The sequence below is a fragment of the Epinephelus lanceolatus genome, chromosome 22 (genome assembly GCF_041903045.1).
Source record: "Epinephelus lanceolatus isolate andai-2023 chromosome 22, ASM4190304v1, whole genome shotgun sequence".
Classification (NCBI taxonomy): Eukaryota; Metazoa; Chordata; class Actinopteri; order Perciformes; family Serranidae; genus Epinephelus; species Epinephelus lanceolatus.
The window spans coordinates 10,315,442-10,376,389 of NC_135755.1; the positions used below are offsets into that span (position 1 = coordinate 10,315,442).

Here is a 60,948-nt window from a genome sequence, read left to right on the forward strand (position 1 = left end):
ATGTCATAACAAAGTGCGCCCTGGGCAAACGCCCATTCGGCCCATATCATTCTGCTTACCTGTCCGGCAGTGGCTACTCTGTTCTCCTCAATCTGTCCCTGGGCCATATCTTTCTGTTCTTCCTCCATTAGTGTACGTTGGTAGGATATGCTCTCCACCACTATGCACAAGGCCAACAGCCAGCTGCTCGAACTCAGGTGAACTCAGAAAATGAGTGGGGAGGGGGCGGGCCAAGGAGGAAGGGCTGAGAGATTTCACTGGGCCAGCCCAATGTCAGTGTAGAAAAATGCTGCTTTAAAGGTCGGCGCGACTGTTAAAAAAAATATCTACATAATTACATTAGGTAAATTACAATTGTGCTAGCCCAAAATATGCCAACAGCCCATCGGCATTGCCCGGTATGCCCTATAGCCAATCCAGCCCTGTGTCTTGTATTTGGTCACACCTGATGCCCACTCTCACTTCCGTTTGAATAAGGATGTTCGAACCTTCGACTTCTGCATCGTGAGTTTGTTTGAGCGGACAAGTATCAAGAGACCATACAACTATGGAGGCAACTTGACTTACTTTGACTTAAACCCTTTTGCTCTCTGGGGAGCATAGGTCATTCATGAACTTCCTCAAGCTAGTTCGATGTTGGGTGATCTTCTCTGCTTCCTTCCAGGGTGTTCTTGTTTCCTTGAGGTCCACCTCGACAGACTTTTTCCAGTTGTTTCATGGTCTTCCTGGCTTTCTTTTCCCTTGTGGGTTCCAGGTTAAGGCCTGTCTGGTTGTGTTGGAGGATGGTTTTCTCAAGGTGTGTCCGATCCAGCCCCATTTCCTGCATCTGACTTGGGTTTCAATTTGTTCTTGTTGTGTGGTCTGCCAGAGCTCTTCGTTTGCAATGGTGTTAGGCTAGTAAATTCCCAGGATGTGTCGTAAGCATCTGTTAATGAATGTTTGGAGCTTGTTTGATGATGCTTTTGTAGTTCTCCATGTTTCTGCCCCATATAGTAAGACTGTTTTAACGTTGGAGTTGAAGATGCGGAGTTCAGTTTTTGTGGAGATGTGGTTTGTGTTCCATACTGGCTTCAGTATTAAAAAGGCTGTTCTTGCCTTCCCTATTCTTGCTTTTATGTCTTTGTCACTGCCTTCATCCTTCCCGACAAAGCTTCCCAGGTATGTATATGTGTCCACCTCTTTTAGTGTCTCTCCATCCAGTTTTATGGCATCATCTATTTTGTGGTTTATGGTCATCACCTTGGTTTTTGTTTTGTTAATGTGTAGTCCTTTGGTGGCTGCAATTGTGGCAAGTTTTGTGATTTTGGTCTGCATGTGTGTTTCTGTGTGTGACAGGAGGACTATGTCGTCAGCAAAGTCCAGATCTTCTAATTGGGACCACATTGTCCACTGAATGCCCAGGTTTTGTTCGGCTGTGGTTGCCTTCATAATCTAGTCGACTGCCAAAAGGAAGAGAAAAGGGGACAGTGGGCAGCCCTGTGGGACTCCTGTCTCTACTGTAAAGCTGTCTGTGAGGTTTCCGTTGTGTATTACTCTACAGGATGATTGTAGATACAGCTGCTGGGTGATGGTTATGAACTTCTTCGGGATGCCATAATGTGCCATGAGTCTCCATAAAGTCTCTCTGTCTAGACTGTCAAATGCTTTATGGAAGTCGATGAATGTGAGGTTGAGAAATGTGTTCTATTCCAGGGTCTGTTCTATGATGATGCGGAGGGTGGCAATGTGGTCGGTGCACGATCTGTCTTGACGGAAACCTGCTTGTTGCTCTCTGAATTCCTTATCCAGTTCCTTCGAGAGTCTTTCCACAACGATCCTGCTTAATATCTTCCCTGGCACAGATGTAAGCATGAAGCCCCTGTAGTTGTTACAATCTTTCAGGTTTCCTTTTTTGGGGAGTTTCACCAGATATCCCTCTGTCCCATCCATTGGCATCCTTTCTTCCTCCCAGATGTGTCCAAAAAGTTGGTGGAGTAGTGTTGTTGCCGTTTCTGGCTCTGCTTTGATGGCTTCTGGGGGTATTCCATTGGGCCCTGGTGCTTTATTGTTTTTCAGTTTTTGAATGGCCTTTTTTATTTCTTGTTTGGCGGGCTTGTTGGTATTGACCTATAGGGGGTGTACAGCTGGAGGGATGTTGGCCAGTTCAGTTTGTATGGGTCTGTTCAGTATGTCTCTGAAGTGTTCGGCCCACCTTTTCAGCTGGTCTTCTTGCTTTGTGAGAGTTTTTCTGTCTCTGTCTAGTATTGGCCTGTCCGGGCTTTTGCATTTGCCAGCCAGTTTCCGTGTGGTGTCGTAAAGCTTCTTCATGCTGTGCTGAGCTGCTGCTTCTTCTGCCTGGGTTGCTAGGTTGTTAATGAAATGCTTTTTATCTTTCTTGATTTTATTTTTAACCAGTTTGTCTGCCATTGTGTAATCTTGCTGTGCTTTTGCTTTTGCAGTTCTTGTGTGGCTATTGTTGAGAGTGTCTTTGGCCTGTTTGCGCATTTGTATTTTCTGTAGAGTTTCTCCTGTGATCCACTCCTTGTGTTGCCTTGTCCTTCTCCCGCATGTGTCCTCGCATGCCTCTATGCAAGCCCTCTTCATGTTCTGCCATCGTTGGTCCACAGTTTGGTATTCCTCTTCCAGTTGGCTCAGGGGTTGGAACGGGTTTGAGAGGGTGATTTGGAATTTCTCTCTGATGTTCTGATCCTGGAGAAGGCTGACATTGTATCTGGCGCTGACTTTTCTTGCCGAGTTTGTGATGGCTGCATCAGCTCCTCTTTTCACCCTGACATCTTGGAGGGATCTCCTGAACTTCTTACTGATGCATATATGATCAATCTGGTTTTCAGTTTTGTGGTCTGGGGAAACCCAAGTGGCTTTGTGCACTCTTGTGTGGGAATACACTACCTCCTATGACTAGATTATGGAATGCGCAGAAATCTGTGAATTGTTCTCCATTATTGTTCATTTCCCCTAGATCATGTTTGCCCATTATTTGTTCTTTGCCGGTGTTGTCTTGGCCTATCTTGGCATTAAAGTAGAAGTTATCTTTTGACTGCTGTTCTGCCTTGTTTGTAGGTGCATCGTACTGGATGATGGTGAGTTTCTTGGTTTTAGTGTAGAACTTTGCTGTGATGATGCGTGTATTTACTGCCTCCCACTCCATCAGTCACTTGGCTGCTTCTCTTGAGAGCATAATTCCCACTCCCTCTGTATGTGGGGCATTATCCTTGTTGTGACCTGAGTATATTATTGTTTCTCCACTAGAAAGTTGGGTTTTTCCTGATTGAGTCCACCTAGTTTCACTGAGCCCTATTAGGGAAAGGTTGTACTGATTCTTTTCAGCTGCTATCTGGGATGCTTTACCGGCTTGGTACATTGTTCTAATGTTCCAGGAGCCAATCTTTGTGTTGTGTTTGGTTGTAATAAGGGGGATCAGCTGAACAACGTCCTTCCGGCTTGAGTTGTCCGGCGTCATTTTTGTCTGGGGGGAGACACCTTCCACTTCCAAACCTTGCTGAATGTTTTCCATGAATGTTTCTGTAATCATGTTTATCCACTAAGCGGATGATTGGCCCACTTAGCTTCACCAGTGCCCCGTTGTTTCCAGCATGTTTCCAGGTGGGTCCAGGCAGGCCTTCATGGCTACCATAGTGGCCCGGGTGGCCTCAGTGGCCACCCTCCATACTCCATACATCTTCTGATCATCATGTGACAGAAAGGTGAAGAAGCACGTGAGGATATTAATTAAATCCACCTTTTGATTTGGATCATTTAATAAAAAATGAATTTAATTTTTGACTCTTAAAATTACCAAGTAAATAATAAAGAAAAAAATACACAAATATTAAACAATTAAATATCGAATTAAAAGGTTAATACTGTGCCCTTCAGACACCCCCCCCCCCCCCCCCCCCCCCCCCCCCCTCTCCTTTTGTCAGCTTAATTTGTAAACCATTAACCATTGAAAAAGGAAGCGATTCTGCAGCCCTCATGGAACATAACCGGGACCACACTGTGTTTTTAACTTAAACCTTCTCTTGTACAAAGTGCACCTCTCATCCTGACTCAAGATCACATCCCCAAACTGTGCCGATCATGGACTGAATAACTTCCAGTAGCTCGCACCGTCCTCAGGTGAGTTTGTTTGCTGCACCACACACAACTTATTGAAGAAAAAACAGTTTATGCTCAAATATAATTATTATTACCATTGTTTATAATTTAATTTTCGCTGCTTCATCCCTAATGTCTCTGGTGTAAAATATAGAGGTAACAGTGCTGGGCAAGTAATGCGTTACTTTACAGTATTACTCTCTGTGCAGAGTAATAAGTTACTTATTGCACTAACTGTGCATTACTTTGATAAAAATGACCTCAAAAGAAATAACAGGCATTTTAAATGGATGAGGGTGGTGCTGTTTGACGGCAGGTAATCAAAGCACAGAAGCTCCAGTTTATTACAGTTCATTTCCAACAGTGCTGCAGGTCTGACCCATTCATGCATTCACATGCAGTTGATATGAAAATCCCCTACTTATATAAATAATAGCATGATGATATAGAACAATTAAATAGCTTAGACTGTTTAATTAATGAATAGTCTTGGACACAGGGAGGGTCAGGCAGAGGATCGAACTCTGGGGTCATATTCACAAACATTCTGAGAACACTCTCAGAGCTCCTGACTTAGCCTAAAAACCTGTAGTGAGGAGTCCTAGCTTAGGAGTGATTTAGGAAAGTACTCTTAGAAAGGAAGGGACCGAAACTTTTGTCTTAGTGAGGAAGTGTGGTTGATCACATTGCTAGGTATGATACATTCTTTTAACAAGTGTGATTGGTTGTCACAGAACCTTCTGTGAGCCTGTAAGGTGAGGACACCCAGTGGACATGAAATGAACTGCAGACTGTGAAAGTGTCATTGTTAGTGTGATATGCTCAGTTTGTATCAGTCATTTATTCATTTGAGCGTTGTTGTATTGCCAGCCTTTAGTACCATCATTCATTAATTTTACTACTTAGGTTAGCAAACTCAGTGCCCTCTTTTAAATCAGCCCTTCATCAATTCTACCATTTATTTTCATACAAGTGGGATTCAGATGGGTGAGTGTGAGCAAGCATTCTCAATGTGACCATTTAGTTTCAGTTTGTGGCTGGTAGCCTATATTCCTTTTTTAATTCAATTCCGACCTTAGTAATTAAACTATATCTTTCACCGTGTTGTCCACGTTTATATATCCTGCATGAAACAACAGATGAGAACGTGTGGGCGCATTATCTAAGATGCGCTTTTTGTAGTCCATCTTCAGAACATTGTAGTTTCACCACAGCAGACCCACGTCAATGACATCCGCATTCGCATCATAGCCCAGTGTAAGTGCAGTCGGATTCTCTCAGCACCGCAGTTGTCCTTTCCTAAGTCCTTATGAATTCTCCTTCACATCTTCCCTTGACCTCGTGACGTTTTCCATCGAGGTCAAGGAAAAGTGGTTAGGAAAGACGATAGGAGGGACTTTTCGACCGCAAAAAAACAAAAAATAAAAAAAAAAACATGTTCTTCCTGGTGCATCACCGGACACCAAGCCCTGAATGGCTAATCGGGAGGACCGGGACAATTCCCGGTGGGCCGGTCTGACGTTTTGGCCGCCAGGGCCGGTGGTCAGTCATGGCACTGGGTATCACGTATGCTGCTACCGCTGTCCCTGGGCCGCTAGCAGACGTACCCTGACGTGTGTGTGCATGGGGGGGGGGGGGGGGGGGGGGGGGGGGGGCGTTCAGATATGCGCGCACAAACCTATTAGTTTCAATGTAGATGTGCGTCATACGCGCTCACGACCCAAAGCGAAACCGTATGTGGCGCGCATTCGATGCGATGCGCTTATTTTTTCGTCCGGCGCACAGCTCCACGGACCTGCTTCTCCCTCCGGTGTTGTGTCAGATCCCGGTTCCCCCTCGATCTGTCTCTCCTACTGTTTCCCACGGAGCTCTGCCCCGTTTGAAAGGCGAAGGAAGCCTCTATGCGGAAAGACGTCGCCTCCGAGATGTGTATTATAGAAGAGAAACACACATTTCAGGATCGCTGACTTGTATCGTCAGAACAGACAAGTCCTGTTATTTTCAGCCTGCTTTCATATTTAATAGAGGGGGGATGCCCCCCGCCACAGGCCTCTGCCACCTTGGTCTCGAAAAAAACCCCAGGAAAAACCCTGAGAAACATTGTTATTAGAGAGTGCAACACTTTTTATTTTATTTATTTATTTAATATTTAATATTTAATATTTGTATTTATTCTTTTATTTCATTTTTAAGGTTTGGATATCTGTGAACACTTATTTGAACAGAATATAGATTCTGATATTGTTGTAAAGGATGTGTTGTAAAGAATAATGTTGGAGATGTGCACTCATGTTGAAATAAATCTACATTGTGAAGCAACCCTTGCTTGCACTGAATTGGAAATATTTTAGAAAAATACACTGAATTACGAGGCTTTAGAGAACAGTGCGCTATTGTAGACTTTACATGTAAGGTTATAATTGGTGTTTATCTAAAGTGGGCCGGTCTGAGGCGTGAAACTCCAGGGCTGAAAATGACTCCGGCCCTGCCTGACACTGACACACCTGCTCCCTATCCGTTATGTATGTGACTCAATGCTGCCACCTTGTGACCAAAGTCTGCAACAGCAAGTGCACCTGTGAGGGCCCTTCTCCAACGTGCTGCACATTTTCCTGAGACTCTAGTTACACTGTAGAGAAACTAAGAAGGTGTGCATTTAAGGAATGCCCCCCTAAATCAGCATTTGAATATCCATTACGCATCCTGTATTATGTTGATTAGGTGAAGAGAATTTTTTTATTAACTGAAATCAAGAGCGACAGCATTTAAAGAAGTCTGTAAAAACATAACTAGCTGCTAAAACTGTCAAGGAAATGGAACCAGTCCCAATAAAAAGTACAATACTTGTCTCTGAGATGTGCTGGAGGCGATGTATAAAGTGGCGTAAAATGGAAAAACACAAGTAGCCTACAAACATGGTTCTTTTCTTCAAGGCTTAAATGCAAATATTTTCAGTTGTTATTACTCATCAGAACTCTTACATTCTTTATTTCCTGTTGGTTCAAAATAAAATTAAATGCACTTATTTTAACATTCAATCCACCGTCTAAGAATTGTAAATAATAATGTTTGTGTATACGAGGAAACCGCTGTGATGTCATTGAATAGTCTCGAACTGACACTTGAAATTATCCTGTAAATAAGCTGTGAATATTCATAGAGGATCCCAGAGAGCAGAGCCTGCAGCACAAGGCGTGTGAGCAGCACCAAACCGCATGTCAGATTTATTTAAATGAATCATCAGAGCTGCAGCGTGGGAGAGCTGAGTTTTGGTTTTCATAGACAGGTGGAAGTGGGAAAGCAGATCTGCGTCTATAGAGTCCGGTTTTGGAAAGGCGATGGGACAGAATACAAGAAAAGAAAAGACCTCCTCTACAAGATATGCAATGTACAAGAGACTAGAATAACAACAGTGAGCTCAAAATATAAAAGCTAGAAAGCATGGTGTTAATGCGGTGCGATCCAACACAGTATGCTACATTATGCCAAAAACAGGTTACCTGTATGGATGGTAGGGGTGCTCATAAATATGGTTGTACGCAGGGGCATAAATAAAGAGCGCTGCGCTGGGGCCCGTGGGGTGGAGGGGCCCGATTGCCACCTGGAAATTCACTATGTTGAAAGAACTACTGCTACTGCCGCTGGGGAGTGATGTTGCCATGAGGGGGTTTGCTTGGTCCGCAGTGATGTTTGGAAAAGTGAAAAGTTTCACGTTATAAGGTAATACTGACCTGACTGAATGAGACTCATGCCCTCTGTCAAATTTAAAACTTATGTTTCTTCACGCTGGACAACTGTGAAACTGTGAAAACCAGATGTCGTCCCTGATCTTGGTCGACCACCCTTAAAAATGTCTCTCACCTTAGAGAGGCGCAAAAATAAGAAAACACTGGTGCATCCCAAAATTAATGGCTACGAACAAAATAAGAATAAATCATGGACGTGAACAAAAAGAATAGAAAACGTTTTCCTGCATGAGGCCCAATGTGCATTCCCAGCATTCCCCTCTTAGAAACAGTAGATGGCAGCATTTGACCAATAATACACTGGGAGCCAACACAAGGGTTTCTCCTTACAGCCTTGTAACTAGAGTTCAACTAAGGACATCCAGTGTCATCCACACACTCCTAACTGTAATTACATTTTAGATAAACATTTCTCTCCAGTCAGAATGGTTATTCAACATGGCCACCAAAACGTTTATCTGTATAGGGACAAGTACACTGATCAGCCAAAACATTAACTGACAGGTGAAGTGAATAACTTTGATTATTTTGTTCCAATGCATTGTTCTGCTGAGAATCCTTTGGTTCTGGCATTCATGTGGATACCACCCGACATGTTCCACCCACTCAAACACCGTTACAGACCAAGTACTGTGGTCTGACATTTGACACCAGAGTGGAAACTGTAACTTCCTGTAAACCTTCTCCTGTATTTTTTTTGGAGAGACAGCGAGATCTTCCCAGTGGCATGTTTTTTTGCATACAGAATCTCATCAGCCAGAATAGCTACATCGGCAGGACGAGCGTTTCTGCTGGTTCTCCGTGCACAGCAAAAGAATGATGCAACAGTCAGCAACGTTTAGACAACACATGCCGTGCAACAAGACGAATGAGGTGCACCTTTTTACCCCTCTGCTCAGGCCGAGGGGAGGGGTCAGATGTGGCCTGATGTGATGAATCGGAGCAATATTGTGGTTTTGGCTTCCGTGTGGCTCTTCCGGTTTTCATGTTGCACACCATAAGAGACGACAGGAAACCGACTCCACACTGTGGCCCTTTGCTGCATGTCACTCCCTCTCTCTCTCTCTCTCCCCCTTCACGCTTGTCTGTCCTGTCAAATAAACGCTAGAAATGCCCAAAAAATATCTTTAAAAGAACAACATTATTTAAACATACAGCAGATCTATAATACACACACAGACAGACTTGCACAGACACAGACTTGCACACAAACACACACACAAACACTTGTTTATAGTAAACTATATGAGACATGAGGTAAAAGCTGGAACTGAATAAGCTTTTGGAGAAACACAACCGGTGATCAGAATAAAAAATGCCCATATGTATTACCAGCTCGTGTGTACTAACCCTCAGAGGAGAACACTGGCTTTGTTCATGTGAGTGTGTCTCTTGTGGCAGTAAACACACCACAGTAATGATAATCAAAGGGAATTTAACAAGTATTTTAAGCCAACATGCCAGCCATGGCAGGGCCCATAAAGCCCATTGGGTAATCCAGCCATGGTGTGTGTGGCCTGCTGTGTTTTGTTTATATTTGTAACTCATAGCAGACAGGAACAGGAGCGGGAGAGCACTGAAACACGCTCCTGCAGTCCTCTATGCAACACTTGAAGGGGTTTTTATTTATAGATTATTATGCAGTGGTTTCAGTGGTTCAGAGACCACAGCAAACCCACACGCGTAGAACTGAGATCCACAAATGTTTTCGATTCACAAATAAAAACTGAGTTCACAAATGCCTGTTTGAAAGTTGTAACTGTTAAGAAGATATTCACAAATGCTTTTCATTTATTTGCAAAGTAGTTTAATGTATTCACAGATATTGTTTTTTTTATTTGTGGAATGTTTTTGTGTATTTGCAGATCCATTTTGCAAAATATTTTTGTGAGTTTACAAATCTTTTTTGTATTTGTGGAAGATGTTTCATATTTGGGTCAGTGACAAATGAGGGTTGGCAAGATGAGCAATTCAGAAATATCTTCAAAAATAGTTTTCAAAGCATGCATCAGATTTGTTAAAATGCACATTCTGTATTTTTGTTGGTTTTATGTCATTTGAAATGTCATTTGCACCATTTTTTATGGAAAGTAAGACTGAATGCTCCTGAAAATGTCAAATGGTGTAACCACGAATGAATAATAAATATTAAATATTTTATCCACCTACAGTAGATTTAAGTGTACTTATAAAAGAAATCTTTATTTCAAAAGCATTAAATTGAAATAAGATATTTTTGGAGTATTTCTATATTTAAATTTTAATGCATTTTGGCAATACTGAGCAGGACATTTCCTAAAAACACCCCCTTTTTTTAAAAAAAATAAAGCGTGACAAATTATGTAAAATTTGTTAAAAAACAGTGTTGCACTGCAAAAGTGGATTACATTTATTCCACATTTTACTCCACATTTATTTTCCTGTATATAATCATATTTTTATGAAAAAATACCAGTTACACCAAATGACACTGTGTCAATTGGTGTAACTGGTATTTTTCATAAAAATATGACACACTGCCTGACCATGTTCCTTCTACAGTCAGACACCACTGTTTGGTGAAGGAACTGACACTGAAAATCAAATATGACAGTCAACAAGGTTAAGTGAACTGGTTTTTTCATGTTATTTCAGTTCAGAAAAACAGTGAGCTAATTTCTTCTACTGTAAATTCTTTGCTGGAAAAAAAAAACATTTTACAATCATGTTTCATTTTAAAATTTAACTCGTGTTTTGTATCTTAAGTTCTGATAAGAAAACAGTCACCTGACAACAACTCATAAGGGTGAACTGGTCTACTATTGTGAATACGGTTGATAAAAATTTAATGTGAGAGGAAGTTCAGAAAAAGGAACAGCTGACAACAATTAACTAATTTCTTCTACTGTAAAAATCTTTGCTAACAACAATCACTTAATTTTTAAATTTAACTCATGTTTCATGTTTTGTGGTTAAAATTCTGATAAGGGAAAAAGTCACCCGACAACAACAACTCGTAAGGACGGAATTGGCCCTTGCTGCAGCATTAGCATTCATTAGCACGCATTTGCATTAGCACTCTATGATGAGCCACTTTTTCCTTGTTTTTTTTGTTGTTGTTTTTATTTGCACACAAGAAAAAGAGTATAGGATGTCAATAAGAAGAAACAGAATACATACAGTATTGACACATATAAAAAACGATGACTTAAAAGAGAAAAAAAAAAGTGTGCGAGATGAGCTAAAAGAAAAGCCTTAGGGTTTGTCAGGTGGCCCTCCTAGAAACTGGCATCTAATGGGGAAAACTGATTTTATTTATTTAGTTTGATTACTTTAGTTTTCTATAAATGTATCATACGTTATGAAATAGCAGAAATGTAAATAATTGTATTTTACAGACAGAAATGTTAATGTTTGAGTAACATTTCTACTTTAAATGAATTATTGGATTTTTAGGTATTTTAAAGCTACTGTACAAGATCAAAAGGAGTTTTTTTTATAATACATCTTTAATTAGCATCATAAACTACTGATATTTGACATAACTGCCTATAACAGAAAGGCTTTTAATAGGAGTCAAATGGTGTAACCAGTTACACCATTTGACATTTCATTTTAAAATCAAATTTGACAGGCATTACCATGGACACCTGTGTAAGCACATGGCCTTGGTCTCAAGATTTCAAACATAATTTGTAAAGTAAATATTCATTTTAATGATTTTTATGAATTATTAATGTTTTTCTAGGGTCATACCATTTGACATGTAAAGTTACCAAACCTGACCAGAGTCTAAAAACGTCAATTTATTAGTAATTTTAAGAGATTCTAACCTTGTCATGCAGCAGCTGTGATCATCAGAGGTCCTTCTCTGTAACACCATTTGGTGCAAGTTTTTATGGTTACACCACTTCGGCATTTTTGCCATTATCCTCTAATATATTCTCTCAAAATGGATTAAAAGCAGAAATTTTATACTGGATCCAAACAAAATTAAAGTCTGTAAGTTAATCATACATTTATTTTCAAATTTTAACCCTTTTAAATTTGACTAAACCACATGAACACAAAGAAGTAGCGTCACGTCACTGACCCATTTACAGATTACACATTTACGCACAGATTGTCGATCTGTTCACGCACATAATTATGAAACAAATCTATCTCCATAATAAGCAGGTGAACAGGTGTGCCTAATAAAGTGGCTGGTGAATGTACATCACCTAATCCAAAAGGTATACAGCACACTGGGCACTGGTTTATTTTTCAGGCCAGCAAACACGTCCGAAACACATTCACCTCTTCCGAACAGAAGAGGATGCTCGGTGGTTATTTAACACAAACCCGATCATAAACAGGTTATTGGTGTCAACATACTCAGTATAAAAGAAGTATAAACAAAGAAAGCAGCCATAGCTGTTGGTGCTGTTAAGCTGTGATCACTTTTAAAGTATTGAAAACTTTAAATTGTCTTGCTTTGAGCTTGGAACATGACACAGTCTTCCACTTTACTCATTACAAGGCTTTGTGGCAGTGCTTAGGTTACAAACAGGAGCGGATTCATGGAAACATGCTCCATAGTTCTTCTTCCTCCTTCTCTGTGTGATTTCTCTGAGCAAACGGTAACATTCCCACAGCAACTTTAATGATAATCTCACTGACACAGACACGCAGGCCGAGCTGTATTCAACAGGAATATGAACAAGGAAAGCAGCCAGGGTATTCATAGCTTCCACTTCCTTTTTGCAGCCAAACATGACTCATAATGAAAGTCGGCCTACAGCCGCCCGATGTGTTTTATTGCTCTACTCGTTGCGAAAATTCACAATATGTCAAACTTAAATGACACATTTCCTCATCTCTGCTCTCTGAGTTATTTATCTGTCTATCATCACTCCTTGTGTCTTGCATTTGGCACTGCGCCTGACCAAAACCTGTCTTTCGCTTTGTCTGTGAGCACAAGCTCTGCTCCTCGCAATCACCCAAATATTGCCTTTTACACCTCACACTTTGTGTGTGTGTGCAGTTATTTTGCCTGATTCACCAAGACTTTCAAACTCTTATTTAAGAACTGGCTCAGCTTGTTTATAAATCACGTTTTACAATTTTAATTTTAATGTTTTACACATTTAATTGTTTTGCCTCATTGTGTATTATACACTTGACTTTTTTTCCTGATAGCAGCATTTAGTTCACATGAAGTTCAGTAATACTGCACAGATTCCACTGAGGATGGCCCACAGAATTATTTTTCTATTTGTTACAAGAGGTGAGACATGTCCTCTCTCCTTCCCTCAGAAACACAAACACACTCAGACACAAGTGAAAAGAGGAACCGGCTATTTATTGATGATTATGACACTTAAATTCATACAGATAAATGAGATTTGGTCCAAGTGTGGGCCCTTCATCATGTCAGAGAGCAGGAGTCAGCAGGCTGATGTCCACATCTGGCGGAGGTCTTTAACGGAGCCACCAACGGAGGGACAGCATCACAATCCACACAGCAGCTGCCACACCAGCACTGGTACAGGACCCCTCCTCAGGATATGTCCTCTCCTCAGGGTCTGTCCTCTCCTCAGGGTCTGTCCTGTCCTCCTGTGGGGACAAGACAGGACCTTAGCTACAGTCCGACTCCTGAACTTTTACATGATCACAGATAGAGGCCTATAATGAGCTTTTTAAGACAGGAGACATGATGTACTTACAGACACTGGTCGAGGTGCTGGAGAGCTCTCAGTGGTGTCGCTGATCCACTCAGCGCAGGGAGTCTTCCTCCCACCTTCATCATGGACTTGACCCCGTTGCTCCCCCGTCTCAGTCAAACAGTCAGAGGGTAGTTGAGTGGAGCCTTCCAGCTTTGCTGATTGATCCAAAACGCTGCTGACTTGTATCAGCAGTATGAGGAGAAGGAATGTCACCGCTCTTCTTGCCATTGTCGGTTTGATCTTCGCAAAAATGTTAAATGTATCGGAGCAGTTTCTCCTCCGTGGTGTGCAGGGAAACAGAGACGGTGGAGATGGACTCTATATATGCAGAGCAGGGTGAGGCGCTCCTGCCCCGCCCCTGAGAGAAACGTCACAAGCCACCCCTGGCTGCAATGCCTCAACCACCAACGGAAGTTGGCCTGTTCTTGACTCTGACATGGTTCACAGATGAGCTCTAAAATACACATATCATGTCTTTTGTAAGGATCCTCATGCTGCTGCATTACTTCCCCTGCTCTGTGCTCTGATGAGAACCAATCCAGTCCCTTTAACCACAGAGGAGATCCAATACAAAGCACAGAGAGCAGTTTGACACTGTCCACAAAGTGATTGCTGCTCAAACCTCTGAAGGCTATTTATGCTATAAAATGACACACACACTGGCTCCGATCATTTGTGTGGGGGTCAGGATGGTGACACTCACTAGGCAGCTGCTTCATGACCACTAAAACACTGTTGTTAAATTCAACAGGAGTCACTTGCAACCATTACTACTGCACGAGTATTGCGCCAACATTTTTCTGTCTGTTTCAGATGGTGGTACCACAGGAGCTGCGCCTGTGGCGTTATGTATTCAGGATGGGCCCCCTCTGATTTTACGAATCAGTTCTGTTGTATGTTCATTCTGTTTTCATGTAGTGTTTATAATGCCCTTATTGTATGAAAGGTGACATATACATAAAGTTTATTATTTTTATTTATTGTAGCCTATATGACAAAATACAATAGAAAATAAGAACGTATTCATTTAATTAAACATGACGCAGTCATATTTCCAAGTTGGCAGTCACTAATAAGGGCCAACACATTGTTGGAGGGGCCCGCTCTCTACTGTGCGCCACACAAAACACAAGTGCTTTAAGTAATAAGTTAATAAGAAGCGGAAAACTGTGAAGTAGCCCACGTCGGACACTGGTCCGTAGTTACAGCCCAGTCCCTGATGGTGTTCGCCTGTAAACGCTGGATTAACTGGAGGCAGTGAACGCGGAGCGGAGCGCTGAGACGAGCTCCCCGCACATCAGGGCTGGTAGCCGGTGTAAGGCAAACAGCCCGAGCGGCGGAGGAGACTCACTAAATATCGGAGGACTTTAACGTCCAGAGGATTAAACCCACACAAGGACTTCAAGAAACTTTAGTGGACAAGCCAGGAGAAAGCGAGGCAAGTCGACGAGTGTCTTTCACTGTATAAACATGAACTGACAGTTGTTCATTATGTATAATAGCCTACTCGCTTTTCTCCGCGCTCCCTCGCGACAGGCTGCAACACAATACTCCAACATATAAATTCACATGATATATTGTACAACCATCCATATGCTTACTTTATTCTAATAATAATAATAATAATAATAATAATTCCTGTATTATTATTATTATTATTATTTAAATAAAATAGTAATTATTTTTTTTAATAATGATTGTTATTATCATTATTATTGTACACAGTCTTCTACATGTCAGTGTCACGGTGTGTCCAGTGTTCTTATTTAGTGTTTTATATTACTTGTTTTCGAGCTTTACATTTTTTATTCTGTGTTTTTGTTCTATAGCCTACTGTTTGTAACTCATGTTGAACAAGAGACTTTTAATCTCGAGGTTTTTAAAGGTTAAAAATAAATAGCTACATAAAAATAATTAACTTTATTTTTATTATAGCCTATATTAAGATTTGATCACTGGTGTCTCAACCCAGATGGCCGCACGCATGTTTCCACGCTTGTTCATTTGTCTTGTCTTGTAGGTTTTACGCGTTTTATAACTGGCTCTAAGTTGTTTGAGCTCAGGAACTCCATAAACAAGGTTGCAATGTAGGTGGTCTTCTTTTTAAGTTGGTTTACTTATTGCTGAATAGAATATAACCTATAGGCTACTCCCTGCCTGCTTCCTGCTCAGGTCAGACCGTCTCTCTGCTCTGCTCTGCTCTGCTCTGCCTCCCCCCGCTTGATGCTCGCCTCACTCTGGGCTCCTCTCCCTTCTTTCCCCGCTCTCCATAAGCCTTCATAGGCTACACTCACTCACTGACTGCTCACATACTGATCGCCCTTCCCCTCCGCGCTAGCCCGGGCTGTGTAGACCTGTGGAAACAACAGGGGAACTGTCACAGCGGTGACTCATGAGATGGACGGGTTCCCCTTAGCCAATCACATCACTCCACAGATAGGCCTTTTTCATAGGCAGGAAAGAGACGGAAACGGCCTGCAGATGAAATGTTATAAACGCTTCTCCCTCTTTGCCTTTGGTTTGTCTTTCTGTTACACACTTATCGGGAGTGGTTTGAATTAGACCTCCTCCTCCTGTTGCAACGCATGGGAACTGGACCACACATCCTCAGACCTGAAGAGAGGCAGCAGGCATTTTCTAACCGCTTACCAAGAGTGAGGGAGTGTGATACAGGGAAGTGAAGCTGTTGAAGAAGCAGGTGAAGTCATCCCCTGCCTTACAAACCATCTGGAGTCGCCTCACAGCCCTCTCAGCAGCGGTGGCTAAGCTTAGGGATACAGCTGCATATTGCTGGAGGATGTGCAGAGAACCCTGTTACTCATAACAGAGCATTTTCACAGAGTGGTAGCCTATTGGTACTTTCACTTCAGTAAATGAGCTAAAACCTCCTCCCATCACTGAGGATGACACACAGAGAGAGAGAGAGAGAGAGAGAGAGAAGTCAAACCCCTCTGGCAAAACGGTTCTGATATTCTTGGAGATGTATTTTCACATTTGCAAAATGTCAGATGTCCATGACTGGCATTCTTGTTTCCTGTGTGCATGTTTGTTTGCCTCTTGCATTGCATGGTGATTCCGCTTCCTGAGCCTAACCGCACCTTTCCAAGGTCAAATACACAGTCGATTAACGGACACATTCTGTCCTCTGCAGGCGTGTCTGGTGCCTCTTTCACAGGCCCTTCATCTTGTCTGTGACTTTACTTGTTTGCAAAATAAGGAAAGCAAACCAAAGAGTGTGCATGATGATGGTGAGAAAGATATAATGAGATGACGGCCATAATGACTCATGTATGTCAAAGCGCCAGACATCAGCCCCTGCCTAACCTGCAGGCAGTCTGCAGAGGCCAGAACCGGGCCACTGAAGGGTCCAATCCGACCCACTAGACTAGACTAAGAGGTTCAGGCTGCAGGGCTGCAAGGCCAGGTGACAGGCACTACTCACTTCTGCCTCTCCAGCAGTGGGGGAGAGATCTAGTCTAAGTGCTGCATGCTGCCAGCCATGCTGGACTGACACCAAATGAGTCTCAATGAGACTCAAGGCGGCCAGATCAACATTGGTAGTTCACATTCCAATCCACACAGAGGTATCCTGAGTTCAGTGTCTGAATATTGCTTACTTTGTGAAAACAAACAGTCAACAAAACCTGAGAGACAAGGGCTTCCTAAGAGGAGCAAAGAGGGATCCATGAAAGGGAGGTGTTTTGTGAGTCCCACCATCAGTGTTATGTAATTTTGAATACTGCATTTCACTGAATAATAGAACTGGTGTTAATATTAAAAACACCCTCTCACCTTAGTAGGAGCTTCTGAAGGAGTTCACTTTTCTCTGCAACTCTGTCAATGACAGTGTCTGTGTCCAGGCCCATGAGGATGTCCTTTTCTGTGGCCATCAACATGAAAGCCTCTAACTTGCTTGCAGATAAGCTGCTCCTCAGCCTGCTTTTAATGAATTTAAGGGTCGAAAATGACGGCTCACAGGCTACCTGAGAGGGTCAGTAAATACTTGTATGCAAGACCAAGATGACATGCAACTGTGAGCGAGTTGAATCTGAGGAGAATTTGGTAGCAACACAGGGGGCAGTTTTTGCAAGAGGGACAGCCTTTGTTGATAATTTTCATCTCCTCCTTGTTTCCATGTGTCACATTCTGCCTTGTCCTCCTGGTTTCTGTCTGCCCGGCTGGTGGATGTCCGCAGCAGACCGATCTCTGGTCTGCAGTGAGTTCTCTGCTCTCTCTAGTCAGACTACTCTCTGCTGTCTGCCCTGAACCTGACCGTGTGCTGAAAATAAAAGAAGCTGTGATTGAACTGATTCTGTGGTCCTACGTACGGCTTTTGGGTTCACACCACCCCGCTAACACCGTCAGGTCCTTCCTCCACAGTCCTGGATGCATATTCTTCCACTTGCCAAGCTTTTCAGTTCTGACTGCAGGTTGTCAACTGTTGCTGAACTGTCAAATTTAATCAGGCACCTGCCGAGATCTTGGAGTGCAGAACCAGGAAGAGCACTGGTTTTGATTTGTGGAAAGATTTTGGGGTCCACAAATGATAAGTGTGCATATAGACTGCCATGTGCCAGGAATCTTCTCTGAATGGCCTCAATAACTGTGTCCATTATTGGGTTGTGGACCTTTACCTCATAGGTTTCCAGTGCATCACTGGATGTCTCATCCTGGGACATCTCTCCTGGCATGGATTTTTTCTTTCGGTCTCCTCTGAGGTAGTGAAGCCTCCACTTCCATGTCCATCTCCTCATCCTGCTCCTCCAGCTTTTCATTTGCCCACTTGACAAAATTGTCTGCTGCATCCTTGACTGCCTTGAAATCCCTTTCCATCTGTTTTAGGGCCTCATGTGTAGAGATCACCATCCTGTGGGCAGAGGGGATGTCCATCCCTCCTGTTTGCAGGTACTTTGACAATGGTGTCTGCTCAAATATTCTCATGAATAATTGAGCTGTAAGGATCGTCTCATGTCTGAGAAGGCCATCTTTGTATCCCCTTGCTTTGGTCCAAACATTGCCTTTTACTGTCTTCTGCTCTTGAATGGCTGACAGTGTACACAAAACATCAATGTAGAGACAGTCCTGGGGTTTTCTGAATGAGCCAAACATCTTCTTTAAAGCGTCATGCTTTGCCCACCAGCGTGTCTCTCCAATGGGTGTCTGTTGCTGTGGCTTTCTTTCTCCCATATGTTCATCCTCTGATGAGATTCCCTGATGAACACTGCTGTTTCACTAAGAAGATGAAAAAGTGATCCACTCTCAATCACAGTTTCAGTGCTATCAGAGAGAACCACATTCAGGACATGTGCATAGCACCACACATGAACATGGTGAGGGGACTGTGATGCTAACAGTGAGGAGAAGCCTTGGTACCTTCCTTGCATGTTGGATTTTTTTGATTCACCTGTTAAGCCTCAACTCATGCACGCGCCCAGGGAAAATAAAAAGCCCACACTGGTCGAGTGCTAAAAATGTTGCAAAATGTCAAAAAGCAAAGGAAAGGAGTGAGCGGAGGCTTTTTCTACGGCGGAGCAAAGCTCCTTATGGAAGTGTATGAGGACTATAAGGACATAATTAAGAAAAAGGCAATACTGCAGTGGTCAATAAAGCGAGGCAGGTGGCGTGGCAGAATATTACCGACAGGCTAAATGCGCAAGTGACAAAGAAAATTCAGCATTTCAGCATAATATCATGTTCTATAAATCCTGCATCAAAGGGACAAAATATATGTCGATAAGAACACCTATTAAATCTAACAGTTCAAGTCTGCCTGATGAAATTCACCACATGTGTAAATTAATATTAGTGATAGACTATTTATCACATTTATCTGATTCCTGTGTACAGATGTTCAGATGAGGCATTTAATCAAACTATTTTATGTCAATCATCACATTTATCACATGATTGATTGTAGATTATGACATTTCCGAAATGATCAGTTTATAGGAAATAATCACATTACATTTATCTATTGATTGTAGAAAATGACATTTAGCAAATCCATCAGTTCAGTGGAGATGAGGAAAACTATTAAGTGAATGCAGGTGATAGTGAATCAATTATCTATTCCTCATCATTTGGGAGTCAGTTGTAAGCTCTATCCTTTATTATATCAAAATAAGGAAAATCCCCTTAAATTAATGGAGTGTGCTATAGGATGAGGAACAGACAGACCACAGTGGTGTGTTTCCTATTTTCATCCCTCACTGTTTTTACCTCTCTGCAAACAGTTGCCTTACTTAGCCTCTCAGCATCACCAACACTATACAGGAATGTACCGCTAGCAAAGAACCTCAGTGCAACACAGACTGACTGCACAGTGTTCAGAGACTGGCTGCAGCCTGTGACCTTTATAATGTGTGGTTCCAGCAAACTGCATAGATACACTATGCTCTGCCTGCTGAACCGGTACCTCTCCCACAGATAGGAGCCTGTCTGTATTAGTGGGTTGATGGGTTGCTCTCTCTTGCTCTGTCTCTGTGTCTCTCCAAGTGGGTCCGTCTCCTTCTCTGGCCGTTGTCAGCTGACCTTAACCGGCTGTGAATTTGCTAGCCAATTGGAAACAGAGTGGGGTGGGGATGGGAGGGCAGTCACATATTCATGTACAATCTTTTTTTAATGCCTGACTTTCATTTTACTATAGTTATGATTTATTAGTTTGATTTTGACTTTATTGTTCTGTTTTTTTAATTATCTTATTTTTATTAAATTTTAATTTGTGTTTTGATAGTTAATGTTTTTAGATTAATGATGTTATATATTTTATGATCTACATATTATTTTATCATTACATGACAGTCGTGAGTGTGTAAAAGCACTGGCAGAACTGTCTTTCAGGTGTCTGTTCTTGTCTATTGAACCTTTTTTGATCATAGATGGAGCTAATCCTCACCTTACGGACCTTACAACCTGCGGTCTCTGTGTGGGGCTCCCCGGACAGCTAACGCCGTGGACCCGCCGGCTCCTGCCAGAATTGGGCTGGTAAATGCTAGCTCGCTAGCGAACAAAACGTTTATCCTGAAGGATGTCCTGACTTCCCGAGGATTGGATTTTCTCTGTGTGTAAGCAGCTAGGTAAGATGACGTGTGACGTCCGAGTGCTGTAAATTGTTTTGTCCTGGAAGCGACCTGGGGCAGACCCGGAGACAGTTTCCTAAAGGTATGGATATACACTAGGCCTATATAGAAATAGCTTATCTTCACACCGATGGTCTCATTTGCTGTTGTGGGTCACGCACAGACATCAGCAGAAACGAGAGACTTTTGCATATCCAGTTACAAGTTCCTTGTAGCGGCTTTAAGTAAAAGTAAAATTACAGATTTCAAAAACTCTCGTTACTTTCCACCCCTTTACATAGCCTACCAAACACATGGAAACATCACAAACAGTAGCATTGTGGGTAATCAAATATCTTTGGTCATCATGGTTTGGATTCACAGAGACATAAGTTTGCTGTAACCTCAGACATAAAGCTCCTGTATGGTATGTGTGGTTCAGATGGACATCATGACACTGTGTGTGTTATCGCAAACGATCAGGGCTTGAGAGAGCAGAGCAAACTCTCTCGTATCCCTCCGTTGGTCCCTCTCAAGGAGAATATGCTCTCCCTCTCAGGGAGAGGGAGGGGGAGGGAGAGGGAGAGCATATTCTCCCCCGAATGTCTCCGTTGGTGTCTGAGAGGGAAAGCATATTCTCTCATATCCCTCCGTTGGTGTCTGAGATATGCGAAATAGAGCACAGACCGCCCCCGCATCCGTCCCCCCGTTCCCCGTTTCTCGTTTTCCCCCCAATCCCCCCCCCCCCCCCCCCCCCCGCTCTGCCCTGCATATATAGAGTCCAAGACATCTGCACCGTCTCTGTTTCCCTGCACACCACGGGCGAGAAAAGAGTCCGATACATTTAACGTTTTTGCGAAGATCAAACCGACAATGGCAAGAAGAGCGGTGACATTCCTTCTCCTCATACTGCTGATACAAGTCAGCAGCGTTTTGGATCAATCAGCAAAGCTGGAAGGCTCCACTCAACTACCTTCTGACTGTTTGACTGAGACGGGGGAGCAACGGGGTCAAGTCCATGATGAAGGTGGGAGGAAGACTCCCTGCGCTGAGTGGATCAGCGACACCACTGAGAGCTCTCTAGCACCTCGACCAGTGTCTGTAAGTACATCATGTCTCCTGTCTTAAAAAGCTCATTATAGGCCTCTATCTGTGATCATGTAAAAGTTCAGGAGTCGGACTGTAGCTAAGGTCCTGTCTTGTCCGCACAGGAGGATAGGACAGACACTGAGGAGAGGACAGACCCCGAAGAGAGGACAGACCCTGAGGAGAGGACAGACCCTGAGGAGAGGACAGACACTGAGGAGGGGTCCTGTACCAGTGCTGGTGTGGCAGCTGCTGTGTGGATTGTGATGCTGTCCCTCCGTTGGTGGCTCCGTTAAAGACCTCCGCCAGATGTGGACATCAGCCTGCTGACTCCTGCTCTCTGACATGATGAAGGGCCCACACTTGGACCAAATCTCATTTATCTGTATGAATTTAAGTGTCATAATCATCAATAAATAGCTAGTTCCTCTTTTCCATAAGGAGAGAGGACATGTCTCACCTCTTCTTCTGCTTATCGGCTGAATTATTCTCTTCAAATATGAATTAATAATGGAGCCTAATTGTAACTGAAAGTAAAAATACAATGTTTGAGATGTTGTTAAACTCATTTTTGGTTCTAAATCAAACACAAAAACAGCTGTGTGTGACATCTGTAGTGGAATCTGTGCATTATCACTGATTATTCTCTTTATTTATTCCACTTGTTGCTTTTACACTGATTGATTGGTGGCATGTGTCAAACACTGTATCGTTTCTATGTGGAGCACTACAATGACAATTAAAGAAGCCTGAACCTGAATGTTAGTCCGTGCCTCTGATAATGGTGGTTTCATACACCAGTGCGAACCTGTGCATCCAGTTCGCTTTAAAATAACACTCATGTCAAATGTGTGTGAATGAAGTGTTCGCATCAATCCTGTCTCACATGCAGACTTTAGAATTTGCCTTCAGTTTAGCAAATGCAGATTTATCTTGAAACAAATATTTGATTTAAAGTTAACTTTTCTACAATGTCTCTGCGGAGCTCTGGTACCTGTTGCACTGTCCGTGTCTGTAACGACTAATAACCAGTCCAAGCTACATTTTTGTCTTCAGCCACAAAACCACAAGAGTTTCACAAGAAATAGCCTATAATAAAAAAAAAAAGAGAATGACGTCTCACTTCATTGTCAAATAACATGTAAGGGATAATGTACAGTGAGCCGGTGACTGTTGAAAAGTAACTCCTGACAGGGGAATGGAAGCCCGACGCGCAGCAGGATTATCACGGAAAATCTAGGCTTGATACCCAAAAGGCCTGTCATGTTTTTCACAGGCCCACCCAGTTTATTCCCGGTGTACAGGTGTGTGTGTGTATCATCAAACCTTTTGGTCATATTTCATAATATGACTAATACTTTGTGTGTGCCTGAGAGAGTTGAAGAACTTAAACAATCCCATCATAAATTAAAGAGTAAATACGGGTGTCTGCTATAGGCTACAATATAGAGTACATGTGTGTCTAAATGTACACAGTAGTAGTGGGGTGGCAGAGATTTCACTGGCAGGCTTACTTGCACATAAGATGCTTCTGCTTGTGCGGGGCCTCCAGGCGCAGCTCCTGTGGTACCACCATCTGAAACAGACAGAAAAATGTTGGTGCAATACTCGTGCAGTAGTCACGGTTGCAAGTGACTCCTGTTGAATTTAACAACAGTGTTTTATGGATGGCCCGGTAGCTTTCGCACCGGGCCATCCATTTTTTTAATTAACACTTAATGAGTAGTAGTTTGTACACTGATATATTACAACAGGACACTAAATAGACTCTAAAACTCAGATTTACAGATGAACAAACTCATTTCTCATTTAGAGCTTTCAATGAATGGCCATATATTCCTTAAAACAATCACACCAGCATCATCCAAACAAACAGAACACACCTAAAACAAGTTTATAGCCATGATACGGTTGAATGTAGTGATAAAAAGTGAGTGTGTGAGTTATTAAAGTAGATCTATTTATAGTGGCTTGAAGATGAAATGTAGATTATGTCCCGTAATACACTATTGACAGCTTGCAGTGTTGTGAGCAGTTGTCTTTAACGGAGCCACCGACCCTATGGATTCGCACCGGGCTGTCCATAGGGCCCGGGCCATCTAGCACGGGTAGTCGCCTTGGCAGGAGGGGCGGGGCAGGAGCGCCTCACCCTGCTCTGCATATATAGAGTCCATCTCCACCGTCTCTGTTTCCCTGCACACCACGGGGGAGAAACGGCTCCGGTAAATTTAACATTTTTGCGAAGATCAAACCAACAATGGCAAGAAGAGCGGTGACATTCCTTCTCCTCATACTGCTGATACAAGTCAGCAGCGTTTTGGATCAATCAGCAAAGCTGGAAGGCTCCACTCAACTACCCTCTGACTGTTTGACTGAGACGGGGGAGCAACGGGGTCAAGTCCATGATGAAGGTGGGAGGAAGACTCCCTGCGCTGAGTGGATCAGCGACACCACTGAGAGCTCTCCAGCACCTCGACCAGTGTCTGTAAGTACATCATGTCTCCTGTCTTAAAAAGCTCATTATAGGCCTCTGTCTGTGATCATGTAAAAGTTCAGGAGTCGGACTGTAGCTAAGGTCCTGTCTTGTCCCCACAGGAGGACAGGACAGACCCTGAGGAGAGGACATATCCTGAGGAGGGGTCCTGTACCAGTGCTGGTGTGGCAGCTGCTGTGTGGATTGTGATGCTGTCCCTCCGTTGGTGGCTCCGTTAAAGACCTCCGCCAGATGTGGACATCAGCCTGCTGACTCCTGCTCTCTGACATGATGAAGGGCCCACACTTGGACCAAATCTCATTTATCTCTATGAATTTAAGTGTCATAATCATCAATAAATAGCCGGTTCCTCTTTTCACTTGTGTCTGTGTGTGTTTGTGTTTCTGAGGGAAGGAGAGAGGACATGTCTCACCTCTTGTAACAAATAGAAAAATAATTCTGTGGGCCATCCTCAGTGGAATCTGTGCAGTATTACTGAACTTCATGTGAACTAAATGCTGCTATCAGGAAAAATAGTCAAGTGTATACTACACAATGAGCCAAAACAAAATTAAAAAATAAGAACGTATTCATTTAATTCACAAATTTTATATTATATATTTTAATAGATGATCCTGGCTTTTTTTTTTTCAAAGACAAAACAAACAAAAAATAACAAATAAACATGACGCAGTCATATTTCCAAGTTGGCAGTCACTAATAAGGGCCAACACATTGTTGGAGGGGCCCGCTCTCTACTGTGCGCCACACAAAACACAAGTGCTTTAAGTAATAAGTTAATAAGAAGCGGAAAACTGTGAAGTAGCCCACGTCGGACACTGGTCCGTAGTTACAGCCCAGTCCCTGATGGTGTTCGCCTGTAAACGCTGGATTAACTGGAGGCAGTGAACGCGGAGCGGAGCGCTGAGACGAGCTCCCCGCACATCAGGGCTGGTAGCCGGTGTAAGGCAAACAGCCCGAGCGGCGGAGGAGACTCACTAAATATCGGAGGACTTTAACGTCCAGAGGATTAAACCCACACAAGGACTTCAAGAAACTTTAGTGGACAAGCCAGGAGAAAGCGAGGCAAGTCGACGAGTGTCTTTCACTGTATAAACATGAACTGACAGTTGTTCATTATGTATAATAGCCTACTCGCTTTTCTCCGCGCTCCCTCGCGACAGGCTGCAACACAATACTCCAACATATAAATTCACATGATATATTGTACAACCATCCATATGCTTACTTTATTCTAATAATAATAATAATAATTCCTGTATTATTATTATTATTATTATTTAAATAAAATAGTAATTATTTTTTTTTAATAATGATTGTTATTATCATTATTATTGTACACAGTCTTCTACATGTCAGTGTCACGGTGTGTCCAGTGTTCTTATTTAGTGTTTTATATTACTTGTTTTCGAGCTTTACATTTTTTATTCTGTGTTTTTGTTCTATAGCCTACTGTTTGTAACTCATGTTGAACAAGAGACTTTTAATCTCGAGGTTTTTAAAGGTTAAAAATAAATAGCTACATAAAAATAATTAACTTTATTTTTATTATAGCCTATATTAAGATTTGATCACTGGTGTCTCAACCCAGATGGCCGCACGCATGTTTCCACGCTTGTTCATTTGTCTTGTCTTGTAGGTTTTACGCGTTTTATAACTGGCTCTAAGTTGTTTGAGCTCAGGAACTCCATAAACAAGGTTGCAATGTAGGTGGTCTTCTTTTTAAGTTGGTTTACTTATTGCTGAATAGAATATAACCTATAGGCTACTCCCTGCCTGCTTCCTGCTCAGGTCAGACCGTCTCTCTGCTCTGCTCTGCTCTGCTCTGCCTCCCCCCGCTTGCTGCTCGCCTCACTCTGGGCTCCTCTCCCTTCTTTCCCCGCTCTCCATAAGCCTTCATAGGCTACACTCACTCACTGACTGCTCACATACTGATCGCCCTTCCCCTCCGCGCTAGCCCGGGCTGTGTAGACCTGTGGAAACAACAGGGGAACTGTCACAGCGGTGACTCATGAGATGGACGGGTTCCCCTTAGCCAATCACATCACTCCACAGATAGGCCTTTTTCATAGGCAGGAAAGAGACGGAAACGGCCTGCAGATGAAATGTTATAAACGCTTCTCCCTCTTTGCCTTTGGTTTGTCTTTCTGTTACACACTTATCGGGAGTGGTTTGAATTAGACCTCCTCCTCCTGTTGCAACGCATGGGAACTGGACCACACATCCTCAGACCTGAAGAGAGGCAGCAGGCATTTTCTAACCGCTTACCAAGAGTGAGGGAGTGTGATACAGGGAAGTGAAGCTGTTGAAGAAGCAGGTGAAGTCATCCCCTGCCTTACAAACCATCTGGAGTCGCCTCACAGCCCTCTCAGCAGCGGTGGCTAAGCTTAGGGATACAGCTGCATATTGCTGGAGGATGTGCAGAGAACCCTGTTACTCATAACAGAGCATTTTCACAGAGTGGTAGCCTATTGGTACTTTCACTTCAGTAAATGAGCTAAAACCTCCTCCCATCACTGAGGATGACACACACAGAGAGAGAGAGAGAGAGAGAGAGAGAGAGAAGTCAAACCCCTCTGGCAAAACGGTTCTGATATTCTTGGAGATGTATTTTCACATTTGCAAAATGTCAGATGTCCATGACTGGCATTCTTGTTTCCTGTGTGCATGTTTGTTTGCCTCTTGCATTGCACGGTGATTCCGCTTCCTGAGCCTAACCGCACCTTTCCAAGGTCAAATACACAGTCGATTAACGGACACATTCTGTCCTCTGCAGGCGTGTCTGGTGCCTCTTTCACAGGCCCTTCATCTTGTCTGTGACTTTACTTGTTTGCAAAATAAGGAAAGCAAACCAAAGAGTGTGCATGATGATGGTGAGAAAGATATAATGAGATGACGGCCATAATGACTCATGTATGTCAAAGCGCCAGACATCAGCCCCTGCCTAACCTGCAGGCAGTCTGCAGAGGCCAGAACCGGGCCACTGAAGGGTCCAATCCGACCCACTAGACTAGACTAAGAGGTTCAGGCTGCAGGGCTGCAAGGCCAGGTGACAGGCACTACTCACTTCTGCCTCTCCAGCAGTGGGGGAGAGATCTAGTCTAAGTGCTGCATGCTGCCAGCCATGCTGGACTGACACCAAATGAGTCTCAATGAGACTCAAGGCGGCCAGATCAACATTGGTAGTTCACATTCCAATCCACACAGAGGTATCCTGAGTTCAGTGTCTGAATATTGCTTACTTTGTGAAAACAAACAGTCAACAAAACCTGAGAGACAAGGGCTTCCTAAGAGGAGCAAAGAGGGATCCATGAAAGGGAGGTGTTTTGTGAGTCCCACCATCAGTGTTATGTAATTTTGAATACTGCATTTCACTGAATAATAGAACTGGTGTTAATATTAAAAACACCCTCTCACCTTAGTAGGAGCTTCTGAAGGAGTTCACTTTTCTCTGCAACTCTGTCAATGACAGTGTCTGTGTCCAGGCCCATGAGGATGTCCTTTTCTGTGGCCATCAACATGAAAGCCTCTAACTTGCTTGCAGATAAGCTGCTCCTCAGCCTGCTTTTAATGAATTTAAGGGTCGAAAATGACGGCTCACAGGCTACCTGAGAGGGTCAGTAAATACTTGTATGCAAGACCAAGATGACATGCAACTGTGAGCGAGTTGAATCTGAGGAGAATTTGGTAGCAACACAGGGGGCAGTTTTTGCAAGAGGCACAGCCTTTGTTGATAATTTTCATCTCCTCCTTGTTTCCATGTGTCACATTCTGCCTTGTCCTCCTGGTTTCTGTCTGCCCGGCTGGTGGATGTCCGCAGCAGACCGATCTCTGGTCTGCAGTGAGTTCTCTGCTCTCTCTAGTCAGACTACTCTCTGCTGTCTGCCCTGAACCTGACCGTGTGCTGAAAATAAAAGAAGCTGTGATTGAACTGATTCTGTGGTCCTACGTACGGCTTTTGGGTTCACACCACCCCGCTAACACCGTCAGGTCCTTCCTCCACAGTCCTGGATGCATATTCTTCCACTTGCCAAGCTTTTCAGTTCTGACTGCAGGTTGTCAACTGTTGCTGAACTGTCAAATTTAATCAGGCACCTGCCGAGATCTTGGAGTGCAGAACCAGGAAGAGCACTGGTTTTGATTTGTGGAAAGATTTTGGGGTCCACAAATGATAAGTGTGCATATAGACTGCCATGTGCCAGGAATCTTCTCTGAATGGCCTCAATAACTGTGTCCATTATTGGGTTGTGGACCTTTACCTCATAGGTTTCCAGTGCATCACTGGATGTCTCATCCTGGGACATCTCTCCTGGCATGGATTTTTTCTTTCGGTCTCCTCTGAGGTAGTGAAGCCTCCACTTCCATGTCCATCTCCTCATCCTGCTCCTCCAGCTTTTCATTTGCCCACTTGACAAAATTGTCTGCTGCATCCTTGACTGCCTTGAAATCCCTTTCCATCTGTTTTAGGGCCTCATGTGTAGAGATCACCATCCTGTGGGCAGAGGGGATGTCCATCCCTCCTGTTTGCAGGTACTTTGACAATGGTGTCTGCTCAAATATTCTCATGAATAATTGAGCTGTAAGGATCGTCTCATGTCTGAGAAGGCCATCTTTGTATCCCCTTGCTTTGGTCCAAACATTGCCTTTTACTGTCTTCTGCTCTTGAATGGCTGACAGTGTACACAAAACATCAATGTAGAGACAGTCCTGGGGTTTTCTGAATGAGCCAAACATCTTCTTTAAAGCGTCATGCTTTGCCCACCAGCGTGTCTCTCCAATGGGTGTCTGTTGCTGTGGCTTTCTTTCTCCCATATGTTCATCCTCTGATGAGATTCCCTGATGAACACTGCTGTTTCACTAAGAAGATGAAAAAGTGATCCACTCTCAATCACAGTTTCAGTGCTATCAGAGAGAACCACATTCAGGACATGTGCATAGCACCACACATGAACATGGTGAGGGGACTGTGATGCTAACAGTGAGGAGAAGCCTCGGTACCTTCCTTGCATGTTGGATTTTTTTGATTCACCTGTTAAGCCTCAACTCATGCACGCGCCCAGGGAAAATAAAAAGCCCACACTGGTCGAGTGCTAAAAATGTTGCAAAATGTCAAAAAGCAAAGGAAAGGAGTGAGCGGAGGCTTTTTCTACGGCGGAGCAAAGCTCCTTATGGAAGTGTATGAGGACTATAAGGACATAATTAAGAAAAAGGCAATACTGCAGTGGTCAATAAAGCGAGGCAGGTGGCGTGGCAGAATATTACCGACAGGCTAAATGCGCAAGTGACAAAGAAAATTCAGCATTTCAGCATAATATCATGTTCTATAAATCCTGCATCAAAGGGACAAAATATATGTCGATAAGAACACCTATTAAATCTAACAGTTCAAGTCTGCCTGATGAAATTCACCACATGTGTAAATTAATATTAGTGATAGACTATTTATCACATTTATCTGATTCCTGTGTACAGATGTTCAGATGAGGCATTTAATCAAACTATTTTATGTCAATCATCACATTTATCACATGATTGATTGTAGATTATGACATTTCCGAAATGATCAGTTTATAGGAAATAATCACATTACATTTATCTATTGATTGTAGAAAATGACATTTAGCAAATCCATCAGTTCAGTGGAGATGAGGAAAACTATTAAGTGAATGCAGGTGATAGTGAATCAATTATCTATTCCTCATCATTTGGGAGTCAGTTGTAAGCTCTATCCTTTATTATATCAAAATAAGGAAAATCCCCTTAAATTAATGGAGTGTGCTATAGGATGAGGAACAGACAGACCACAGTGGTGTGTTTCCTATTTTCATCCCTCACTGTTTTTACCTCTCTGCAAACAGTTGCCTTACTTAGCCTCTCAGCATCACCAACACTATACAGGAATGTACCGCTAGCAAAGAACCTCAGTGCAACACAGACTGACTGCACAGTGTTCAGAGACTGGCTGCAGCCTGTGACCTTTATAATGTGTGGTTCCAGCAAACTGCATAGATACACTATGCTCTGCCTGCTGAACCGGTACCTCTCCCACAGATAGGAGCCTGTCTGTATTAGTGGGTTGATACAGAGGGTTGCTCTCTCTTGCTCTGTCTCTGTGTCTCTCCAAGTGGGTCCGTCTCCTTCTCTGGCCGTTGTCAGCTGACCTTAACCGGCTGTGAATTTGCTAGCCAATTGGAAACAGAGTGGGGTGGGGATGGGAGGGCAGTCACATATTCATGTACAATCTTTTTTTAATGCCTGACTTTCATTTTACTATAGTTATGATTTATTAGTTTGATTTTGACTTTATTGTTCTGTTTTTTTAATTATCTTATTTTTATTAAATTTTAATTTGTGTTTTGATAGTTAATGTTTTTAGATTAATGATGTTATATATTTTATGATCTACATATTTTATCATTACATGACAGTCGTGAGTGTGTAAAAGCACTGGCAGAACTGTCTTTTAGGTGTCTGTTCTTGTCTATTGAACTTTTTTTGATCATAGATGGAGCTAATCCTCACCTTACCGACCTTACAACCTGCGGTCTCTGTGTGGGGCTCCCCGGACAGCTAACGCCGTGGACCCGCCGGCTCCTGCCAGGATTGGGCTGGTAAATGCTAGCTCGCTAGCGAACAAAACGTTTATCCTGAAGGATGTCCTGACTTCCCGAGGATTGGATTTTCTCTGTGTGTAAGCAGCTAGGTAAGATGATGAAGGTGGGAGGAAGACTCCCTGCGCTGAGTGGATCAGCGACACCACTGAGAGCTCTCCAGCACCTCGACCAGTGTCTGTAAGTACATCATGTCTCCTGTCTTAAAAAGCTCATTATAGGCCTCTATCTGTGATCATGTAAAAGTTCAGGAGTCTGACTGTAGCTAAGGTCCTGTCTTGTCCCCACAGGAGGACAGGACAGACCCTGAGGAGAGGACAGACCCTGAGGAGAGGACAGACCCTGAGAAGAGGACTGACACTGAGGAGAGGACAGACACTGAGGAGAGGACAGACACTGAGGAGGGGTCCTGTACCAGTGCTGGTGTGGCAGCTGCTGTGTGGATTGTGATGCTGTCCCTCCGTTGGTGGCTCCGTTAAAGACCTCCGCCAGATGTGGACATCAGCCTGCTGACTCCTGCTCTCTGACATGATGAAGGGCCCACACTTGGACCAAATCTCATTTATCTGTATGAATTTAAGTGTCATAATCATCAATAAATAGCTGGTTCCTCTTTTCCATAAGGACAGAGGACATGTCTCACCTCTTCTTCTGCTTATCGGCTGAATTATTCTCTTAAAATATGAATTAATAATGGAGCCTAATTGTAACTGAAAGTAAAAATACAATGTTTGAGATGTTGTTAAACTCATTTTTGGTTCTAAATCAAACACAAAAACAGCTGTGTGTGACATCTGTAGTGGAATCTGTGCATTATCACTGATTATTCTCTTTATTTATTCCACTTGTTGCTTTTACACTGATTGATTGGTGGCATGTGTCAAACACTGTATCGTTTCTATGTGGAGCACTACAATGACAATTAAAGAAGCCTGAACCTGAATGTTAGTCCGTGCCTCTGATAATGGTGGTTTCATACACCAGTGCGAACCTGTGCATCCAGTTCGCTTTGAAATAACACTCATGTCAAATGTGTGTGAATGAAGTGTTCGCATCAATCCTGTCTCACATGCAGACTTTAGAATTTGCCTTCAGTTTAGCAAATACAGATTTATCTTGAAACAAATATTTAATTTAATGTTATTTACCTTAAGCTCGCTCGGGCCATGTTAAAATAAAAGTAGCCCCAAGTAGGCTGTAATATTTCAGGAAAGGAAAAAACAATGCTTTTGAAATTCAGCTCCATTACAACTCACAAGGTTCACTGACAAAACAACTGTCTTATACTAAACACGTTTTCCAAACAAATACAACATGCTAACGTTATTAGCACAAGCCTATGGCATTTTACATTGTATAATTAGCCTAGCAGCTAGCAGAGATTTCCTCTGCTCATATGAAGCCAGGATAAATCACACACAAGAGTTTAATGCTATTTTTGTCTTCACAATTTATTGTTTCTTATCTGTGAAATTAAAGTAAACTAGAAAATGCATTTCCTGCGGAACATGCGTGTGGATGCTGAATGCTGAAATAAAACAAAATGCTGGAGGCGCAGAAATATCAAACAAATTGCCACAGACATCTGAAAATCCTCACAGAGCTGAACATTTTGACATTTGAATGGTTTGTGTAGCTGAAAGTATGCAGAAGCAGTATTTCAAAGTGGAGTGGGTTGAAGAGGATTTAACGATTTTCTCCATAAAAATGCACTGGGCAAAAAAATGAAAAAAGCTTAATATCATAAAAAGCATAAATCGTACAATTATGAAAAGTCACAGCAGAAATGTCCTGAACGAGCTGAACGTTTTGGTAGTGGGACGGTGTCTGTACAATGTATGCAGGAGAGTAGCGAACTGAAAAACGCCTGAAATAAGAAGAAGAATAAAGATTTGAATAACAAAATAATAAAAGCTGTTTGCACTGAGGGAAATGGTGTCTCCTTTACCTCCAACAACCATAATGTTGCTCTTATTGGCATTATATTTCATGTCAAAACCAGCACCCTGGTTTGAGCAAATGCAGTGATGCATGTATTCTCACACGTACTCACCCTGACACAAATAAAACATGTTATGCCCATGCCTCATCTCAGTTTTTAGTCGGTGTCCATTCAACAGTCCAGTGTCCAAGTTTCGCTACAGACCCTTCATGCTGCCACACTGTCAAGTTTGCGTCCCCTGTCACACACCTGCTGCTCATCACCCGCGTTTTCCTGTCCTAGTGCGCCACCCCGTGTACAAACAACGAACCTGCATCTATTAACACGCCCAGTGAGCACCAACCGGGATGTCAGCGTTGATTTCTGGCTGAAAACTGGTCCATAGTAATATTGGCGTAAAGTCAGAGCCACTACAGAGAGCATTTTGAGGTTTGAAAAACTTTCAGAAATGGTTCAAAAGTGAAAGTTTTTTCACCAACTCTCCCAGGACGTTGATTGAACGTTCACATGGAGACTTTCAATTTCAAAGTAAGGCTCTAAAATGATGATGAAAGACGATTATTTGCACAGTGTAGAGGACGAAAGATCTCACCATAACCATTTCTGAAAGAAACGCTGGGTTAAAAGTAAAAATAGAAGAATACAGAGGGATTTTTTGGTTTGTTTAATGTAGTTTGGTCAAATGAAGCTGGTACATTCTGCAGCTGTGTTAAGTGAAAGTCCCGCCACTATTTGTGGATTTGTGAACCTGGAATAAACTTTATGTCTCCCGCGTCGCGTCTCTGATGCTAAGTCTAAACAAACATGACGCGCAGTTTGGGGCTGCGCTGCGTAAAGAGCGCAGAGTAAAGGCGTAAAGAGGAGGAGATGATGAGAGCGGGGCTGCGCGTTTCTGTTCGCTGAGTTTCTTGAATAATATTTAAATCTTAAATAGAAGATAATTATAAGAATTAGCGCGTGACTATTTCAGAAAAGAAAGATGAGAAGAAATTGAGGAGAGGAGAACGCGTTTCAGCAGCTGGAGGCGCCTTTTTTGTTTTAATTGTTTTAATGAGACTGAGGCTGTTTGTTGTTGTTGTTGTTGTTTGTTTGCGTCGCTACACGCCTCGTGTTTCTGTGGTCTGGGTGTCTGGTGTTTTGTCGCAGCGCTCTGAACTCCTCGAGATGAAAAAGTCAGAGCGGAAAAGCGCTACGTCATCGCTTTCCCATCGTCCAATCAGATGATTTGAGAGGCGGGCCTTCTGTGGTGCTCAAACGTGTTCTTCACGTGACATTTGCGTTTTGTTTTGTTTTGTTTTGTTTTTTGTTTAGTTTTGTTTTTAATTTCGTTTTTATTGCTTTTATCTTGTTTTATTTGCTTTGTCTTTTATTCGATTTTGTGAAGCTCTTTGTAGCCTGTGTTTTGAAAGGTGCTATATAAATAAAGTGTAAGCTATTATTATTATTAATATTATCATTATCATTATTATTATTATTTATTTTAACCTTTATTTAAGCAGAAAAAAATCTCTTCTTCAACAGTATCCTGAAAAGACAGGCAGCAACATGAGTTACAGACAGACAGTATAGAACAAAAACAGAACAAAAATTGTAAAGCTCTAAAACAAGTAATATAAAATACTAAATAAGAACACCAAATAAAAAGCCAAAAAGTATGTTAATATATATTAGAAATGAACCATGAAAACGAAAAAACGGCAACATGAATAAAAAGAGCGGCTGAGACACACCGTGACACTGACATGTAGAAGACTGTGTCCAAAAAAATATTATTGTTTTTATTTATAAAAGGCGCTCACGCTTTTTTTTTTTGTTTGTTTGTTTGTTTTTACCAGTGGCATTCAATTTTTTAATAAAGGTAGAGCGGCGCACCTCGTGTTTTGCAACCATCAAAACGCTGTCTGTGTGATCAGGGCCTCAACAACAATAATATAATAATAATAACAATAATAATAATTGTATTTAATAATATTAATATATTATTATTATTGTTATTACCATTAATAATGATACATTACAGGGTACTTATTTAGCGCTTTTCAAGGCACTCAAAGACGCTTTACAAATTCGGGGACAAAAAATTGAATACTGATTGGCTCAATTTTTAATACAATTAATAATTTTGGATATGGGGGGCTAATAAAATATAAATATTTATCTGATAATTACAGCAATGAAGTGATAAATAAACTGAAAAAAAAAAGATTCCAGAGAAGATGCCCCAAAACATGAATAATTATTATTCGCCTATTATTATTATTACTACTATTATTACTATTATCATTATTATTATTATTACTATTTAATATTATTATTTCTGTTAATTGAAATTTTATAAAGTTCCTTCAAAAACACAACAAGATCTAACAAAGAGGAGGAAAGCAATAGAATATGTGAACCCACAGCACAGATGTTATTAAATCAGTGTGACATGACAGCAACACACAAACAACAGGGGTCATATTCACAAACATCCTGAGAACACTCTCACAGAGCCTAAAATATTTTCAGTCAGGAGTCCTAGCTTAGGAGTGATTTAGGAAAGTTCTCAGAGCAACTCTGAGCAAGGAAGAGACAGAGACGTTTACCTTAGTGAGGAGGTGTGGCTGACTGTTGCTAGGTGATGTAGTGATGCTTTCCTTTAGCAGATGTGATTGGTTGTCACAGACACGCCTTTCTGTGGGCTTGCAAGGTGAGGACACCCAGTGGACATGAGATGAACTGCAGACTGAAAGTGTTGTCAATGTTAGTGTGATCACTCTGCTGATGGGAGGTTGAGACACACGAGAAATACACAATACTGCATTATACTATACAAGTTTCTTCCTACAAGCTCTTCCTATAGGAGCACCACAGGTGGGCAGCACACAGCGGGGTGCACAATCCTCTACAGAGAGCTGTCTAAACACGATAATGCCTTTGATTGCAATGACTCAATGCTGCCACCTTGTGACCAAAGCCTGCAACAGCAACTGAGACTGAGACGGCCCTCTTTATCAGCCTCACATTTAGATAAGACTTCAACAAGGTTACAGTCAAAAGAAAACAACAAGTGTTTAAGAAAAACTTTTGGAACTAGACTTAACCTGAGTGTAACATTACACCTGAAAGGACTGACCACCCTGTTGTAGGAACAATGGCTCAGTAATGTCTCAGTAAGGCCTGTTAGGACTGATTGGTATCAGGGTCCCTGAACTAGAACTGCCTTAAAATCAATCATTCTGTGTAACGCCATGGATCATGTTTTGGACAGTCACCTGAACATCTCATGCGTCCTGAAGGACACATAAGATGTTTTATTTGTGGATCTGAGTTCAGCTTTTAACTCAGTGAAGACACGTGTACTCCTGGAAAATCTGATTGATCCAAACCTTAACACAGGGTTACAGACTTTGTCACAGACAAGGTCTTTAGGTCTTTTGTCTTTGTCCTTTTTTTGGGTAACCTTTGTGTCTCTTCCAGAACATTTTGTGTCTTTGTTAGGTCTTTTGTGTCTTTTTGAGGTAATTTTGTGTCTCTTCTGGGTACATTTGTGTCTCTTCTGGGTGCATTTGTGTCTCTTCGAGGGCATTTTGTTACATTTTGAGGTCATTTAGCGTCTTTTTTAGGTCGTTGGGGTCTTTTTGGGGTAATGTTGTGCCTTTTGGGGTACTTTTGTGTCTCTTTGAGAACATTTTGTGTCTTTGTTTGGTCTTTTGTGTCTTCTTGGGGTAATTTAGAGTCTTTTTTAGGTCTTTTGTGTCTTTTTTTAGGTCTTTTGTGTCTTTTTGAGGCAATTTTGTGTCTCTTTGGGGTACATTTGTGTCTCTTCGAAGGCATTTTGTTACATTTTGAGGTAATTTAGTGTCTTTTTTAGGTCGTTGGGGTCTTTTTGGGGGTAATGTGCCTTTTGGGGTACTTCTGTGTCTCTTTGAGAACATTTTGTGTATTTGTTTGGTCTTTTGTGTCTTCTTGGGGTAATTTAGAGTCTTTTTTAGGTCTTTTGTGTCTTTTTTTAGGTCTGTGTCTTTTTGAGGCAATTTTGTGTCTCTTTGGGGTACATTTGTGTCTCTTCGAGGGCATTTTGTTACATTTTGAGGTAATTTAATGTCTTTTTTAGGTCTTTGGGGTCTTTTGGGGGTAATTTTGGGTACATTTGTGTATCTTCGAGAACATTTTGTGTCTTTTTGAGGTAATTTAGTGTCTTTTTTAGGTCGTTGGGGTCTTTTTGGGGGTAATGTGCTTTTTGGGGTACTTCTGTGTCTCTGAGAATATTTTGTGTCTTTGTTAGGTCTTTTGTGTCTTTTTGAGGTAATTTTGCGTCTCTTTGGGGTACATTTGTGTCTTTTCGAGGGCATTTTGTTACATTTTGAGGTCATTTAATGTCTTTTTTAGGTCTTTGGGGTCTTTTGGGGGTAATGTTTGCCTTTTGGGGTACTTCTGTGTCTCTTTGAGAACATTTTGTGTCTTTTCATAGTGGTTTGTGTCTCTGTGTAGTCATTTTGTGTCTGCTTGTGGTTGTTCTGTGTCTTTTTGTAGTTGTTTGGGTCCTTTTGAGGTAATTTTGCATCACATTGAGGTCATTTTGTGTATTTTTTGGTGGTTTTGGTCTCTATAGTTGTTTTATTTCTTTTTGGAATCATATGGGTCCTTTTGAGGTAATTTTGTGTCTTATTGGGGTTATTTTGTATATATTCTTTTGTGGTTTGTTGTCTCTTTGTAGTCATTTTGTGCCTTTTGAGGGTCATTTTTGTCACTTAACAATTATTTTGTGTCTCTTTGTAGTTCTTTTGAGTCTCTTCCTGGTCAGTACATGTTAATTTCAGTGACATTTTGCAAATGAAAGGCCAAGGGGCCCCCTGGGCCTGTGCCGGTTGGACCATTCAGTAATCTATTAGTGGATGTAATCCCTCTCTAATCACCAACAGTTTGATTTGGAACAATAATTTAATTACATATTTTCTCACAGTAACGGATCACAATTACATTTATTTTGTAATTTAATTATGTAACTCCTTTATATGTAACTAGTTACTCCACAGCACTGGGAGTGTATTGCAAAGATGTTATTCTAATCAGTCTTTTCAGATGGGAATAGTGCTCATGGAAAGGTTTGACTTGCCTGATTTAAATACAGAATAAAGTAGTGGAATAATGAAGAATGTGAAAATCAACAGGAGGAGTTGCTGTGTGTCGGCCACAGCTGAAGATGTTTAATTAACCCTGACACACTGACACTATTCTTCATCATGCAGCAGCAGGCGTGGAGGTGGTGGAGCTGTGATTTGTGTGGTCATCACACTGTTGGACTCCTCTTCCTCTTCCACAGCTGGAGGCCTGCAGTCACGACATCCTTAACGTCAAGTCATGTCACGATTAAAGTGTGAGTAATCAGAGAGAGTCCTGTGGTGGGAAAAAGGTCACTATGTATTTAAAGAATGGGATGTGAAAATGAGTCTTTGTTCATTATATGGTGTTTAAGCATTCGTGCTAACTGACTTGTTCTCCAAGCAGAATTAACACAATATTAATTATCTTTTAAATGTGTAATATTCAAAAAGCTGGAGTTGTATTTATGCTGCCAGTTCCTTCCTCTTCACCAATCACTGCAATTATGTCTTCATTTATGCCAAAACAGTTACATCAAGTGTTTTGTTTGCAGTCTGACATTTAGATGTGTTTACTTCCACTGACTCAAAGTGACGGCATGAAGGGTGGCGGAGACTGGTAAGCAGCCTCATTAACATTTGAGTCACATTGTGTCATTAACAACACGGCGCAGCATGCAGGACTCACGTTGACACACCTACGAACAGGGCTGGTTGTAATGGAATACATGTATTCAGGATTATGTAATCAGATTACAAAAATAAGTAAGTAGCTACAGTAAACCCACATAATATCGGACCTGTAATTAGATTATAGTTCAATTCTCAAGGATTACTTGGTTATATTTTTGACTGCATCTTCAACATATGGCAATTTAGAAATAATGAATCTTTTTTATGATGATCAACGCTCCATTAAAAACTCAAACTCTAGAAAAAATGTTGGCATTGTACGTTTCTGCAAACACAGGATACATTACATTTGCATGTTAGTGATTGTGTTTACTTGTTCATTGCTGTATGTAGCAGACACTGTAAAACCTTTTCTTTTGAAAACACTGTGGTTAAGGCACAAAACCACTTGGTTATGGTGAGGAAGAACTCATGTTTTGACCCAAAAAGCACCCACCTGCTTTTGTGGCACAATCCTCGCAGGAAACACAGCAATGTCTCCGTAAAAAACAACCACTATTTGTGGCACTATCCTGGCTGGAAAAACAGTGACAGGTGCCAAAAGGAAAACACGCATCTGAGGGCTGAAAAGACACTGCTGCAACAGCCACAGGTTGCCAAAAACCTGGGGGCTGTAAAGCCACTGAAAAGAACAGCGACAGGTCTCTAAAAAACATCCATGTTTGGGAGCTACAAAGCAGCTGAAAAAAGATTCATGGGTCCCTAAAAATGTTTAGGGGTTAAAAAACAATGGATAAAGGGCCACTGGTCGCTGAAAAACATGCATGTTTGAGGACTAAAAAGCTTCAGGAAAAACAGCAACGGGTTGCGTAAAAGCACCCACTTTTCGGGGCTAAAAAGCCACAGGAAAAAAAGTCACAATTCCCCAGAAACAAACATGTTTGCTGCCTCAAAAGCTGCTGGGAAAAGAGCTACAGGTTGCTAAAAACCACCCACATTCGGGAGCTGAAAATCTGCAGGAAAAAGACTCATGAGTCCCAAAAAACAGCCTGGTTGGGGGCTGTAAAGTTGCTGGAAAAACAGCAACAAGTTGCTAAAAAACAACATGTTTGGTGCCGAAAAGGCTGCTGGAAAAACAACCACGGGATGCTAAAAAAAATACCAACGTTTAGTTGCTTAAAAGCTGCTAGAAAAACGACAGGCAATAAAAAATAAAACACCTACTGTTCAAGACTAAAAAGCCACAGGAAAAAAAGTCACAAGTCCCCAAAAACAGACGTGTTACCTGGAAAGCCACTGGAAAAGGATAGATGGGTTGCCAAAAGGCACCCACTTTTGGGGCTGAAAAGCTGTTGGAAAAAGACCAACATGTTGTTAAAAACCACCCACTTTTGGGGGCTGATAATCTATTGTAAAAAGAGGAAGAAGTCCTCAAAAACATCCATGTTTGGAGAGTTGAAAGCCGCTGGAGACACAACCATGGGTTGCAAAGAAACACCAACATTTAGTTGCAAAAAAGCCACAAGTCCCCAAAAACAGACATTTTGCTGCCTCAAAAGCTGCTGGGAAAAGAGCTACAGGTTGCTAAAAACCACCCACATTTGGGAGCTGAAAAGCTGCTGGATAAAGAGCCATGAGTCCCCAAAAAACGAAAAGCTGCTGGAAAAAGACAATTGGTTGCTAAAAAACACCCATGTTTGGTGCCTAAAAAGCTGCTAAAAACAGTCACACGTCCACAAAAACAACCATGTTTGGAGGCTTAAAAGCCACTGGAAACTCAACCATGGGTTGCAAAGAAACATCATTGTACAGTTGCTAAAAAGCTGGTGAAAAAACAGCAACAGGCACTAAAAAGAGACGTTTGCTGCCTCAAAAGCCGCTGGAAAAAGAGCAACAGGTTGCTAAAAAACGCCCATGTTTGGTGCCTAAAAAGCCACTAAAAAACATTCACGAGTCCCCCAAAACAGCCATGTTTGGTGCTTAAATAGCTGCTGGAAAAAGAGCTACAGGTTGCTACAAACCAGTGGAAAAAGAGCTATGAGCCCCCCAAGCTTGGGGGCTAAAAAGCTGCTGGAAAAAGAGCAACAAGTTGCTTAAAAATCAGCCACGTTTGGTGCCTACAAAAACACTGGAAAACCAGCCACAAGTCGGTGAAATACATCCATGTTTAGTTTCTAAAAAGCTGCTGGAGAAACAGGGACAGGGTTAACAACAAAACGACTTCCTAAGAAACAACCAGTTTTGTTGTTTGGTGTTCTTGAACAGTGGTGTGTAGTTTGGCAGGTGTCCCGCCTTGTTGTCACGCCATCCATCATCCCCTCCACCTCCCAGCCACACAGTCATGTTTTACATTATGTCACTTTAGAAACATTAATATGATACAGATGAAATATGCAAATGCAACGTGTGGTTTGCAGAAACATGCAACTGGGCTGTTTGTTATTTTCTTAGTTGAACATTTATGTTTTTTACATTTCCCTATTTTTGTATAACATGCAATATCCAACTGCCTACAAAGCTGCTGCAGCTAATCACGACTGACAAAAGTAAAATGACGTGTTAACTCAAGAGTCAGATACTGGATGCTATGTTGTGTGTGTTACAGGAGCAGTTTCGATGACCTTATCCGCTCCACTGACACTTGTGCTCACAACACACCTCCTCGTTCCCTCACAGCCACCAATCACATCCTTTTGTTGGCCTGAGGATGAGGAGGGTTTGAAGATGAAGACGTCTATTTATCAGCTCAACACATCCTACTCAAACAGCGATGACATTCAGCTCTGCCACAATCAACCTTCTGATTCATCCTCTCTCTGGTTAGGGTTTGTAGCAGCCTGCAGCATCAGGGAGTATCAGAGTTCTTCTGCTCGCGGTCTGAGGTGGAGATGCTTCGCTCGCAGGTCCTTCTCGTGGCTTTGTTGTCCTCTGTGCTGCTGGGGCAGGTCAGCGGCGCTCCACGCAGAGACATGCTGACCCTGAGAGCAGACCTCTCCAGCGACAAGGTGAGTGACGAAGATTTAAATGGCTGGAAGTCAGGAGTCAACAGCTTTCACGGGGAACAGCTTTAAATATGCACTTCCTTTTTCTTTCCCTTCCTCCTTCAGGATCTCGCCAACCTGCTCCTGCTGAAGTTTGTGTCTGAGCTGGTGGCAGCGAGAGGAGATGAGATGCCGCCCGGGCTGGGGGAAGAGGAGGAGGAGGAGGTGGGAGTCAGGGAGGAGGTGATGCGGCGGCATCTCCCCCTCTCCCAAAGAGAGCGCAAGGCAGGCTGCCGCAACTTCTTCTGGAAGACGTTCACCTCGTGTTAACGCAAGAAACAAAGCTGCTCAAGCCGAAGCACCTTTGTTTTTAAACGTACTTTTTACGGATCAATGAATCTGCATTTGCTCGCTTTGTTGTAACTGGATCATTTACGGCAAGATGCCACGTATACTGGTGTTTTGGCAGCTGTGATAGGTTGTATATTTTGGGGTTAGCAAGGATGCACAGTGTCTAAAATAACCTGATTCAGCTTTTTTTGTCCTGTTGCAAGCAGCAATTTAGTTATCACAAGTGGAAATTACATTTTGACATATTTAAATGTTAATTTAGGATATCTGTAAAACCATTTTGAGGTTATTTATTATCATTATATGTGTTTTCATGTGTAGAAATTACATTTCAACTAGTCAAAACTGCTACACAGATATCAGCCCTTTTCACTAGTAAGAACGACAAATACAGATTTAATTTTCACACGTTGAAAAAGGATTAATTACTAATTAGATTCAACACATTCTCACTCCGATCTCGTCATATATCGATGTTTGGTCATGGACTTTCCACATCCACATATGACGTGCAAGGTACCCTGGGTGTGTTGGTTGTTGACGTTCTGGGACGCCGTGTCATGTTCTGCCTGTTACATGCATTGTCTTCTTTCAGAATACACTTCTGTTTTCACAGGACATTTAAAGTTTACATATAGTTTCTTTCAAAATAAAAGCACCACGTCGGTACGACAATGCGTTTTTTTTTCTCCAACAATTATCACGTGGTTGGGTTTAGGAAAAAAGGGTTTGGCTTTATAATCTTGCAGGACATGAACATCGCTCTCCCAATTGAAAGTCTGTGTTTGTTGGACCCATAAACCACGCCTCCCCGCCGCCCTACACGAACTTTCGGCGCCTTAACTTTCGTTCTTGTCCCGTGCCGTTAAACTATAGGCTAACAACGACTGACCGTGCAACATGCTGACATTGAAGGACAGCTTTTTTCGTCAGTGTCTGACGCTGCCAGTCATTGCCAAAGCGCCACATTTCGACCAGGTTCATACCACAGATTTTAACGCAAGCCAAAATGACATCATCAGGGTTATTTTCAAATTTCAGGGCATATGTCCACTAGGGCTGCAACTACCGATTATTTTCATTGTCAACTAATCTGTCGATTATTTCTTCGATTAGTCGACTAATCATTTTATCGAAAAATGTGTTAAAATGTTGAAGAATGTCGGTCTGTCTCTCCCAAACCCTAAAATGATGTCATCTAATGTCTTGTTTCGTACTCACACCAAAAGGATTTAGTTCACCGTCATGGGAGAGTGTGTAAAGCTGCCAATATCTGAATGTAACAAGCTGCATTGAGAGTATTTTGGGGTACTTTTACAGTACTTTTCTATGAAAAATGACTCAAACCGATTAGTCAACTACTAAAATAGTCACCGATTATTTTAATAGTCGATTAGCCATCGATTAGTTGACCAATCGTTGCAGCCCTTATGTCCACATGGCATTTTTCCAAATGCCAAAACACACTTCGCTTCATGATGCGCTGCACATTGGTTTTGTTTCTATGTCACTATCTTGACATTAACATTAGCTATGTCGCTAACATAATGCTACACTAACAGAGGGTTAACTGTTGTGATAGTTTTTGACTGACGCATCATACAGCACGGGAACCACGACATCAACGCCTTTCTGAAAAGTTCACAGATTTTTGACTACAAGCATTTGACACTTTTATTAAAGACGCCTGAGCAGCCTTTTGTCCAGCACCCAACAGCGTATGTTCTCACCACATTGGGGAAAAAATGACGCTAGCACTCAGAATGTGCGGACATGTGGACACTCAAGCACAAGCTGAAGGATATTCTCTGGTTCCTACGAAAGAATCGAGACGACACGAAACCAAACTGCTTTAGAACATTACAGAGAAAAGTTGCAGCGGTGTGAACTGGCCGGTCTGCTGCTTGTTTTGTTTCTGTTTTTCACTGTTTCATCACTACTACAGATGCAACTGTAGCCAGTATCTCACTATCACTATCCTCATTCATGTTTTACAAAGCGACAAATTAAATTCAGCCACAAAATAAGTCTGAAAAGCTGCAAATCAGAATGGAAGTACAGAGAGTTGTTGCATAGTGATGATACACCATCTCATCTAGTTGCATTGGTGTGAACTGGCAGGTTTTCAGAACGTTGCAGAACAGCGTGCGTACCCCTTTAAGTTTTGAACATTTGAGAGAAATGTTTCAGTAAGATGTTTGTTTGTCTTCTTTAATTTGTTTATTTTGTGCATAATGTTTGTTGGCGTGCCTTTACATGGATGAAATTATACGTCTTATTGGATTTCATCACATTTCTGTTGTGCTGAGCAAAGTTTTCAAGATGTCTGCTGAAAAGAGAGAAAGAGAGAGACAAAATAAACCTTCCAAAGTCATCTGATGTGTGGCTGTTAGTTCATTGGACCTGTGTAGCTACAGTGACATTGACTGTGTTAAAAAACGACGCACAAACCGACTGACTTGTTGACATTTTAATAATCAATTGTGTTACTACAACCTGTATTAGGCAAAAATCCACCCAAGTTGTTCACATGCTCTCCTGTTAATGTAGCTACCTCGGTACAAAATGGCCTCCTTCTTCTTCTTCGTCTCAGTGTGAGTTCATCAGCGGACAGAGGTCTGCTGCAGTACCACGGGCTCTCATCTACAAGCTCCAGTTCACAGCATTTCAAACTGAACACACACAGTGAGGATGATCGACGCACGACTCAGTAACAAAAACCATGTGATTGGAGGAGTATGACACACGAGTTGGCATGGGTGAGGATTTTAAAATGACACATCTGAGCATGAATGAAATGATAATGTTGGTGATAAGAAGCAGATGAATACTACAGAGGAGTATCAGGGCCAGGCGTGAGAGGAAGAAGATGACAGAACATTTTCTCTCTGTAGTGCACGCAGGTGTAACATTAAATAACGTCCATTTGTCCATTACCAGCTGTTTCAGTTTGCACAAATGCAACCAATTCTTGAAGGTGTCTGGTTTCTACACCGGGCATTTTGTAAAGGCAGCCTTATGCACTGGTAGTTTGATTTATTCTCAAGAGTTTGACTTTAGTCTTGAGAGTTTGTTCTCTGCGTTTAGACTTTATTCTCAACGTTTAAACTTAATTGTCAACATTTAAACTTTATTCTCAACATTTAAACTTTATTCTCGTCATTTAGACTTCACTCTTGACGTTTAGAATTTATTCTCAATGTTAAGACTTTATTCTTGACATTTAGACTTTATTCTCCACATTTAGATTTTATTCGCGACATTTAGACTATATTCTTGACATTTAGACTTAATTCTCCACATTTAGATTTTATTCGCAACATTTCGACATTTTATTCTCGTCGTTTAGACTTTATTTTCGTCATTTAGACTTTATTCTTGACATTTAGACTTTATTCTCCACATTTAGATTTTATTCGCGACATTTAGACTATATTCTTGACATTTAGACTTAATTCTCCATTTAGATTTTATTCGCAACATTTCGACATTTTATTCTCGTCGTTCAGACTTTACTCTTGACATTTAGACTTTATTCTCGTCATTTAAACTTTATTCAAGACATTTTGATTTTATTCTCATCATTTAAACTTAATTCTCAACACTTTGATTTTATTCTCGAATTGATATTTCAACTTTTTTTAAATTATTTTTATTTTCTTATTTCGACTTTACCCTAAAAACGATTTTCCAACTTTTTTCTAGACCATTCGACTTTATTCTCGTCATTTAAGCTTTATTCTAGAATTGATATTTTACTCTAGACATTTAAACTTTATTTTCAACGCTTTGACTTTATTCTCGAACTGATATTCCAGGTTTACTCACAATACTTCGACTATAATTCTTAACATTTTGACTTTAGTATTAAAATGCAAAAAAAAAAATCTTTCTTCCGTTATATAAATATTCTTATGCCTGACTTTGACAGACAAGTGGTGGCTTTTTGCCCGACTTATGCCTGTACTGAAAGTTCTACATTATTTTCAACATTATTATTCTTGACATTTTTATTATTTTTTTTTTTTTTGAAACTCCTGAATCTTCTTCCTGATTTTTATTCCCTTATGCCTGGCACAAAGACTTAATATTTGACATTATTTCTCAACATTATTCTCAACATTTCAACTTTATTCTAGAATGCAAAATTTTAAAAGAATCTCCGCCCTCTCAATTTTCCTCTTATGCCTGACCCCAATAGTCTTCCAAAGACCGCAGTATATACATCATATTTGTCATGAGATAAATTAACAAGAGATGAAATATGCAACTCTGAACCGTTATCGCATGATCCGAACGAAAAAAAAAAGCAGAATTCACAGACAATCGCAGTTTCAAAAGAGGATTATTATGAAACTGAATGACATCCTTGAGATAAGGCTTTCAAATTTCTAGCCCTTTAAAGTTACACAAATACAAAAATCAGGACGGAAAGACAGAGGTTAAACACAATCATAACAATACTGTAACTCCAAAGCGTTAACTCGGCCCACGTGAGTGCAAGAATGAACTAAAACCAAATCCGCAAGTGAAGAGTTGTGTTCCAACATCACAAGGGAAAAATACATCAAAATGAGTTCCAAGTATTTGTATTTAAATTGAGTCTAATTCTAATTTCATTCTTTCCTCTAAATGTATGTTAACGTACAAACTCTTCACATGAGGCTCAAACTTCACACCAGAATGTTTTCAAGCCACGTCAGTGACCAACACCCTGTTTTCCTTTGACTTCATTGCACCATCATCTTCAATTTAACAGTCAAGTATCAACCAACGACACGTTAAACAAACAAAAGCAAGATTGTGTTTCGTACAGACATTCAAAAATGTTATTCTGGATGATTTAAAAAAAAATGGCAGCAATCCTGTTATGAGCTTTGATTTAATAACTAAACAACATGATACTGTGATGTGTTTGACATGTAGGAGAGATTTGTTCTAGCAAATATTATACTAGCATTTAATGAAGACTAAAAGGAAAATAAAATAACGTCTGGGGTGTAACTACACATTCCTGTGGTCTACATTTCTCCTGCTATGAGGCTATGTCTCTGCAAAGGTTCACTGCACTAAAGGCTACATGCTTTCCCAAACAGTTGGCAACAGTTTCGTTGTCAGACCAAACCAGCCTGGTATGTACAGTCACAGTTGTTGCATTATGTGCTTTTAATATGCTTGTTCTGAGGCAGTTCTGCACTTTGACGTTTAGTGTTTTACAAATGTACAGGTCCCATCGTTTAGACGGGTTTAGACAAGTCTAATTAATATTTAGGCTGCTTCTCTGCAGAGTCTAAATCTATGACATCCTTCCATACTTGTTCAGCCCCAAAATGACCATGTGTAGATCAATTTGTCACCCTGTGTTGAGTTGGATTTGTATAGAAACTTCATTTTTCTCACATACCTACATGGTGAACAAAGAATCCAAAAACTCATGCATTGAGTAACATCACAAGTTAACGTTCCACCTTAAAAGTCGCCAGCAGTCGGCCCAGTGAATTATTTTTCATAGACTCCAGCTGCTGTGAGAGGCAGCAAAACATCCTTTCATTTTATAGTTACAGTTTACTAATAAAACTCTCCACAGTATGAATAGTGGTTACATGAGCCTCAAAACCAGCCACAACTCAGCCCTGAGCAGAGTGACCGTCCTCTACTGACCAATCAGACTGCAGTGTTCACAGCTCCACCTTTTAGTACCAGATCTGTGTGCTAGGTACCCCAACAGAGGGGGGACCGAACATGGGGACAGTAAGGAACGGTTCCATTGATACCATCCACAACTTTTCACAGTGGGAATGGAGCAAAAGCGTACCCAACTGAACCGTACTGCTCGGAGGAAACTGTAAAATTACTGTTTTTGTCAGTGGAGTCTGGCTTTGAAGAGAGCATAGATAAGTTTTACTTATCTCTCTCCTGTTAAAAAGGGCTGTCTGTTTGGGAAGCATTGAGCGTACAACTGGATAACTGAAACTTGGATTATTCTGCACGAGTTGTGTGAGAGTTTGTGAACAGATTTTATGATATAGCTTTTCTCAGTCTCATAAATTTTTGTTAGCTTTCTTCAAGAATCCAGCGTAACACAGGACGAAAAACTGATGTAAAGATGATCATTTGGGGGGTGAAGTATTCCTTTAATTGTCTTTGACAGTGATGATAATGTGTGAGCTAATAGTTGAGCCGTACCGATACGTGGTGAGTGGAGCCCAAGCTGCCTGCAGGTCAGGCCACTGTCATACTAACAAGGAACTAAAGGTGACAAATGGGGGAGCTGTGTACCAAAACAAAGAAAGAAAATGGAGCAGGAAATCTGAATGAAAGGAAGCTAGTGATGTGGTTGCTCCATCAGGACCCCACGTCCCATCTCTGCAAATGAACTTATACCTGGATACCACCAGAGGGAACTGTTGCAATAGTTATGTCAACTCAAAGTCAGAGCAACCAAGAAAAAGAAAAGCACCTCTGAGCAGGCATTTCCTGTCTGCGCCATCAATCATGTGTAATGTTGGCTGTCATGAGACGAAGAGGGCTGAAAGGGTGGAGCGGACGCTGGAGGTTTGTTAGCAGTCAGTGGAGATTTTGGCCGAGAGGTCCTGGATGCGGCGAGCGCTGCAGCTCTTACATAAGATGTGGCCGTCCAGCGGGTAACAGCCTCGACCCTCCCCTTCAGAGGACAGCAGGAGGCCACATTCCTGATGAACACAGTCAGTTCAAATCAACACACTGCCACGGACTCAACCCATGAACACATGTCACATGCAACATATCCAGCAAATCTGGGGCACTCTCTAAACAACAACTCCTACATTTCATAGGCAGGTTTAGGATTCTTGCACCTGGTGCATAAATAAGTCTTATTAACTTTTAGTACAATTGTGTAAAAGTCAAAGATGCAATAATGAAGATGTGACTCCTGTGACTTCCGATAGTCTATGTACACTGTTCAGACTGGGCAGCTATCTCTTTCACAACGCAAGTCTCCCTTTGTATCAGTCTGTGCCCCCTGTCTAAATTCAGAGGTTTCCACAGGTCAGTGAACGCAGCACAGACGAAACCCTTCCTCTTTTCATCATCAGCAGTGTGGAGCTTTGAATCACAGGGTGGATCTGATCAGATCAGATCGATGGATGAGAGCAGTTTGTGAGTGAGAGCAAACTTTTCGATCCAGCGCAATGAAGGGTTAAGTTTCACTTGACGTTCTGCTGCTCCGGCTGTGCCCAGAGTACACTCTGCGCTGCAAGAGTGCTAATAACTGGTATAAATATTCCAACAGCACTCCTAATGAACGGTCCAGCTCGAGAAATAGAAAATCAAAATGTGGCTGTAGACGTTTTAATCGTGGCAGGCCGCCACAAATAAACAAATGTGTGGGAAATCCCGTCACAGGAAAGTCTTTTTTGGGCCCCGTGGCATCACGTGACGGACCCAGAAGATGTAATTCTATGGTTTAGCCACTGTGTCAAATTTGCTTTGAAGCACCACACTGTTCCAGGACGCTTTGGGTTTACACAAAGCAGCAAGAAGAGGCAAGAGAGGCTGAGCCGCCATTTTTTTCCGATAATGATAACACTTGTGGGCACCTGGAAAATTGTTCCGTATATAGATTCAATTTTTTCAAATTTTTGTACAACAAATGAAAGAAATTTAATTTGTTTTTACTTTTTGTTATGATTTATGGCATTTTAACTGCGTTATCCTGCACCAAAGACATTTTTGATTTCTCCCTTCTTCTAGCAGTGATTGTGCCGTTTCCAAACAGGTGCAGGACGTTTATATTGCAGTGAAAAACAAGGCCACAAGGATTCAAATGCGACGAGAGCAAGAAATGCCAATCTTTCATTCTTCAATGAAAACCTCTCTCAAACCTATCAAATACAATGTTTAGAGCTGGTCGTGATGTTTCTGGTACTCTGTGCTATAAAATCTTGCCCAGTTGACTCACCTCGCAGACGTAACAGTTAACATGAAAGCTGCGGTCCAGAGCTACGATCCTCACCGTCTCCTCCTGGCCCTGTTCAGGCATGATGGGCTCTCCGCAAACTGAGCAACGAGGAGCATACTTCCTGTCGGGGGAAAACAAACATCAACATTTACAGTTTGTGAGCATGTCTGTCACTTCTAGTTCAAACAGAAAACCAAGCACAGCGTCACAGTGCCGGAACGCCGTCGTACCTATGGAAGTCATCTATGCAGTGTATCTGAGAGGTTGCGTCCACGGTGAAGGGGACCCCGTCCAAGCAGCAGTTGCAAACCACACACGTGAAACAGCGAGGGTGGTACGCCTTTCCCATGGCCCGCAGGATACGGTCCAGGATGGGCTTGGAGCACTTTGAACAGCGCTCTAATGTACTCTGACAAGAAGAGCAGAGACAGGTGTGTGGATCAGAGGATGAGTGACAGAGCAGCACTGCAACAGAACATAGGATCAACCAGGAAATACAGACATATAAATCCCATCGGAAAGGCAAGGTAAAGTGGTGAAAATATTCTAAATATAGCGTACACTGAACCGATATTATCTGTTTTGCTGCTCCCGCTGTCCACAGCAGTACATTGCTTAGCCTCTGTGTCAGTACACCTGTCTGCTTCTCCAAACTGGAGGCGTGCTGACTGACATCTACTGAAGGTAATACACTGACTATGGATAAGTATCTCACACAACTGTACCTCAAACACTCTGATCCCTTTGAGGATGCTTTAAGTGGATAAAAGGTTGACACATATTGGAGTAAAACCAGTAACGGGCCACCGTAGGGGCCAAAAATGTGACCTTTGCCTTCACTTACAATGTAACAACTCTCACAGTAACTCTTCTTGTCGAGGGCGTAGAACGGTTGCCCCCGGAGACGGGCGTGGCAGGTGATACACGTGAAACACTCCACATGGAACACCTGCTCCATGGCGATGCAGCCGCTGCCATCGCCGACCACGTTGTCACCACACCGGGCACAGCGGCCTGAAAGTCAGAGTATTGTCTATTTGAGTTTTCTTTTTTGTTTCAAATACCAGAATGCACATTTTTGCGGTGTCATAAGTCGTTAATGTGATGAGTAGCGACTGTACCAAAATAGTCCTCAGCGGGGGGGTGGTTCATATCATATACCAACTTCTTGGTTAGTCGTTCCAGCTCTTCCTCGGGCCTGCTTGTTGCTATGCTCTGCTGGAAGAAGACATGATACATGAATCACATATGTAACAGGAAAACCAAAAGAGACCAGAGATCAACCATCAAGTTTTCAAAAAATGTATCAGGTTTAGGTTCGTACAGGCTCTAGTGTCTAAACATGTCAATCGATAACCAGCCATTACAACTGTATATTTGTGTATGTGCGTTTCCTTCACATTTAAAGGAATACTTCACCCTCCAAATGACCATTTGTATATTGATTGCTCACCCGACATTACGTTAAATTCATGAGGAAAGGATTGTTTTTCTCACATGTCTCCACGGCAAACGAAATGCAGAAAATTCTTGATGAATTCAACTCATAGGGGTCCACATTTAACAACAGCAAAACTATATCAAAACATCCCTTCACAAAGTCATGCAGTATAATGAAGGGTGCTTTCAGACCTAGAGTTGTTGGTTCGTGTTCTCACGGCAGCATTTACAAGCGGACCAGATCAAATGCCTTGTGCGAGAAAGCTGCTCTTGATTTGTCAGAAAAATCCAGGAAGTAAAGCAAACGTTGAAGAAGAGTACACTTGCAAGATAAATATGACACTTTCTAATGTCACAATGGAAGGACAACTACGCAGGTTGATTTTAGCGCTGCTCATCGTGGACTATATTGCTGTCATTGTTCATTTTAGTCAAACCATACAGTTTGAAAACGAGGCACGGCTCCAACTAGAAAACAATGTTTTGATGCATTGGATGTGCTGAATGTGCATATTAAGGCAGTTCAGGAGGAGGTGCACATTAATAATCCTCCAGGACTGTAACATGCTCATGTTTAACCCAAACAATGTGTCATGTGACTGCAGTTGGTTCAGATCCAGGTCGGAACACGTTCTCACCACAAACGAACCGCACCAGAGTTCGTTTGTAACTAGACCGAGACCACCTCTTCAAGAAGGTCTCAGTCCGGTTGCTGTGTTCACACCTGCCCAAACGAACCACACTTAGGGGGCAAACGAACTTGAGTTTGATTGAACTGAACCAAACAGTCAAGTCCGACAAGTCTAATATATTCAGCACTGTTAATTTAAGGCATTTCCAGACTTTTTAGACACCCTGGAACTTGTTGTGGTGGAACATTGACACACAGGGAGGCGAACATTGTTAATAAAATCATCCCACCAAAGAATATGCCACAAAAAACATTAAGAGTCTTTGAAGTCACTATGTAACTTAAGACGATGTAGATTTGGATCGTGCAATAAGGCGTGCTGGCTTTGTTTTTTTGCCTTTAAACACAGACTCCTCTGACTTTAACTCTTCAAAATTTTTATGTTTTTGGATTCTTCGTTCACCGACAGTTTCCCTCACGCATTCAGCTTTAACACGGGTTGAGTAACTGATATACAAACAGTAATTTGTGAGGTGAAGTATTCCTTTAATTTTCAAACTTAGAGATGTAGATATGCGTCCATACCTTGCTGGACTGGTAAGCAGGACTCTGTGCAGCTCCTGACCCCGTCTGATTATTTTCCATCCCTCTCTTGGACAGTGGAACCTGGTTGACTCTTCCTCCAGGTCCTGAGCTGCTCCCTTTGTACACCGCCTCAGAGTGCATCTCCTGAGCTTGTGAGTTGGGATGTGGAGGGTACCAGCCCTGTTGACTTGTCTGACTCTGGGGAGGGGGGCGTGAAACGTGCTGGCGAGGAGGGGGTGGTGTGTACGCCTGCTCAGCCTGCCTCCCCGTCTGAGAGTAGGTGACAGGCTGCGCCGTCTTGACCTGGACGCTGAACCTGGGCCCGGTGGGAGTTGAGGCAGTGGTGTAGGAGGCCGGGACGGGCTGAGGGTAGGGCTTAGGTGTTGAAGTGGAGTAGTAGTCCTGCTGGTGGGAGGTGGAGTACTGAGATGACTGGTGCTCGTTGGGGTAGGGCGGCGCTGGGTGGTATTGGCTCTGGGGATGAGGGGGGTAGCCCATGGATGGCCGACCCTGAGGAGGGGGTGCGCTCTGGTGCGCAGGTTTGTAGTGATCCCCTGAGAGGTACTTGTTATAAGGCACGTTGTCGTACAGCTGCGGGGAGTGCGAAAATTAGCAAAACTGCACATGCAATTTCTCAAGAAAACATTTAATTTCAGTAAAGTGTATGGTCCTACTTGTGTGCTGGAGTCCTGTGGGTGGCTGTCCAAGTCAGCAAGCATGCTGGTGAGGGAGTCAATCTCAGCATCGATTTTGGAGTGATAGCTCGCTGGCTTTTCAGGACCACGATGCTGACAACACAGCAGCATGAGGAGCATGTTAACACAAACATGAGGACTGAGTATTTAAACAAAACATCACAACAGCTCAAGATGCTTTTTATTTTCTATCAGTAAAGCTCCAGTAAGTAGCACCAACCATCAGCTCGTAGCTGTCCATGTGAGGGCTCCAGTTGCGTTCTTCTTTGGGACCAGGGGGAGGGGAGTAGTAATGATCGCTCGACGAGTGATGAATGGGTCCACCTTTAGGCAAGAGAACAGATATCAAACTAGAGTTACCGCCTCACAGTTTACATCCATGCCTGTCCAGACTCATGAGCAGCCATGACAGTAGACGATGCTTCTTCCCCCGGCAGCACAGAGGATCTGTACAGTCACCACAGTTTTAAGATGAACACCCAAAATTAGTGTTACCAACTCAGTCTCTGACCAAATGTCTCCCCTTCTGTTCCTGAGATATGACGTTGAGTAAGACCTTAGACCTTTTGGATATAAAATTACATCACTTTCCTATCAAATCCAATGAAACATTTGTGTCAAATTTTGTCAAAATTAGCACATGAATCCTTGAGTTATGGCCAAAAACATGTTCATGAGGTCACAGTAACGTTGACCTTTTACCTTTCACCAACATCTAGTTCAATAGTTGAACTCAAATGTCCACAATTACAGACTCTCACACTTTGCAGGCGTGTTTCCAGTAAGTCTGAGAGCGCTTAGGGCTGTCCAAATCCACAATTCCTGTCCACAACAGGCCTAAAGCGGACTTTCCACAGACTTCAAGCGAGTATGCTTGGGACTTCAGCAGTCTCGTCGCAGTCAGAGCCCTAATTTACGTCTCAGGTTACAGTACGTACGACTTAAGACCGCAAGACCTCAGTTTGCAAGTCCAGAGGGTGGACGTTTGGATTCAGCCGATCAGTTCATTCTTGAATCAAAATGGACGTTTGTGCCAAATTTGAGGAAATCCCTCAAGGCGTTCTTGAAGTATCACCTTTACAAGAATGGGACGGATGGACGACCCAAAAACAAAATGCCTCCAGCCATTACTATCTAAGAAAGCTTCACTTAAGGGTTATGATCTATATGTAGGTTGGATATACCGAGAGCTTAAAAATAAGGGGACAAATCATGAGAACACTTAAATACTAGGACTGCCCCCCAAATTTTCCTAGTTGACCAACAGTCGTCATTTAGGACCATTAGTTGACTAGTCGCCTGCATGTTTACGATATTAATTTAATTATTAAATTATATATTTTGGTGGTTTGAGTTGAAGGTGTGAGAAAGAATAGTATCAGTAACATTGTTAACACTGTGCTACATTACAGAGAAATACAAAACCGTACTAATAAACCTTCATTAATATAGGCCTATATTTTATCTACAAGTGCACAAGTCCGCCATCCCTGACTCCAGTAGGTCTTCTTACCTGTGGGTCCTGTAGCCATGTACCTGTTGGCCATCCCTCCTCCTCCTCCTCCGTTCTGGTCATAGGGGCCATATTTTGGCCGGAAGTCGGACGCCCCCTTCTTGTTGGGGGCTCTGTAGATCGCTGACCCAGCAGAGTGAGACATCTGAGGGACAGCTCGCTCAGGGCTATCCAGAGTCCTCGGTGGAAGCCAGGTGGGACCGGACATGGCAGGCTTCTGAGATCAAAGAAGGAAAAAGACAACGTTTGTGTCATGTTGTTTTATCGATTAATTTTTTAGTGCTATGATTTATTTTGGCGCCCTGAATGCAAATCAGTGCCACACAATACAGCTTTGCCCAACAGTGGGTATGCATGATTTTCAGCGTTCCTCCTTGATTTTCATGAGCACAGCTGTGGCTGCTGTGTGTGTTTATGCCATATGTAACCAATGGAAACTAAGGGATGCTTCACACTTTGTTTCCTATGGCAACGCGGGGACACACAGACCGAACAATAGGCTTCTAGTTGAGGAGCAGGAAGAGAGCGGCCATTCTGTAAGGCTGGGGGATTTCCAGCACAGTCGCGCACACATTGCCCTAAAGCGTGCGCCAGACAAACACTCGATGCAAAAAGCTCTCCAGTGCACAAACTCGTACACAAGAAACACAAACAGGTGCAAAACTGTTTTCCCCCCACAATGGTTATTGTCTCTGGGTGTTTACACACTGGTATCATTTATTTCCAAACGATGCGGGGACAAAAACAGGGCAGGAAATGTTGTGTAATGATATGTGTCTGTATACACGTGAACACCTGGCTCATAACAATATATTATGTATTCTCTGCAGGATAAATAACAACACCGCCGCTCACAGCTGAGGCGACAAAGTGCTGACTTGCACCTGACGGCCTTCATTAAAGGGACTGTTCCGATTTTTTGAAGTGCATTTGTATGGGGTACTTATCCATGGAAAGTATATTACATACAGTAGATAGTTTGGAAAACCAGGCTCACCAAGCTAGGTAATGTACTGCTGTGGACAAGGGCAGCAACAAAACATATTTTAGCCACCTAAAAAAATGAATATCAGTTGAAGTGTACGCTATATTTATAATATTTAATCAGCTGGTTTTGTTTATATTATTGTGTGACTCTGGTGTTTAACAGGGATAATTTGGAAACACCAAAGTCACACAATAACAGACACAAACTAACTGATGGAGGCGGCAGAGGACCAGCAGCTCCTGTGTTCAGTGAGGTAAAATTACTGGTTTTATCAATGGAGACTGGTGGCTCTAAGGCCTAGTCCACACGGACGTGTGTACTTCTGAAACTGAAGTTTTTCGGGCTCCGGTTTCCAAAAAAAATTTGTCCACCGCAAAACCTGCTACCAAGTGATGTAATACACATGCCAAAGCAGTAGGTGGCAATGTAGCTTCTAACGGAAAGGCCATTTTAACTAATCAGAAGTCAGAGTCAATACCGGAATAGGGAAGTGCGGAAAATAAAAACAACCTGATCCACAAAGGAGGCTGCTCCTGTTGCTAGCTACCCCAACAACACTACCACGAAAGCAGCAACAGGCCTGCCAACGGAGGTTCTGGATCCGGCCGGGTCGGACCTCAGACTGGTTCTCGAAACTTTCCCACCAGTGTGAGGTCTGACCCGGCCGGATCGAGAACCTCCATTGGCAGGCCCATCACTGCTTTCGTGGTAGTGTAGCTAGGGTAGCTAGCAACAGGAGCAGCCTCCTTCGTTGGTCGTTAGGTCGAGCAGCTGGATATGCCATCCAAAGAGAGCAGATAGCTCGCTCACAAATAAAGTTAGCACCAGCATGTTTGTTTGGTCTGCCATTTCACTAGCTATTTACCGTCGCTCTGACGTCAAACATTGGAGACAGGTAATAAAATACTGTGGTTATCCTATCCACACGCAACCGCTGGCACTGGAGTCTTCCAAAAACTTCACCGGAAGACTCCAGTTTCAAAGAAAACGCGGTTTCGGGGGTCCAAAAGTGTGGTTGCGTGTGGCCAAACAGCCAAATCACATAGAATAATACATGGTTTCAGAAGTACAAGGGTCCGTGTGGACTAGACCTAAGAGAGTGATATAAAAGCTTCAGTTCCTCATCAAACGGGCTGTATCATCATGTACACTTAAACTGATATTGACTTTTTTAGGTGGCTAAAATGTTTTGTTGTTGCCCCCGTCCGCAGGAGTCTCCAGTCCACTTCTCCAAACTGGGGGCGTGCCAAATGACACCTACTGTATGTAATACACTGACTATGGATTAGTACATCATACAACCAAAAAAAAAAATCTGAACTATCCCCGAATTACTTTGATACACTTAACAGAACTTTATAGAAAGCATCACAGATTACCTAACAGGGAAAACAAGATGCTTAAAGGCATAGTTGGGATCTTTGAAAGTGGGGTTGTATTATCGATGACCTGCCTACAGTAGATGGCACCTCGCGCACCCCAGTTTGGAGAAGCAGGCAGGAGTACTGCCACAGAAGCTGAGCAGTGTACTGCTGTGGACAGGGGCAGCAGCAAAACATATTTTAACCACTTGAAAAAAGTCCCACCTACAAAAGATTATACTGCTCTCTTGAGCACCAGACTCCATTTAGAAAAAGAGTAATTTAAGCTCTCTGTACACAGGAGCTACCGGTGTGCTGTCGCTTTGATCAAGTAGCTTATTTGTGTTATTATGCAACTCTGGTTAATCAGACCTCACCACATTAAACACCAAAGTCACACAATAACACCAACAAACTCACTAACTGAGGCAGCGGTAGACCAGCAGCTCCGGTGTTCATCAATGTTAAATCACTGTTTTTCTTAATGGAGTCTGGATTTGAAGAGAGCGATAAGGCAGCTTCAGTTCCCCATGAGAAATCGCTGTTTGACAGCAAGGTAAAGCGGTGACAATATTCTAAATGTAGTGTGTACTTAGACCGATACTTGTTTTTCTAGGTGGCTGAAATGCGTTTCCCTGCTGCCCCTGTCTACAGCAGTACATTGCTTTGCTTCCATGGTGGTACTTTTTGTTGCTCTCCAAATGAGTAAGAGCAGATTAGTCACTTTAATGACGATGAATGCATGACTTTGAACACTTTTTATGGGAAAACAAGCAAACAAACAGTCTAACAATACAAAGAACTGCACACATTGTCTGTATTTTATATGTTTAACACTATTTGGGTTTGGACTGAGTGACTTTGGTAACTATATTTTCCATCTTATAGAGCATTAAATTATTAAAAGATGATGGTTGAATCCATGCACGAAGGAAGCAAGTGTGCATGTCATGTCATATCCTTTTTTGGAAAGACACTGTGTGACTGACACAACGCCTAAATGGACTGCAAGCGCAAGGACAAGCCAAAACAAATGGGTATTGTCAGAGGGGAGAAATTAACAGCCCACTCAGACTGATTGTATGCGGGTCGTGTGGCCGTCACAAATCCTTGTTGCTAAGAGGATTACAGTGATGGATGAGAAGATGATGTGGACACACAGAAATAAACAGCATCTAAGCCTTGTGGTTTGTTTTTGACTCTTATTTTTTGTATTCCTTCTACCCACAAGGTTGTTACAGTCACCATTAAACCATGCAGCATCAGCACGGACTCACACTGAGACCACGTGGAGGAAAAAGTGACCACAAACCTCCACAACCGACCTGATTTAAGCCTCTGAATCCGGATGAGCACACACACTCAAATCCGAGGACGGCTGCGCCAGGAAATTAATCTCAACGGGTTTTATCACTCTGTGTGTGTGTGTGTGTGTTAAAGCCAATTGTGAGTTTATATGTGATTTAAAAGCATTTGTGTCCATCTTTCATGTCAGCTGGACCTCTTGCTGGACGCACAGGAGGCGTAGCAGCTCGTGAAATGTCAAAGTTGATGACAAGAGTGAAGCTAGCGGGAATGGGTACAAGCAACATCCGGTGGTTTTACATTTCAAAATAATAGTTTGGCGTTCCAGAATCACGGAAAACTACTTAAAAATAAAGGCAGTGCGGCTAAAATAACTGCTAGCTGATTCAGTTTAACTCGTGTTATCATATTTTGCTGCTACATTCGGTTAAACAGCGTTATTTTGTTATTCTACAGCAATAACTGAAATTACACGGTTTTATTTTGAAGGCAAATGCCCTGCTAGCTTAACATTTTCTGACACAATGGAGCTTTAATGTAGCCAAACATGCTAGTTACACGGCACAAATAACAGGAAGACAACATCACTTAACTCAATAAGGAAATAGGATAACAACTATATCCGCAAACATGATGTGTAATCAGCGTTAGCGGTTCCTACCTCTTACAGTACCTTTACAGTGGCTCTCCTCTTCCCTTCAGTCTCATCTACAAAGCAGGGACAAAATAAAATTGGTCAAACACATCAGACACGTCGCATTAAAAACACATTAGCGACATTTTTCTTGCTTTTAACGGCACCGTTAGTCCCGCTGAGCGACATTAACGTCTCCTACAAATGAATAAAGAGACTAACGGCTGAGCTGCTCGTCCAAATCTGTCCTTTGTGCGTCACATGAGTGTAAAACATACGACTTAAGTAATATAACAAGCCACAATGGAGGATAATTAGCGATAATTAACTTTAATAACAGGCTTGTTTACTTGTTTGCTAGCCTGTTTTGAACTCGAGCAGAGCTCGTGCCTTGCCTCCAGGCTAACTTCAACACAACCGAAGAGGAAACAATGAAATAACCGACAACTACCGCCTGAAACCAGCCTCACAAACACAACCTAAGCTTCGGTTTGAATGCTCACAGCTCAGTGAAAGTTACCGCGACACCACTTTCTTTTACATTTAGCGTCGTTAACCTACTTTGTAGCGGATCCTGAGGCCTTTAGCAGCAGCAGCAAGATCCTCACTGCTGCATTCCCGATGTGTGACGTAACTGCTGCTGTTAGACCGTGTGTGTTTGTGTGTGTGTGTGTATAGAGGTGGGGGGTCTGTCACATGAATTTTTTAAAAATAAAAGTACAAAGATCGACCTTATTGCAAGCTGTGATGGAAAAACAGATAGAAAAATCCCAGAATCATAAACGATGGGCAAATTTCTAAACAAAAAAACCTGCGAGAAACGACACAGGTTTTTAGGCTGAAGTACATATGTCAAGGAAAGCTTTATATGTAAATATATGTATGCTACAAGTTTGGAAGCAAGATCAGATTTGTACAAAAAAAAAAATCATAGTTTCATTTGTATACAAAATAAACATTTTTATTATATAATGTCATTTATCAGAATACATTTTTATATCATCCATCCATTTTCATCTGCAAAGCACCCCAGACGTCCCTCTCCCCAGCAACACTTTCCAGCTCCTCCTGGGGGACCCCAAGGCGTGCCCCGGGGCCTCCTACCAGTTGGACTTGCCGGGGACACCTCCAGCAGGAAGCGCCCAGGAGGCATCCTGATCAGATGCCTGAACCACCTCAACTGACCACTTTGACACAAAGGAGCAACGGCTCTACTCCGAGTTCCCTCTGGATGTCCAAGCTCCTCACCCTATTGCTAAAGGCCCATTTATGCTCAATGTTAAATACGGATCCGGATACAGATGGAGCCTTCTGTCCGTGCTCTGTGTTCATTTCGTCCGTATTTCTGCACGTTTCCATAAAGCTTATGGATACGGGCCAAACGGAGCAGTACCACCGGGAACCGTGGGGGCAGTGTTGCTGTCACTACGTAGCTCTAGTGAGACACGAAGAAGAAATAACAATTCAATTTCTCTCATCGGCAGTACTAGAGAAAAGAATTCTCCGTCCTCCAGTGTCTCTGTTTTTGTCTTTTATGCAAGAGGTACATTATCAATATCTCCTCCACAGTCGCCATGTTTGTTTTTGAGTTTGTTGTTGTCATAAACTTTTGACGCTGGGCTGCCCCCTGGTGGATATATTGGTTAACATCCATGCCAACGTAAAGGGCGCATGGACGTATGTGGGCAGTGACGGGAACATCGTTTGAAACGGACATATGAATTTTCGTACGTAAAGGGAGTATAAATGAGCCTTAAGGCTGAGCCAAGCCATCTGACGGAGGAAACTCATTTCCGCCGCTTGTATCCATGATTTCATCCTTTCGGTCACTACCCAGAGTTCATGCCCATAGGTGAGTGTTGGGAGGTGGGCGGACCAGTAAATTGAAAGCTTCACCTTCCGGCTCAGCTCCCTCTTCACCACGATGGACTGGCGCAGTGCCCGCATCACTGCAGAAGCAGTTTTTATTATAATTATCAGGTATTTGGGTTTTTATATATATTACTATACATTCAAACCAGAAGCTTCCAAAGAGGCAGAGTCTCTCGTGGACGCCCAAGAAGCACGACTGTCCAAAATA

General features: G+C 42.3%; 2 protein-coding genes across 4 annotated transcripts; one reads left to right on the forward strand and one right to left on the reverse strand.

Annotated features, from left to right (window-relative positions):
- Nucleotides 1-36,909: 36,909 nt before the first annotated feature.
- On the forward strand, nucleotides 36,910-44,146 carry sst5 (somatostatin 5). Its single transcript, XM_033610443.2, has 3 exons — nucleotides 36,910-38,084; nucleotides 41,267-41,447; nucleotides 41,550-44,146. The coding sequence occupies exons 1-3, from the start codon at nucleotides 37,951-37,953 to the stop codon at nucleotides 41,751-41,753; spliced, it is 519 nt and encodes a 172-aa protein (XP_033466334.2). The 5' UTR covers nucleotides 36,910-37,950; the 3' UTR covers nucleotides 41,754-44,146.
- Nucleotides 44,147-44,229: 83 nt separating this feature from the next.
- On the reverse strand, nucleotides 44,230-59,511 carry trip6 (thyroid hormone receptor interactor 6). 3 transcript variants are annotated; one of them, XM_033651806.2, is made up of 11 exons: nucleotides 59,430-59,511; nucleotides 58,908-58,942; nucleotides 54,581-54,797; nucleotides 53,288-53,391; nucleotides 53,047-53,160; nucleotides 52,373-52,963; nucleotides 50,838-50,934; nucleotides 50,561-50,730; nucleotides 49,947-50,125; nucleotides 49,717-49,837; nucleotides 44,230-48,466 (listed from the first exon to the last, which is right to left on the reverse strand). In XM_033651806.2, the coding sequence occupies exons 3-11, from the start codon at nucleotides 54,786-54,788 to the stop codon at nucleotides 48,335-48,337; spliced, it is 1,716 nt and encodes a 571-aa protein (XP_033507697.1). In that variant the 5' UTR covers nucleotides 54,789-54,797; nucleotides 58,908-58,942; nucleotides 59,430-59,511; the 3' UTR covers nucleotides 44,230-48,334. The 3 variants fall into 3 exon arrangements, with proteins under 3 accessions (XP_033507697.1, XP_033507698.1, XP_033507696.1); XM_033651807.2 differs by having other exon boundaries at nucleotides 50,838-50,931; nucleotides 58,896-58,942; XM_033651805.2 differs by having other exon boundaries at nucleotides 58,896-58,942.
- Between the last annotated feature and the right edge of the window lie 1,437 nt (nucleotides 59,512-60,948).

Coding starts and splice junctions, on each gene's coding strand:
- trip6 (XM_033651806.2), bottom strand. CDS start 54,788: ATGTCCGGTCCCACCTGGCTTCCACCGAGGACTCTGGATAGCCCTGAG. Junction 53,161..53,287: donor TGGACAGCTACGAGCTGATG/GTTGGTGCTACT, acceptor CTGTGTTGTCAG/CATCGTGGTCCTGAAAAGCC. Junction 50,126..50,560: donor ACTGTGAGAGTTGTTACATT/GTAAGTGAAGGC, acceptor TCTTCTTGTCAG/AGTACATTAGAGCGCTGTTC.
- sst5 (XM_033610443.2), top strand. CDS start 37,951: ATGCAGCAGCAGGCGTGGAGGTGGTGGAGCTGTGATTTGTGTGGTCAT. Junction 38,085..41,266: donor AGTCATGTCACGATTAAAGT/GTGAGTAATCAG, acceptor CTCTCTGGTTAG/GGTTTGTAGCAGCCTGCAGC. Junction 41,448..41,549: donor CAGACCTCTCCAGCGACAAG/GTGAGTGACGAA, acceptor TTCCTCCTTCAG/GATCTCGCCAACCTGCTCCT.